This window comes from Apium graveolens, chromosome 1, assembly GCF_009905375.1.
Source record: "Apium graveolens cultivar Ventura chromosome 1, ASM990537v1, whole genome shotgun sequence".
In the NCBI taxonomy this organism is placed as follows: Eukaryota; Viridiplantae; Streptophyta; class Magnoliopsida; order Apiales; family Apiaceae; genus Apium; species Apium graveolens.
The window spans coordinates 134509755-134581843 of NC_133647.1; the positions used below are offsets into that span (position 1 = coordinate 134509755).

Below are 72089 nucleotides of genomic sequence, written 5' to 3' on the forward strand. Positions count from 1 at the left end.
TACTCTTCAATGGTTTGATTTCCAGGTAGTGGATGAGTCACATCGGTCTCGCTTAAAACCCACAGCCTTACAAGTTCTATGAACCCGTTGTTAACAAAATCGCCCCATGTCGGAAATAAAGAAGATTCATATTTCATTTCGTGTTTCATAAACACGAGAATCTCATAATCGTTTGTAAATTTAGAATCTTGAGTCGTTACAGATTTTATCTTGTTTAGGCATGGCTTGGGTGACGTATCCAATACATACATTCATGCATGATTAATCTAATTAAAACATGCATCATTAACTATTCTATACATAAATTCATACATCAATATGTAAAGTGCAATAAAGTAAGTGTGTTTGGTTATGGCCCCATCCTATGTGATCTCTATCAAGCTCATGATAAAGATCAAGGTCAATCTAATATGGTGATGGAAATAAATACAACTACTTATTACATAAGTCTTCTTCTTTTTTTAGACTTCTTATATGTCTCGTCTTCTTCTTTGAATCACCTCCATTGGATAGCCTTCTTGAGTCTTCAATTACATTACATGATTATAAGTAAAACTAATATAATGAACTTATAAGAATAACTCGAGTTACATTCGAGATTTATGATTACAAAGATTGACGACATGCAAGTCGTATTTAAAACCAAAACCATTACACTATGGTCGAAAGGCCATAACCATTCACCATGCTCATACAACACAAAAAAGCATGCTAAAATACATAATCTGATCTTAACATATCATATTATCCATGATCTAATCATAAAAAAATATGACAAAAACCAGAAAAATCATAATCAAATCAGAAAAATAAGAATTATTGTTTATGGGTAGTAAACGACGTAAAACGCCTTACAGATGAGTCGTTGATAGCTTTTGCTATCAGTTTTGTTTAGACGCTCGTTTACCTATCGAATAGGGTATTCGTTTGCGTAAATTGGACACCAGACCCAGATTTCAGCAAATCTGTAGCAGCCAATTCAGAATCCGTATCTAATCTGATTCTCATAATTAAAACAAACATAAATCATGTATATATCAGTATATATACAGATTAAATAATCATCTTATTATTATAAAACTCACATGAATATCATATATTCAAAACCATACATATACAAGCATATTATATCAACATCAAATCATGGTGAATCACGAACATGCTCATATATCGAAAACGGTTAAACACATAAACGAATTAAAATTTTTTTGCAAGTAGCTCTGATACCATTGAAGGGTTTTTAGCACATAAACGCAACGAAAACGTAAATTTAATTCTAAAAAAAAGAAACCCTCCGCAGGATCCTTGCGAAAAATAATATTTAATTCGTAGTTCAGTATTTTACCTTAAGAAGCTTTACGTTAATGGAAAGATGGAGGTCTTGAATGATCACCACGTAGCCCGTCGCTGGAACGATCTACGCCTTGAAGGTATCCACACGAATGATCGTCCGGAAGATGGGTGTGTACTAGCACGTTCTTGAGGCCGCCTTCTTGCTCTCTCTATCTCTCTTCAAGCTGCTAGGGTTTATGTTTTATCAAATAAAACGTGTAACCCTAATTCTATTAGAAAAAGATATTATATAGGCAAGAGCTATTGGGCCTCCAACTCTAAACTTAATTTTAGAGTTATTATTATTATTAAATTTGAAATTCTAATTATTATATTATTAAGTCTCACTTAATCATCCAATAACTTAATTTCGGATTTAATATTAAATTCGAATTTCCTATTTATTTAATTAATTAAGTCACACTTAATTAATAACAAATAATTTTGAATTACTTACATTTAATTTAAATCTGAATTTAAATTAAATAATCCTCCAATCATTCTTTGTGCGACCCTTTAGGTTATTATTACGTTGGCAACAATTTTAAATCTTATTTAAAAACATAAACAATGAGCGGAATCTAGTAATACATCATTGTTACTGTTATGGATTAAAACTACTATATATAATTGTTGTATTTAATACTAAGGAACGTGAGCTCCAAGGCTCGATTTGACTGCTCTTGTGTTTCGTGACTCGATCTGCCTTACAAGATGCCTACGTACCTTGCTGATTGCCAAGGATCAAGTCAAAAAACGTAGTTCTGATTGGTGGGGGTGAGACCCCTTATATAGATGTGGGAGTCCTTGAATTGGACTGGGTATAGGAGATTTGGTGGATAAGCCTCTGAATTAGGATAGACTTAGGAGTCCTAGGAAGTAGGAAGCTGATTCCTTATCTTTTTAGGTCCCCTTGAGGCTAATCTCTAAGGATTTATATCCTCATCGGGACTCTTTTCAACATCTGATTTCTCCCTTATTAATTAATTACGAAATTAATTAATAATCAGGGCTTTTGGGCCTTTTTATTCCATCAGACCTGATCTGGTCCATCAGGCTTAACCTTTCTGGTCTGAGTATCATATATCTTTTTATTGGGCCTGGCAGCCCACAGTTTGTACAATTAATGCAGTATTTAATTATACAAACATAATTTATTTATCCCTATCATTTTCCCCCCAACTTTTGGGAAACATTGATTAGGTTTCGCAGAAGTTAAGTCTATTTGTTCCCTTACAGGGTTTCGTTTTTCCGTAAAGTGTGGAGCGACCTACACATTCACAACGAATTTTTCGTTTTATTCAGGAATTATCTTAATTTCCAGGAATTTTTCCCTTATTTCCGGGATTTTTCCCTTAATTTCTGGATTTTTCCCTTAATTTCTGGGATTTATCCTATTTTTTCTGGATTTTCCCTTAATTTCTGGGATTTATCCTAATTTTTCTGGATTTTTCCCTTAATTTCTGGGATTTATCCTAATTTTCTGGATTTTTACCTTAATTTCTGGGATTTTATCCTTTAATTTCTGGATTTTTCCCCTATTTCTGAAAATACGACACTTTTCAGAAAATATTTAAGGAATTTCCGTATTTTTCTGGATTTTTTTTCCCTAATTTCTGGGATCTATCCTTTAATTTCTGGATTTATTCCTTATTTCTGATAACATTAACATTTTTCAGAAATTATTTAAGGAATTTCCTTATTTTTCTGGATTTTTTCCCTAATTTCTGGGATTTATCCCTAAATTTCTGGCTTAAAATGGATCAGAATGCATGCAAAATCGACCAGGATGCATCCAAATCGATCAGGATGCAACCAAATCGATCAGGATTCCTGATCGATTTAGCTCAGGATCTTACACTCTGGTCGACGAAATTCCTGATCGATTTCGATCAGGATTCCTGATCGAATTAGCTCAGGATCTTATACTCTGGTCGACGAAATTCCTGATCGATTTCGATCAGGATTCCTGATCGAATTAGCTCAGGATCTTATACTCTGGTCGACGAAATCCCTGATCGATTTCGATCAGAACTCTGATCGAATTAAGTTACTTTTGACCAGTCTGATCGAATAGCATATCGATCAGAACTTTCTTCTATGTCGATCAGGACTCTGATCGATCTTTGCGTTTTTCTTCCTTCTTGCTCGACTGAGGAATCGGTCAGGATCTTTTCCGGATCGATCAGGACTCTGATCGAACTTATGGGATTTCTTCCCTTCTGTTCGAATGAGTTATCGATCAGGATCCTTTTTGCATCGATCAGGACTCTGATCGAACTTAGGGGATTTCTTCCCTCTTGCTCGAATAAGATATCGATCAGGACTCTCTTTTGCATCGATCAGGACTCTGATCGAACCATATTAAGGTTCTGGTCGATTTTTGACTTTTTAAATTCCACAGGAGCTTCTAGATTGTTCCTGATAATTCTTGTAGACGGGCCTTTAGGTTGGGCCTGTCTGAATGGGCCTAGAAACGCCTCGTATTCCGAGCTTTTCGCCTATATAAGTGTAGTGTGAAGTGAGAATCCTCACTTCACTTCTCATTTCTCATTTCTCATTTCTCCCCATAAACTTCTCTACAGTTCTCCCTTTGAGTAGGCGATTTCCGGCGAGCTCACAGCCACCGTAGCTTCCACCGTTTTTCAAGCATTTCTGGGTTTCAAGCTTTTAAACGAAGCACATCAATGGCGGACCGCGACTTGGCTCGTTTGCAGAAGATGAATGTCTCTAAGAGAGGTACAAACATTCAAATTCAATCTCCATATACTTCTCTCATTGACATGATTAACTCGAGAGGTGATGAATATCCTTCTCTATCTGAGTTAGATTCGTATAACCATGGTAACACTTTTCATGAGTTAGATGGTAGAATAGAATCTATGAACACCCTGTACAGACTTCCACCCCACCTTAGGATCACTCCAGCCGCCCCTGGGGATAGGACTTGTAATTGGGAGGGGGATACCCTGTTCATTTATCGAGGAGCCCTGACCGCAGGTCTTAGGTTCCCATTCCACGAATTTATTCCTCGTTTATTAGCCGATGTACAAATCAACCCTTGTCAACTCCCTCCCAACGCCTGGAGGAATATTATCTGTTTTATGGTCCTTTGTCTCAGGAATAACTTCCCTCTTTCCGTGGCTGTCTTTAGGAAAGTTTTCCAATTCTATAATAGCTCCATGAGTCAACCGGGATGGGTTTTGATTCGCCAACGACCCAAAGTTCCCCATATCTTTGATAGTAACTCTATAGTCGAGAACAACCCTAAATGGAGGGATGAGTTTGTGAGGCTGACCTGGGCTGGGGGTGATTGGGCCACACTCTTCCGTAGGCCATTTTGCAAGGTATCAGATGGTAGTCCTGGTAGTATCAGATTGACTGATGAGGAGGAGGTGGCCTACCAGGCCTTAATTTCAGATGATGGGAAAACGGATACCTGGACCCTTTTAGAGGAGTTTTCCTTGAAGAAAGTTGGTCTCTCCCAGGCCAGTGATAAGGGTAAATTTATTCCTGCGTAATTATTTTTCCTTCTCTTTAATCGCACTTTTTTTTCTTTTTTTTTTCTGGATTTTAATGTTCCTTCTACTTTTCCTTTCAGCTTGCGAGGCCATCAATAATGTTAACAGGCCTAAGGAGGGGGAGTCAGGCCGTCAGAAAAGGGCCAAGCTAAACAGGGACCCTAGGAGCAAACCTGACGGTCCTACTTTCCTTAAGCCCCACGTCCCGGTGGTCGAGCTGGGGGACGATGTGGATCCTCCACTTAAGGCACATTCCTTCAGGCCTAACTGGGGCTTCAGGAGGAGCGATACGGTGGTTGGATCCACCAAACACGCTAAAGATTGGTCTTATCACTCCGTCACTCCCCATGACTTTACTGACATTGTTACGGGGAGTGATATTGAGACTATTGAGCTTCTGGGTTCTCAAGCCCAAGCTGCGGTAATTTTCTTTCTCTCCTTCTTTGAATCCCAACTTTCTTGTATTCCAACGAACTTGTGCTAACTCATACATATTTCTTTGCAGAGTAATACCTACTTCCAGGCGGCCCTCCATCAGGCTAGATCTTGGAAGGGTAACTCTGATGTTTTTGAGAAGGAGATGAAGAAGTGGGAGGAGAGAGCCAAGGTCCTGGAGAAGAAGCTGGACACGAAGAAAGAGGAGCTGGCTAAGGCTCATTCCGAGCTGGTGAAACTTAGGAGCGATAAGGATAAGCTCATTGATGACTACATGGATTCTGACAAGTTTAGGAATCTCATGGAGATTCATGATGAGGGTCTTTACTCCCTACAGTTCACTCAGGGATGGGATGCGGCCGTGAAGGCTGTTTCTGAGAAGTACCCGGGCTTAGTCGACCCTAAGGACTTTATAAGTCCTGAGCAGGCTGAGTCAGAGGACAGCATAGACGCCCTCTTCGACTCTCCTCAGCCAGATGATCGCATCTTGGATCCTAACACTGCTTCTCCTCCCGTTTCTCCTGCGAAGGACGCTGAAGGCGCTGATAAGGAGAAAGAGAATGAAGGCTCCCGCATGGAGGAGTAGTTTTTCTATTTTGTAATTTTATCCTTAATTTATGTCTGGACTTTTGTTTGTATTAAAACTTATTACCCTGCGGGGCTATGCTACTTTCCTTATTTGCATTCTCTCCTTCATTTTTCCGATACTTTAATATTCAAACTTGGCTTAATGGGCCACACAAGTATTATCACAACTCAAACATCCATAGGTTGAAATAATTTTGAACTCTTCAATTTCAAGTCTGGTTTTCCAAAACCTTACATAATATGGGTTCGACCCTCTGATCTATAATAGCTAAAAAAGAAAAATACTATGCAAACAAAGCTTCAAGGTGCTTTTAAACCTACTTGTCATGATGACAAGTGAGAATCGTACTTCGACCATCTTACACGTAGTAAACCTTCAGGTTTTGTGCGTGCCAGGTTCTCGGGACTTCAAAACCATCCATAGTCTCCAGCTTGTAGGTTCCTCTACCCTGAACGCTCTTGACTCTATACGGCCCTTCCCAATTTGGGGCAAGCTTTCCTTTCTGTCCGACACCAGAAGCCTCTATTTTCCTCAAGACTAGGTCACCTTGTTTGAAAAACCTCTCTTTAACCCTTAGGTTATAGTAGAATGAAGCCTTTTTCTGATATTCTACTATCTTTGCGTGTGCTTTATCTCGCACTTCATCGATTAAATCCAGGGCTAACTTCTGCCCTTCCTCATTTTCTTTTTCATCAAAAGCCTGAATCCTTGGAGAGGAATGTGATATCTCCACGGGAACTACTGCTTCTGCCCCATATGCCAACATGAAAGGAGTTGCATTTGTCGTGACTCTACAGGTAGTTCTATAGGCCCATAATATGGGAAGTATCTCATCCACCCAATTATTTCTTGACTTTTCGATTCTCTTCTTTAGTCCATCCAGGATTATCCGATTTGCTACCTCCGCTTGCCCATTGGCTTGCGGGTGAGCCACAGAGGTGAACCGTAACTCAATTTCATTTTCTCCGCAATACTTCTTGAATTCCTCGTTGTTGAATTGTGTTCCATTGTCAGTGACGAGGATACGGGGAATTCCATATCGGCACATAATGTTTTCCCACAGGAATTGTGCAACCTGTTTAGTTGTGATTTTGGCCAAGGGCTTGGCTTCAATCCACTTAGTGAAATAATCAATGGCTACAATCAGAAACTTCCTTTGTGATGTGGCCATAGGAAAAGGCCCTAGAATATCCATCCCCCACATAGCAAAGGGAATAGGTGAGTTGATGGAGGTCAGCATCTCGGGGGGTTGTCTGGCCACGGGTGCATGTTTCTGACAGCGATCACACTTCTTTACATATTTTTTGGCATCAGCCATCATTTCTGGCCAATAGAAGCCTAAACGGGTTATCTTATGAGCCAAGGCCCTGCCCCCCAAGTGTTGTCCACAAATACCTTCATGTACTTCTTCAAGAGCCAAGCGTGCCTCATCGGGCCTGAGACACCTCAAGTAGGGAACCACGAAAGATCTTTTGTAAAGAATCCCATCTATCAAAGAGTACCTTAGTGCCCGAACAGTTAACTTCCGTGCTTCAGTTGCATCATTTGGCAACCAACCGGTCTGAATGTGAGCCTTGATGGGATCAATCCATGACGTCCCCAAGCCTACGGGAGCCACAAGCTTAACATCTATGCTTCGTGTCTTCAAAACACGGAAGTACACACTCCCTGAACTCTCTTCAATCTCAGATGAAGCAAACTTTGATAGCGCATCTGCTTTAGCATTTTCTTCCCTTGGAATGTATTCAACATGGCATTCATTAAATTGGGTCATCACAGCCCTTACTAGGCGAGCATACTTAACCATCGTATCGTCTCTTGCCTCAAATTCTCCCTTTACCTGGGATATGATCAGCTTCGAGTCTCCACGGACCTTTAAGTTTTTGACTCTAAGTGTCCCAGCTAGACCAAGGCCAGCAATCAGGGCTTCATACTCTGCCTCATTGTTTGTGGTTGGGAAGTCTAGCTTCATGGCATACTCAATTAAGAATCCATCAGGGCTTTGCAAAACCAACCCTGCTCCACTGGAATTTGTTTTTGATGCTCCATCAAAATAGAGAACCCAATATTCTTTCTCCTTGTCCCCATTGTCGACTCCCTTGTCTTGAGGTATGGTATCTTCCTGCCCCCCGACTTCTTGGTTGGGTATGGTACATTCCACCACGAAGTCAGCTAGTGCCTGGGCTTTTATGGCCGTACGTGGCTTATACTTGAGATCGAACTCTCCCAACTCTATTGCCCACTTAATCAGTCTCCCACTTGCCTTGGGACTGTGAATGATATTTCTCAGTGGCTGATTTGTTAGCACTTCAATTTGGTGAGCTTGAAAATAAGGACGCAGCTTTCTTGAAGCCATTACCAAGGCTAAAGCGAATTTCTCAATGGCTGAATAATTCAACTCAGCACCATGCAAAATTTTGCTGACATAGTATACGGGTTTCTGAACTTTCAGTTCCTCCTTAACCAACACCGCGCTCAAGGCGCTTTCTGAAACAGCCAAGTACAAGAATAAAACTTCACTCAGAACTGGCTTGGCCAACAACGGGGCCTGGCCCATATACTTCTTTAACTCTTCAAATGCCTTCTGATTTTCCTCACTCCATACAAAGTCTTTAATGTTCTTTAATGACTTGAAGAATGACAAGCACTTGTCTCCTGACTTGGAGATGAATCGTCCTAGCGCAGCAACCCTTCCTGTGAGTTTTTGAACATCCTTGACAGTTTTTGGGGGTTCCATGTCCAGGATTGCCTTTATTTTATCGGGGTTAGCCTCAATTCCCCTCTTTGAGACCATCAATCCCAAGAATTTTCCAGATCCTACTCCGAAAGCACACTTCGTGGGATTCAACATCATCTTGTGGTACCTCAGGACCTCAAAAGCTTCCCTCAAATGGGTTATATGATCAGTCTTTACTAGACTCTTGACTAGCATGTCATCAACATAGACTTCCATAGTCTTCCCAATAAGATCCTTAAAAATTTTATTCACCAACCTTTGATAGGTGGCTCCTGCATTCTTGAGACTAAACGCCATAACAAGATAACAATAAACACCAAAGTCAGTGATAAATGATACCTTTGGAATGTCATCCTTATGCATTTTGATCTGGTTGTATCCGCTAAACCCATCCATGAAACTCAGCATCTCATGTCCAGCGGTGGCATCAATCAAAGTATCAATTCTAGGCAGCGGAAAACAGTCTTTGGGGCATGCATCATTCAGATCGGTGAAGTCTATACACATCCTCCACTTTCCATTAGCCTTCTTCACCATTACAGGGTTTGCTAACCACTCCGGAAATTGAATCTCCTCAATGAAACCAGCCTCTAAGAGCTTTTCCACTTCCTGCTTTATAGCCTCTTGTCTTTCCGGGGCAAAATTTCTTTTCTTTTGTTTCACTGTCTTCCGACTTGGATCCACGTTTAGCTTGTGAGTAATTAACTCCGGGTCTATGCCTGGCATATCAGCTGCTGACCATGCAAACACATCACTATTTTCTTGCAAAAATTTCACTAACTTCCCTCTAAGGGGCTCCTCTAATGTGGCTCCAATGAAAGTCATCCTCTCAGGATTCTTGGGATCTAAAGGAACCGAAACCAATTCTTCTGCTGGCCTTCCTCTATTCTCATCATTTTCTCGAACATCCATATCTTCAATAGGAAGAACCTGCCCCCCGACTCCGTCTGCCCTCAAAGAGGCCACATAACAGCTTCTAGCCATTTTTTGATCTCCTCTCTCCTCTCCAATCCCGTTTCGGGTGGGAAACTTCATGACTGAATGGTAGGAAGAGGGGACTGCCTTGAAGGCATGTATCCCTGTTCTCCCCATGATAGCATTATAAGTTGAACTAGCCTTTACCACTACGAAATCCAGCATATGCGTTGCTTGCCTTGGCTCCGTACCTATGGTGGTTGGCAACTTGATTATCCCTTCCACAGGACATTCCACTCCAGCAAATCCATATATCGGCATGTCGGTTGGTGTTAACTGGGAGTCGTTATACCCCATCCTTAGAAAGGTGTCGTGGAGCAAGATATCCACAGAAGCACCATTATCCACAAGGACCCTCTTAACCGGGCTATTTCCTATTATTGGTGTTATGACCAGCGGGTCGTCATGGGGAAACTTCACACCCTCTAGGTCGGAATCATCAAAAGCCAATGTTACTTCTGTCCTGGCCCTCTTCGGGGCTTCTCCGACAATATGCATAACCTCTCTAGTATATGCCTTTCTGGAATTTTTGGACAATCCAGCAGCAGTTGGACCTCCAAAGATCGTGTTTATCACAGGCCCTTGAGGTCTCGGCCCTCCATAAATGGTGTTTATAACTGGTCCTCTAGGTTGGGGATTCCGCCCCTGATCATCTTGGTCCCTCCTACGATCTTCAAAGTTCTTCCTTCCATTATTATTTCTGTCCCCTCCATCTCCAGTATACTTATTCAATCTTCCTTTTCGAATCAAAAACTCAATTTCATCTTTCAATTGCCTACACTCATCGGTGTCATGGCCAACATCTTTGTGAAACCTGCAATACTTGCCCCTATCTAGCTTGGCGGGATCAGCCTTCAAGGGCTTAGGCCAGCGAATATCTCTGTCTTTCTCAATCTCCATCAAAATCTGACTTCTGGGAGCGTTCAGCTTAGCGTATTCAGTGAACTTTTGCCCAGGTCCTCCCTTCTTGGGGGTTGAATCAGGGTTTTGTTCGGTTCTAGGATATTTGTCCTTAGCGATATACTCCAAATCAGTTTTTCGTTTCTTGCCTCCAGTGGGCTCATTACTTACTACGGTCTTCCTCATACTTTCTTCAACCTTGATATACTTCCCTGCCCTCTCTTGGAGCTGCAACATGCTCTCAGGGGGTCGTTTGGCCAAAGACATCTTAAAAAACTCGTCCCTAGTTCCTTGTTGCAATGCTATCATGGCTACCTTATCATCAAGATCTGGGACTTTTAAAGCCTCCTTTGTAAAACGATTCAGGTAATCTCTTAAGGATTCCTTAGCTCCTTGCACAAGACTCATAAGAGATGCTGAACTTTTCTCATGGACCCTTCCACTGATGAATTGCTTAATAAAAGCCTGACTTAGTTCTCTGAATGATCCAATGGAATTTGGGGGTAGGCGACTGTACCATCTTTGAGCCATACCCGACAGGGTTTGAGGGAAGGCCCGACATTTTATAGCATCATTCACGGGTTGCAGCAGCAGTGCATTAGAGAATGTCCTAACATGATTAGCGGGGTCTCCCGTGCCATCATAGGCTTTGATGGTGGGCATCTTGAATTTCCTTGAGACATGGGCATTCATGATCTCTTCTGTGAAGGGTGGAGTTGGATCATCAGGATCTCCAAGGGGAAGGAGATTGCTTGGATCAGTTCTTGGGACAGCAGCCCTTCTTCTTACCGGACCATCCAGGTCTATGATAGGAGGAAGATTTCTCCCCCTAGGAGGTATGTGGGATCTGGTGGCTCGGTGAGCCTCCAAATCACGTCTCAGCCTTTGGATTTCAGCCTCATGAGCCCTGATCTTTTCCTGCACTTCTTGGGGATTCGCCCCTGGGGTGCTTTGGGGGCGTTGCCTTCCATCGGCCATTGGCTCTTTTCCAGGACGCCTCCTTCTCGGGGCCACTTCATCATCCGAAGATTCGGAGTCTCTCTCAGTGTATGGACCAGAAAATTCCCGATCCTCAGGGATAGGATCCAAACCTCGTATATAGGGGGGCGACCGCCCTCGTGCTTCGCTTCGCCCAGCATATCCACTTCCTCCAACCTCAGGGTGAAGGGGCATCCCATAAGGGGGGTTAGTAGTAACAATAGTTGAATATTCATACCCGACGGGTCGAGAATTCACAGGTATATGTATTTGTTGAACTTGAGGATTCGTACCTTGAATAATCGGGGGAGTTGTCCCTTGTGGCTGAGGATGAGTTGCCCCTGTCTGGGCTTCCCCCTGAGTAGATGCATAAGTTGAATGGGGAGGAACCTCCACGGTTGATGAAATCACCTGGGTTGTCCCTGATGGTGTTCCCTCCTCCAGAGTGCTGGTTGTTCTCCGTGTTCTCGCCATGGTTGTTGTTGCGTTTTTCCCACAGACGGCGCCAAATGTTATGGATTAAAACTACTATATATAATTGTTGTATTTAATACTAAGGAACGTGAGCTCCAAGGCTCGATTTGACTGCTCTTGTGTTTCGTGACTCGATCTGCCTTACAAGATGCCTACGTACCTTGCTGATTGCCAAGGATCAAGTCAAAAAACGTAGTTCTGATTGGTGGGGGTGAGACCCCTTATATAGATGTGGGAGTCCTTGAATTGGACTGGGTATAGGAGATTTGGTGGATAAGCCTCTGAATTAGGATAGACTTAGGAGTCCTAGGAAGTAGGAAGCTGATTCCTTATCTTTTTAGGTCCCCTTGAGGCTAATCTCTAAGGATTTATATCCTCATCGGGACTCTTTTCAACATCTGATTTCTCCCTTATTAATTAATTACGAAATTAATTAATAATCAGGGCTTTTGGGCCTTTTTATTCCATCAGACCTGATCTGGTCCATCAGGCTTAACCTTTCTGGTCTGAGTATCATATATCTTTTTATTGGGCCTGGCAGCCCACAGTTTGTACAATTAATGCAGTATTTAATTATACAAACATAATTTATTTATCCCTATCAGTTACCCAAGTAATAATAATTAAATCGGTGATCGATTAAACCTTTTGTGTATAATGTACAATATACTATAATCCTTTTAACCATATATTATAGATTAAACTCGAGGCATGTTATGTGTCATCCTCTTCATAATTTAATCCAGGTTTCCTTGATCGATGAGTACACTATAACATCAAATCAACATTTGAGCATGGCCATGCATTTCATAGTCTAACTCAAATAAGAGGCCAATAATATCACTCCTAAAATAGGAGGGTTAAATCCTTTCTAGATCATTCATATTTCTCATATGATTCATAATATACCCAATATACACTTTTATCATCACCCGGTCAAAGGTAACTTTTAATGCAACCAAAGTATATTAATTCTCATATAGAAATATAATGATTTCAAGTCTAAGGACCAATACATCATTATCACTGTGAGAATTACTTATGACACAACAGACATGTAGAATCTCAGATTGGGTCTTCCAGCACCATGTATATAATACATGTGCCTGTGTTTTGACTTTAGTATCACTATACCTATGATTAATGAGATGTGATCATCAGTCAACATTCACACTAGTCTTAATGCATTAATATTGTCCCTTAATAATAATACTCGACTAGGGATCTTTAGGAATATCAATACTATTCTCATAATCTCATTTCAATGTCACGTACTTAGAGATATAAAATTACATATCATATTCCAAGGACATTTATTAATCTAACATCTTATCGCAGAAAATAAAGATATAATAAATTACTAAAGAATAATCCATATAATCAGAATTAATAATCCAAATGTTTCATAATATAAACATAATAGTGTTGTTTCTAGGGCACAAACACCAACACATATGAATAACAGAATAAAAACAGTTTAAACTAAATGATTTTATAGGAAGAGAAATATAAAGCAGTTTGAAAGCAGTAATCTATAAATCATTGCAAATCTCTGTCAAAATTAAACTGGATATCACTAACTAGCATGCCCTTTATAAAATAACGTAGTTGTGTGTTGTGTAAACACCAGAGTACAATTTTAGAATGCTATTCACATTTATAACTAAACTGTATAAATCACTTATTCCGTTACGGGAACCACAAAACCAAATCAGATACATATTGGACATTCAAGTGTGAAGAGAGCTGATCAGGCTATCAACAATAGACTGCTCCATATGCTATCCCACACACCTGTTCCGGAACTCAGAGACTAGCTCGATCTCTAACCTGCTGGACTAATCGGTTAAGTAATGCGCACAACCGAGTTAGTCGTTTACGCAACCAAAATAGACCACTCTGGCCTCTATCTATCCAATATCTGACCGTTTTTATACAGTTTTCAAATCACTTGTACCTATCTCAGTTTAAAACAGTTCATTCAACAACACACATACATTTTGTTCACAAAATCATTTTCAGTTTGAGATAGGTACCTTTTCGAAGTTACTTTTACCCAAAACAGATTTTAAACCAATAATTATAACTACAGGGGATACGTAACTTTAAAAACATTTTTATTCCTGTTTGAAAATAAAATAAAAGTTCATTCATATATACTGAACCATAAAAGTATGGTCAGGGGTAATTGCCTTGCAACGATTTCTCAGAATTCCTAGGGAAGCTTCGCTCGCCTGACTTTAGTCCTCGCAAACCTCGACTGTGATCTACAGTAATAATATACCCTAATTAGTTATTTTGACATGCTTGATATCCTCAAAACCTAATTACCCCAAACTAATAAACCCGACTCGTATAATAATATTTATATGTATATTCACATAAATGATACTTACAATAATAACATATTTAATACGATATAATACACTTCTTGTAATGAAAGTAATACTTTCATAAAAATTGGACAACGACTCCTCTATTTACTGGATTACCTGTTGAAACATAATCGACGCCACAATCCCAACAATTACAATTCTACAACCCGAATCTCAATACGACTTTTAAAAATAATTAATTCTTTTCATTCCGAAAAATAATTTTACGAACTAATTTATTTGTTTTATAAATTTAGGACTCAGAATAATTCATCACGGTCCACCGTCGGCTCGCCGAGGCTCATCATCGATAGCGGCAAAATTTATTGGTGCCCGATAATATTCGAGTTTCCAAATAAATTCTACTGATTAATTATAATTATTCCTTGCACAAAATTATATTTTATTTCAGGAATATTACTCGAATAAATTTCCTGCAGAAAGTAATAATAAAAAAATTCAATTCAGAATTAACTGAACCAAGCAACACAGGACACTCCTGCACGCGCCTCGCGCCACCAAAACACAAGCCACACATTGACACACACACGCAGACGCGCGCACACACACAATACAGTAACACACACACACACACACACCGAATACCACATAACACATCAAATATATAAACAGATATACATATACATATATCAACAGGAACAAAATCGGAATCAATCGAAACAAGCAACCGAAACCACGACCGGAAAGCTCACCGGAAAAGTAGGTGGCGACCGGAATCCGGGGAAAAAAGAAAGAAACGGGAAAGAAGGGGAAGAAGGGGAAAGCAGGGAGAGTACAGGGAGAGAGAAAGAGAGGGAGATTGGGAGAGAGAAAGGATGTAAAAGATTAAAGAAAAGACATGAGAGGATTCGAGAGTGAGAGAGTAGAGAGCCGAGAGAGATTGTGCGAGGAAGAGGAAAAAACTTGATGTTTTAATTCCAAAAACTCTGTTGCACTGCCATGTATCCCAGATTTGGGACACATATTAATAAAATGGAGACATAACCCCCTGCAACCTGGTTTCTGTTCCGCTATTTTGCAATGTAATGAATAAACGCACAATTAAATAAAATCCCAAAAATTACAAAATAAATTTTAAAACCCTCGAAATAATTTAAAATTAATAAAAGAAAATTTTCATAATTTTTAAAGCATTTTTGAATCGCTCAATATCCATGCATTTAACAATTTTAACGAACAAACATGCGGGTGAATTTAATCCGAAAAATTCCTAAAATAATTTTAAAATTTTTAAAATATTAAAAACTTAATAAAATATGAACTTAGTAATTTTTGAAGCATTCAAGAATTTAATACTGAATTTGCTCATAAATACAATCAGAAAATCATTAGGAATAAATAATCGATGAAATATTGATTTCCATATTTTATAAATTCCCATAAATAATTATGGAAATTATAAAGCCACAAAAATAATTTTAGAGATAATACCAATATTTATGTAATAAATCTTCAATAAAACCACCTTTAAAAGTAAAAAACAAAACAATAATGCCCAACAATTAATTATACCAATAACCCTTGCACACCAATAAACCACACATAATTAATAGTAAGACAACACGCATCTGAAAGAACTAATACACATATTTTATTTATTTAATTATTCAATAATTACACTTTTAATAATACAAAAATACGAGACGTTATATCCTTCCCCCCTTAAAAAGATTCTGTCCTCAGAATCTGGCCTAATCAAACAGATGAGGATATTTATCAAGCATGTCTGACTCTAATTCCCAGGTACACTCTTCAACTCGGGGATTTCTCCAAAGTACTTTTACAATCTAGATTGGTTGTTCCACATAGGACAAATCTAGCTGAAGCTCGATTGGTTTATACTCTATAACTTGATTTGAATCAGGAATATATTGCTTCAACATGGATACATGGTACACATTATGAAATGCTGCAACTGCGGTGGCAACGCTATCTCGTAAGCAACTTTTCCTATTTTCTTCAAAACTTCAAATGGTCCTATGTATCTTGGGCTGAGCTTACCTTTCTGACCAAATCAAACCAATCCTTTCAAGGTGACACTTTCAATAATACTAACGATCCTACTTCAAAGTTCATATCCTTTTGATATAAATCAGTGTTCTTTCTCGGTCTATCCTGAGCTGCTTCTAACCTGTTCCAAATCAATATCACTACATCCTTGGTTTGTTGAACTAGCTCAGGACCTAACACTTTCTTTTCTCCCACTTCATCCCAATATAATCGTGATCTACATTTGCGTCCATACAAGGCTTCACAAGGTGGCATTCCAATACTGGCATGATAACTATTATTATACGGGAATTCTATTAAAGGTAAGTGGTCATCCCAGTTTCCCTTGAAATCCAAAGCACAAACTCTTAACATATCTTTTATGGTCTGGATTGTTCTCTCGCTCTGATCGTCCGTCTGGGGATGATAGGCGGTACTCATATTTAGTTTGGTACCTAGACATTCTTGAAACTTGGTCTAAAACCTTGAATTAAATCTCAGTCTGATATAATGGAAATAGGGACTCCATGTTTGGTCACTATTTGATCCAAATACAACTTAACTAACTTATCCAAAGAATACCTTTCATTGATTGAGAGGGAATGTGCCGACTTTGTCAATCTGTCGATAATTACCCAAGTAGCATCATGATTGGCTCTAGTCCTTGGTAATCCCCCTACGAAATCCATTGCAATCTCTTCTCATTTCCATTAGGAAATCTCTAAGGGTTTTAATAATCCACTCAGACTTTGATTTTCTGCTTTTACAGTCTGGCATACGTGACATTTACTAACCCAATTTACAATTTCCTTCTTCATTCCCGGCCACCAGAATTTCTTCTTCAAATCTTGATACATTTTAGTGCTCCCAGGGTGATAGAAAACCGAGAGTTGTGCGATTCACGTAAAACTTCATTCTATAATTTCATCACATTGGGAATCCAAATTCTGGAAGAAAATCTAAGCATATCTTCATCATCTTTCTGGGTACAAAGTTATTCTCTTGTCAGATTATCCAATTCATTGAAACATAATCTCATACAATTGCTCCTGATTTTTATTTGGTACTTGAACTTCAATTTCCATCTTTTCCAAGTCTCGTGCTAACTCTTCTGCAATCTGAACTATATTCATCCTCTCTTTTCTGCTCAAGGCATCAGCCACCATATTGGCCTTACCGGGGTGATAGTTAATGGAACAATCATAGTCTTTGATTAATTCCAACCATCTCCTTTGTCTCATATTCAAGTCTTTCTGAGTGAATATATACTTCAAGCTCTTATGATCCGTGTAATATCACACTTTTCTCCATACAGATAATGTCTCTACAGTTTCAATGCAAAAACTATAGCTGCCAACTCGAGATCATGAACCGAATACTTCTGCTCATGAGGTTTTAGTTGTTTGGATGCATAGGCAATTACTTTATCATGTTGCATTAGTACACATCCTTAAACCTTCAAAGAAGCATCGCTATGTATCACAAAGTTTCTCATCCCATCTAGCAATGCTAATACTGGAGCTGACACTAGCCTCTTTTTCAGTTCCTGAAAACTTTCTTCACACTTTTCCGTCCAAATAAATTTCTCGTTCTTCTTGGTTAGCTTAGTTAATGGAGTTGCAATCTTAGAAAAATCCTTTACAAATCTTCGATAATATCCTGCCAACCTCACAAAACTTTTCAACTCTGTCGGAGTCTTTGGTTGTTCCCATTTGGATATGGCTTTAATCTTTACAGGGTCTACCTTTATACCTTCCTTGGTCACCACATGTCCTAGGAAATGTACTTCTCTTAACCAAAACTCACACTTGGAAAACTTTGCGTATAGTTGTTTTTTTCTCAACCTTTAGAGGGCAATCCTTAGGTGTGTTGCGTCATCATCTTGAGGCTTTGAATAGATGAGGATGTCATCAATAAATGCAATAACAAACTTATCTAAGTACTCCTTATACACCTGGTTCATTAAATCCATAAAAGCGGCTGGTGTATTTGTCAACCCAAATGACATCACTAAGAACTCATAATGACCATACCTTGTTCGAAATACAGTTTTGGGTAAATCTTCCGACTTGATATTTAGTTGGTGGTAGCCAGATCTCAGGTCGATATGTGAATGACAATATGTTCCTTTAAGCTGGTCAAATAAATCATCTTCTGGGTAAGGGATACTTATTCTTGATTGTCAATTTTTTCAGTTCCCTATATTCAATACATAGCCTCATACTCCCATCTTTCTTCTTCACAAATAATATTGGAGCACCCCGTGAAGAAACACTTAGTCGGATGACTTCTTTGTCTAGCAGCTCTTGAAGTTGTTTGACTAATTCCTTCATTTCCACTGGAGCCATTCGATATGGAACTTTGGAAACTGGTTCTGGACCTGGTATCAAATCAATGGAGAACTCTATTTCTCGATCAGGTGGTAATCCTGGAAATTCTTCCAGAAAGACGTCGGGATATTCCCTTACTATTGGAATCTCATCCAGAGTAGGTGCCTCTTTCTTGGTATACATCACATGATCCAAATACGCTTCACATCCTTGTCTTAATAATTTCTTTGCCTGCAATACTGAGAGAAATTTCTTGTCCTGCTTCTGTCCTTGATAACTTATTCTTGCATTATATGTTGTATACATGACCATTCTCTTATTTTTGCAGTCAATACTTGCCTTATATGGAGACAACCTGTACATGCCTAGAATGATATCGAATTCTCCTAACTCGAAAGGTATTAGGTCGGCTGGAAAAGGGTGACCTTAAATCTCTATTGAACACTTAGGACAAAATTGACTTATAGATACCTTATCTTGATTGGCCACTTCTATGGTCAAAGGTTCGTCTAAGTCTTCCAACATTAATTATATTTTATTCACACAGTTCAGGGATATGAAAGATTTAGATGCTCCCGAATTAAATAAAACATTAACAGGAACGGAATTAAGAGAAAGCGTACCTGCAACTACGTTAAAATCCTGATCCGTGGATTTCTTGGTCATTTTGAAAGTTCTGGCTCTAGCTATACTTGTTGCTGGCCCTTGAGATGCACTTCCTCCTACACTGCCTGGGGTAGCTGATTGTAATTCTTAGCAATGTGTCCTACTTTACCGTAGCTGAAATAGGTGACTCCTTGGTTCTCAGACTTGCACTCCATGGAATAATGACCCTTTTTGGCCGCATTTGAAATAATTAATGTTCTCCTTGCACTAGCCACTGTGCCTTTTCCATATGTCTTACAATCTATTATTGGTTTTCTTGATTTCACCGGAGTGGCACTGACTGACGTGGTACTGGGCCTAGCGTGTGGGAAATTATGCCTTCTGAATTTCCTGTCTCTATTCCTTCCGAACCATCTCTGAAACTTCTGACTTGCTTCTTCTTGTTCTGACTTATCAGGCCCACTTTCAAACTTTCTCTTCTTTTCACCTCTTTCTTTAGCAGCCAAATTCTGATCACTTTCTATCACTAAGGTAGCCTGAACTACCGAAGTATATATTTTGAGTTGCAAAGCTACAACTCCACTCCTAATTTCCGGCTTCAATCCCTGCTGAAACCGCTTCGCTCTCTAGGCTTCTGAACTTGCATACTCTGCTACTATTCGAGCCAATTCTGTGAAATTGGCTTCATACTCTGTAACACTCCTATCTCCTTATTTTAATTCTAAAAATTCCATCTCCATCTGATTCTGGAGACAGTCTGGAAAATATTTTTCCAAAAACAACTCTGTGAATCGGGTCCAGGGAATAAGACCTTCTCCTTTCAAAGCTCGAGTAGACTCCCACTAATAATTCGAATCATTCTTTAAGAAGTAACTAGCATAGTCCGTCTTTAAGTCATCACTCACCTTGGTGAGAGAAAAAGCCTTTTCCATTTCTTTCAACCACATCCTGGCAGCAACAGGATCTACTTCACCCTTGAACTCTGGGGGTTTCAACTGTGACGGCCTCAACCCCGGGGTCAGGAGTTGACGTCACTAATTATATCAAACCACAATCATAAACTACTAGATTATTATTATTACCCTATCACAATCCCAATACCAAGATCTTTTCCAGGTTCAAGTATGATTTAAGCTATTTACTATTAGAATAACCATTTATTTAAAAGTCTGACATACTAATTTATTACAGCAACTCACAGACCTAAAATAGGCCTCACAAAACTACCTCAATTAATCCTGCTACCGGTGGTACTGAAGTCCTGCCCTGAATATGATGAACTGGTCTTCTAGGCATCTATGACACACACACACACACACACACACACACATATATATATATATATATAACAAGGTGCAAGGGTAAGCATATAATCGCTCAGCACTACCAACATATGAATAACAGAATAGAAACAGTTTAAACTAAACAGTTATAGGAACAAAATTATAAAGCAGTATGAAAGCAGAAATCTGTAAATCATTGCAAATCTCTATCAAAATTAAATTAGATATCACTAACTAGCATGCTCTTTATAAAACAACGTAGGTCTGTGTTGTGTAAACACCAGAGTCCAATTTTAGCTTGTTATACATATTTATAACTCGACTGTATAAATCACTTGTTCCATTACGGGAACCACAAAACCAAATCAGATACGTATTAGACATTCAAGTGTGAAGACGGCTGATCAAGCTATTAACACTAGACGGCTATATCTACCATCCCATAAACCTGTTCCGGAACTCAAAGACTAGCTAGGTCTCTGACCTGCTGGACTAATCGGTTACTTATGACATCGGTGCTTAGACATCGGCACTTAATGCACCCGATGTTAAAAGAGTTTTTAACATCGGTTTCTCTGAAAGCGATGTTAACCAATAATGTTTACATCGGTTTTATATAGCAACTGTTGTCTATGTTCAATTTTAAAAATACCAAATAAACATTTTTTACTTTGACATCGGTTATTTATACTGGCCGTTGTCTATAATCAATTTTAAAAAAATATAAAATAACAAGTCATTTTCCCCCTTCAGTACACACACATTTCCCCCCATTTCATTTCAATGAAAAATTTATTTCCCCCTTTCCAATAATATCTTCTGTTTCCCCCTTTCTCACACCTCGACTCTGTGTCACCTGCCTACCTCTCTCGAACTTTTCCGTCATCTCTCACCTCACTCTCTATCCCGAACTCACTTTCTCACTCTTCTTTCTCTTTCTTAAGTTACAATCTATCGATTATAGTTACATAAACCCGATTATATGAATCGTTAATTATTCGATTATATGAAGGTCAAACCCTAGATCTGTCTTATTCAATTTGTTTGTTTTTTGCTTAATTTTAGTGTTCAATTAGTTAATTTATGTGTACATGTTACTATAAATTTTATGAGAAAGTGGCTACAATGGAAGGAGAGGGATCTGGTTATCGTTTTAAGAAGTCTGATGATTTTTGTGGATCTGATTATGATGAGGTGAAGTCTCTCTCTCTCTCCATCTCTCCCTCTCTCTCTCCCTTTCTCTCACAGCCCCATCTCTGTCTCTCTCACCCCCTCTCTATATCCATCTCTCTCTTTCTCTATGTTTATCCATATTTTTTTCTATTGAAATTTGTTAAACTCCGAGAGTAAGTAACATATGCATAACTTTTAAGAATGGATCATACTTAACTTATATTATGTTCATCAGTGATGTATTTTCAAATTTCATGGTGATTAGAGGGTGTCATCTAGTAAGGAAAATTCAGAGGAAAAGAGAGGTCCTCCAATTCTGCTGTTACATGGACTTTTCATGGTGATTAGATCTTCCTTTTAATAAATTTACATTTCCTAGTATAAAAATAAAACAAAAAAGCATATGTTATAGAAGTGTTTTGAAGAATTAAGAAAACATATCATCTGTATGATAATTCGATGTTATATGTATCGACTGCAGATTTTTACTATTATAAGCGTGATTAGTTTGGAACATTGCTTGAACTGAAATGGCTAATGTTAATTTGTCTAATTCTTGAAACATAATTTTAAAATAAAAACAGGGCTATGAAGCTTGGTTCTTGAACGGTATTGAGAACTCATTAAAAAAAATGGATTCTAATAAAACTTTTATTTGATCAGCCTTTCAAGTTGACTTCATCATCGAGAAGATAATGATAATTAACAATTTAGAAAAGTGGTTGACTTGGGCTAATCCAGCGTGATGAAGACAGGTTCGAATGCAAGGTAAGTGAATCAATAATTTTGTTTATTTAGTTTATCATCTTCTTCATAGTATAATTTTCAGGATTTGATATTTTAGATTATAACATAAGTTGGGATGTTTCAAATTTTGATACTGTGTAAAATTATAGATGCACACTGTTAGCCCCAAGAGTGATAACTGAGTTTTATCAACAGGGTCAAAACATGTGTGTTTAAATTTAAATTAAGAAAAATAAAAGCTGCTCGTTAACTTGTATACACCACATCATTATAAATACAGCTATTGATAAGGATTAGGAATCAGGCTTAGCTTGGACCATGGTTTGATTTTCCATACCCAGCCATGCAGGTGTGTAGCTACATATAAGTTTAAATTTTAAATAGGACATGTAATAAATTGTAAAACAATAAGATTCCGTGTAGTTGAAATTATCTATGAGTAGTTGGCTTTACTCAGTCTCAACTATCTTTCTAGCTTCTCATCAATTCACAAGCAGATTAATGGCGCCGCGTTTCCTGCAATGTTTTGTGCTAGTTTTAGTTGTTTTTTTGACAAGTTTAGTGTCAGCTAGCATGCAAGCCAAGATCGGGCTTTAACTTTAGATTATTATAAATCAAGTTATCTAACAGCTCTTGAGATAGTGAGTAAATAAATAGAATGTATTGTGCTTTCTGATCCCCGCAATGCAGCTTTGATTTCACGTTTACATTTCCACGATTGTTTTGTTCAGGTTAATCTTCTTTAGTTGTAGCGTTCATCCACTCTGTTAATTATAATGTACATTAAGCAATGCCCTTTCTTAGCTATAAAATTTTTCTTGCTTCTTCTTAGTAATAGGAAAATAACCTATAGCTAGTACTGATTACTGATGTGAATACTTGGAGAGATGTTATAGTTCAGTTTTGTTGGACGATACGTACACGCTTAAAGGAGAAAAGAAAGCTTCCATTAATCATCATGCATTAAAAGGCTTCGATATCATTGATCAGATCAAGAATAAACTGGAATCAGAGTGCCCTGGAATAGTCTCTTATGCTGAAATCCTCACTGTAGCTACACGAGATGCAACTATTTTGGTAATCAAGAACAATTTAGAACTTTCAGTATGTGAGAATGAAGCCGCTATTGGCAGGATTTGAGCTAATGTCATGTTTTCACTTATTGAACTTTGCAGGTTGGTGGACCTTATTGGCATGTACCTCTAGGAAGAAATGACTCAAAAACTGCAGGCTATGAACTTGCAACGTCAAATTTACCCAGAGCAAATGAAGGCCTCCTGTCTATGATTTCTAAGTTCATGTATCAAGATCTATCAGTCACTGATTTAGTAGCTCTTTCAGGTAAACTTGGACTTTAGCTCCATCTTCATATTTCTAATTTAGATTGCTTGTCACACCATCCACCACATGTGCACATCACACCCTACTTTCTCAATTAGGTTAGTCTTGATTCAAGACAATATTAGACTTGTATACTTTTTTGCAAATATGTACAAACAATGAACTACCATGTGTATATATATAACGCTAGTGATTGTATACTTTTTTGCAAATATGTACAAACAATGAACTACCATGTGTATATATATAACGCTAGTGATTTCTCTAAACCACATTTTTAGGCCTGAGAAAAAAGATGTACAACGCAGGATTATTTTTGGTTGATCTATCCTATTTGTACTCAAGAAAAAAACTGTGAAGTTTATTATTGAATACGTGTAAAGTCTATTTTTTGTTCAGATAATGGAGTATGTTTTTTACATGTGGTGATGTTTTCTATCTAAAGAAGAAATATGTATATGTAACACCAAATGTAAGTATTATACATAATAGCAAATAAGGAGCCAAAAAAGTGACTTGCACAGTTCTCCGATTAACTGTTGATCTGGTTCCCTATGATACTGCCTCAACTGGTGTGGCACACCCAAGTGGCTGCATAGGTGGACCTAGGAATATATAGTTAAAATTTAAAACTCTTGTTGCAAATTATTCTTAGTTCAAACAAAATTTTAAAGTGTCAATTACTGCATTGTATAATTTTTTTTAATATATTTTATATTGTGATTTAGATTTCATCCTAAATGTATTGACATGACTATTGAGGATGCTCAGAAGACTGAACACTTCTTCTGTCAAAATTGTTTATCTGAAGCGCAGAACAAGTTGCAAAATTCACATGCTAGTTCCAGGCCCTCTGATACAAAGGTAAAAGTGGCTATTACTAGTAAATTAATATTTTCTAATTCAATTTTGAGTTGAATTAGAAGAAATTAATTAATAGATATACTGATTATGTATTTACTTATATATTACTCCTATCAGTCTGATAACTTGGCTAAAAATTTGAAGTTGCTTGCTCTAGTCTATAACAATTTCTGGAATTACTAATTAGTTGGTGACTAGTTGATGATTTAACAACCATGCTAATGATACTTCTCACATACTAATACTGATCGTTTATATTTTAATTTTTTTGAGTTACTTATTTGTACTGTTATTTAAAAATCTCTGGAATAATATATATGTTCAACTTGGATTGTCCTAGTTATCATGTCTGAGGTATTTTTCCCTATGATGTTCTATAGTTGAGTTCCATCGATCATTATGAAAGATTTTATAGAAATCTGACTCATCTCCAAGTTAGGTAAATAGTTAAGGATGTCTGTGGTTAAATCTAATTTATAGTTCAATCTTGTTAAAAACAAGTATTAATAATGCAAGCAAGCTCTGACCTAGCATTGTCCTAGGAATGAGTTCGCACTAAACTGAGCCTCAGGATGGTACAAATTAGTCTTCGCACTTAATAGAAGATTTTCAAGGAAAGGTTCCATGGATAAAATGATAAAACTAAAATAGACTTGAGATTATGGATAATAATTTGCTTCTTTGAGTTATCCTGCATATTGGGTCCAATATTTACATTGTCATTTTCATTTCACGTTACTGTTAAAACCTTTTATAAAGTGTACACATTAATTATTGTTTGGATGTTTTAGGTGGAATCCAAACGCCGAAGGAGATGACATTCTGGAGGTGTCCCTTTTCACATTCTGATTGAAAACTTGGATGCTTGAACTGTTGGCATCACAAACAAGGTGCTGGAAAAAGAAGCTTTATGTTCAAAGTATTGTCAATGTCTTTCAGTGTCGGGTTCATCTGATGGGCAGTTCATCAATGATGTGTTTACTGGTTTGTGGTTACCTATATAATATATAGTTTTTTTTGTTTTATGGCTTGTTTATGTATCAGAGTACTCCAGAGTCTTTATCTTTGATTTCTACTAGAGCAATATGCTTTTAAAGAGCAATATGCAAAGGCACCAAAAATGCCGGTGCAATGGTGGCATGTGGTAAGTCTTCGGTTGACAATGAATCTATTTTAAAATATCTATTTTATATTAGGTAGCTAGGAATTATTTGGTTTTTTACTTTTATTAGGTAGCTAGCAATTATGTGTTGTTTGTGTGCTATGATATTAATTTATGATCCGTTATCACTGTTTCAGGTATCATCGACCTGCAGGGTTGATTTGTTACTCTTTGGTTTGATCATGCAGAAGTCAGACTCTTCTATAGTTTGTAGGAATTGGGTTGATTGACTAAATTGGATGGAGTTGTCGGAATTTAAGAATAGGGTACTTAAAAATTAGTATAGTATGAGTTGGCTAATGGAATGCTTGTATTTTATTTGAAATGTATGTATAGTATGGTATGAGTAATATTTTGGTATTAGACTTGTAATTTGGATGAGTACCTTTATTTTTCTGTTTGTATGTTTTTTGTTGGGATGTTGCATTATTTTGGTTCCCTGTGCCTGTAAATAGTACCAGGATGGCATACAATTTACAGAACATTAACATCACAATGGTACATGTAAACCAATGTAAAAAATATATAAAAGACATCATGTAAAATAATATTAAATGAAAAAGAACTAAAAAAACCAATGTGAAATAGTTATTTGACATCGGTTCTGAAAAGAAACTCAATGTATTTTAAGTCAAATAACATCGAATTTGAAATGAAGCTGATGTCTTAAATTTTACAATATTACAGAGTAAACATCGGTTAGAGAAACTGGATGATGTTAAACAAAAAGATTTAACATCGGTTTTGTGAACACCCATGTATTATCCATCATTACACATCGTGTTGGATTTTAATCGCAGCGGAGGCATGGTAAAACACTTTTACACATACAAAATCCAAATAAAAGCATATAAATCGTGGTAAAAACATAGGGATCGATTACTAACCTTTAATATGCGATCCAAGAGCAACGATCGGAGATCCTTAGCAGCTGCTCCTCAAACGTGAAGCACTCCACCGGTATCCACCAAGAAAACGACGTTAAGGAGGAGGAGGAGGTGGAGAGAATTAGGTTTTATAAAATTTTGGGGTTAGAATAAAAATAGGGTTTATAATAGTATATTTATAGGCAAAATTTTCAGCTGAAAATTTCCCATAAATATTATTATTATTATCCCATTTATTATTCTTATTAATAATTAAAACACCTTTTAATTATTAATCTTTTTTCTAAACACTTTAGAAATAATTATCTCTCTTGATTTAATTTCCAAAAATTAAATTCTTTAATTAATAATATTAAGAACTTTTCTTAATTAATTTATAATTAATTAAATCTCATTTAATCAATTATTAAATTTACCAATTAATTATTTTTTTCATAAATAAATAATTATTAGCCATTATTAATTAATTCCTCCACCATTAAATCATTCTCTTTTTATGGTGTGACCCTGTGTTAGGGCGAAAACACGCGCTAATATTCACGCAAGTATACACGTTCGCAAGTAATATAGAATACTTTCTAGTTCGTTCCCACAGAGACTCAGACTAAATTATTGTCTAATTAAACTCACTCACCAATGTATGATTACTTCTCAATGTTAAGACACTAACACTTAAAATTGTTGATTAAATATTAACTATAATTAACTACTTAATTAATCACTTACTTAACACTTCAAATTATCAATAATAAAACACTCATGAGATCACAACTTCATTATTACTTCCTTCAATAGTCATTGTTATTACCTTTAGCATGTGACAGTGATTATATTAATCGAATAACACGAAACTGATAAAAGCCAACTTTTATTGTACTAATACCATTCTACCAAGCATCCACAATTAAGATAGAAGTTGAATAGTCATCAATTATGTTGAGTTCCTATATGCCTACAGAAATTGATAACACAACGATTTAAGCACAAGTTATTCCTTTTGACTACATAGGGCAAATAAAACTGTTAGAGTTACCCACTAATCATGCACAACGTACATGAACCTATGCTAGCATGGCAAGTTCTAAATCTCAAGATCCACTGTCGCTTCACAAGAGATTAACACCCTATCTTATATGTTCGCGATGCACATAAGACGAATACGCACAACCAATACTAGATATCATGCAATCATCACACACTAAAGTATTAAACAATTAACTAAAGAATTCCATAGTAAATCTGTTGCAACCCCATGATCACGATTAGCCCATAATAGCACTTATCGTCATCATGGGTTCATATGAAATCATGATAAACAAACACAAGAAAATAATAACTAAACTAATTATATTAAAACAGAGTACGTCACAAGAGTAAATAAGTTTAAAGTAAGAAAACTAGCATCCAACATTACAACGAAACAAGAATCAACAGAAGATATGCTTCCTCTTCGTTGCGGTGTGCTAAATCGGTCTTCTTCCTTATCTCCTTCGCTCCTTGCGTAAAAACACGATCTTCTTCAATCCACACTTGTGAAAACGTCTCAAATCTACTTATATAATAGTCCCATAAAACTCAGATTACATAGAAGTGGAAACCAAACAGAAGTAGAAGTCCTGAAATAATATATTTTTTTCTCCGACCCTGTGCGGCCGCTCAGCATAGCTGAGCGGGCGCTCAGCTTGATGCGCGGTCGCTCAGCAATGCTGAGCGGGCGCTCAGACCTCTACTGGAAAAAAATCTGATTTTGCTCCGTTTCTTCGCCGTAATCTGCCCGTTTCTTTCCTCTCGCAATGGTGAACACATGCCAAGGCCTATTCTTGATGATTCCTCCCCCGAAATGCAACTATTACCCTGAAATGCATAAACACTAGAAAAATGCATCAAATACACAAAATACTTGATTTCAAGACACCAATTTAAGCCATTTTAAGACGTTCTAAGTGGTATAAAATGCCACTTATCACACCCCCAAACTTAAATCGATGCTTGTCCTCAAGCGTCACAGACTCAAAAACAAATATAAAATATGCATGAATGCAATCTATATGAAAATGCAGCGATCCCCCTTACTACGATTAACCAACCAAATTGCAACATCTCAACGAATGCAGTTAGACAACTAAAGATCAATAAACTCATGCAAACGGACATACAGCCAGAAACGTGGTGTGTGCAAATGCGTAACAGATATGCTTCGGAACTAGACCAATTATTATGACTCGACTATCCTCAAGGCAATCATATGATTATACAAAGAATAAAAATTCTAGGCACAAAGTGATATACAACACTACAAGAATTCTGGAGCTTATTACAGAATCGTGCTTTTTATTCACAACACAAATGCTTATTTGACCGTGCAATGAGTGAGGTCCACAAAAGACTTATACAATGGTATCCATGTAACGAGCGTTAGGTTAGCGGATCCCAGACTCTAAAAGCCTTAGGTCACTAGGCACAAAGTCCCCTAAGAACTTAATAACTCGAATACCAAAGAGCCCACTCTTGATCAATTATGCATAAACTAAAATTTTTTTAATTTTTTTTTTTATAACTTCTGAGCAAGTGCGTTTCGCTCCATCTTGCTCAACCCTAGACTACTCGCACCATATGCGAGCCGGCTACTAGCCATTTGACGCCTAGCCACAACTAGCAACAAATTCCATTTTTTTTTTCCAATTTTTTTTCTTTTTCATGCCTTTATCACTAAGAACCTATTATCGAATTCTAAGCATAATAAATAGATTGACCTCGAAAACAACCAAATCATAACAACAATCTAGCCCTTACGCATTCTCTAAGACTTAGTGGAAATACAAGTGTTTCTAGCATGCATATCAACCTACACGACTTAATATCACTTTAATGCTATCACTACACTCACATCAATATCACAATTCAGTCGATAAATCATTGCAAAAGGGATCATGGTAAATGCATGAGCTACATGACATACATAACAAAAAAAACTATATGGCATAAATTATGCAACTATATGAACTAAACTATCATGAATATGCAGCTATATGACACACACAATATTCCTCAACTACCACCCCCAAACTTAAAATCTTCACTGTCCTCAGTAAAGGTAGTAGAAAGGAACACAGGGTATACCTACTCGGAGTCATCATCATCATCACCCTCAGTGGGTGGAGTATCAGGTGGCGGGTATGCAGAGTCCTCACCAAAAATTGGCCACTGGATATCAGCTCCAAGGCCCCGAAAAGCAGTCCCTAACGCAAGGGTGAGCTCCTGAGCAAACCTGCTCTGCGTCTCATACATGGCATCCATCCGCCGTGAAAGCCTCCTATACTGAGCATCAGCCAACCCAGCACCCTCCTGAGCTCTCGAAGAACCAGCCTCATCACGCCTTGGCCTAGCCATAGTAGCACCTCGTGCTGGACGCCCTCTTGGAAGACGATAACCCAGCCCATGCTCCTCAGGCTTACCATCGGTCCACTCCTGCATCCCATTCAGCGTCCCAGAATCAATCGGAGCTGCCGGCAACTGCAACTGCTCATGAGCCGGCCAGTTCACTCCCACTGCTCGGCATAGCTTCGTAACCGTGGATGCATAAGGGATGTTCATATGCTTCGCTCCCCTCAAAAACTTCAGAATTCCTTGGTAGATAAACTCACCAAGGTCCACATAGTACTCCTCATTCAGAATTCCCCACAACAACTGTGCTCTCTCAACTGTGACCTCGTGTGCATGTGAAGAAGGCAAAATATTAGCACAAATAAATACATTCCATGCACGGGCATACCTGTTCATGGCGATCGCCGGAAAGTGATGACACTCATTAGTGCCGGTCCTGAAGGTCCAAACTGTGCCCGGTCGACAGAGAGTCGCACAAATCAAATCCAAGTCAAAATCCTCAGCAGTCTTTTCATTCCAGTTCTCCTCGGGCTTCCTCTCTCGCTGTCCAATCACACGGCAAATCACCGCAGGGTGATAATCAACTGTCAGCCCTCGGACCACAGAAAACCCATTCTTTTCGGCCTTCGCGTTCGCGTAGAACTCGCGAACAACGCTCATCGGTACCGCTTCGGGTGACTCAAAAAAGCTATCCACCCCTTCTCTGGAATCATGGGCAGCAACTCACCATCCCTCTCCGATGGTAAAAACCCTCTCTCTTTCAGAATCGGCTTCCCCAAAAGCCTAGTGTACTCCTCCTCCGTAGCTCTTTCAGTTAACCGAGGCCTTGCAGCAGTACCCCTCGATGAATCAGCAGTAGGAACTGTGCTGCTGCTGTCAATAGTGCGTGCTCTCTTGGGTGCCATTGATTCGTGAATAAAAGTGTGTAAGAATTGAGTTTTGGTGCTTGGGAGAGAGTTTAAGTGTAGGAAGTTTGTGGAAGATATGTAGGATAGGTGTATGTATATATAGGGTGTGGATTAGATTAGGGTTTGGGAATTAAGGGTTAAAATGATGGGGTAGTGGGAACAAATCGTGGGTTTATGGGCTACAACTGTTTTTTTTTTCCGAACTGTAAAAAAAAATTCTGGTACTCGACCCCTGAGCGGGCGCTCATCTTGCTGCGCGGTCGCTCAGCAAAGCTGAGCAGGCGCTCAGCTTGCTGAGCGGTCGCTCAGCAATGCTGAGCGGGCGCTCAGGGGATCACTGGAATTTTTTTTTTAGCCCCTGTTTTCTGATTTTTTTGTGTTTTTGGATAGGTTATTAACTTCTAAGGGTTCCTGTAACAACAATTCATGGGTTGCCTCCCATGCAGTGCTTCTTTTTCGTCATTAGCTTGACGTTTCGTACCCTTCTCAAGTAGTCAACAAAATGGTACTAACCACTTCTCGGTTTGCCATGTCCCCATAGTAGTGCTTCAAACGCTGACCGTTATCCTTAAATGCTTGGTCCGGATCATTCTCAAAAATTTCCACCGCTCCATATGGAAACACAGTTTTGACAATAAAAGGCCCAGACCACCTCGATTTCAACTTCCCTGGAAAAAGTCGGAGCCGAGAGTTGAATAAGAGAACTTGTTGCCCCGGCACAAATAACTTAGGATGTAGCTTCCTATCGTGCCACCTCTTCACCTTTTCCTTATACATTTTGTTATTCCCGTACGCTTGAAGTCGAAATTCATCAAGTTCATTAAGCTGAAGCATTCTTTTCTTACCAGCTGCATCTAAATCCAGGTTCAACTTTTTCAATGCCCAGTAGGCCTTATGCTCAAGCTCCGCAGGTAGATGACATCCCTTACCGTACACCAACTGAAACGGGGACATACCAAGTGGAGTTTTGTATGCTGTTCTGTAAGCCCAAACAGCTTCATCGAGCTTTAAAGACCAATCCTTCCTTGACGGACAAACAACCTTCTCTAGAATGCGCTTTATCTCTCTGTTAGATACTTCCGCTTGACCATTTGTTTGCGGATGATAGGCAGTAGCTACTCGATGATTCACATTATAACGCTGCATCATAGAAGTGAACTTACGGTTGCAGAAATGCGATCCTTCATCACTTATGATTACCCGAGGTGTTCCAAACCTTGTGAAAATTTGCTTATGTAGAAAATTTAGCACTGCCTTTGCATCATTTGTCGGTAAAGCTTTAACTTCTACCCATTTTGAGACATAATCGACTGCCAGCAAGATGTACTGATTATTGCAAGACGAGATAAAAGGCCCCATGAAATCGATTCCCCAAACATTAAAGACCTCGACTTCAAGCATCACATTTAATGGCATCTCATCTTTCCTTGTCAAATTTCCCACTCTTTGGAAACGATAACACCTTAAAACAAACTGATGAGCATCTTTGAACAAAGTAGGCCAAAAAAAACCTGCTTGTAGAATACGAGCTGCCGTCTTCTCACCACCATAGTGTCCACCATAAACCGTGGAATGGCAGTCTCGTAATATCCCCTCCGTCTCACAGAACGGGATACATCTTCTGATGATCTGGTCAGCTCCCTGTCTAAACAAATATGGTTCATCCCAAATATACCATTTCACCTCATGCAGAAACTTCTTCTTTTGAGCGGATGTCAAATTAGGAGGCATTACATTGCTGACGAGATAGTTTACAATATCTGCAAACCATGGTTGTAACACCCCCAGATCCGGGGTCGGGGATCCGGGTCGTCACGGTCTTTCTTTCCACAATATCACTTTACTTAATTAATAATAATAACCTTATGCTGTGACCCCACACTAACACACACCACAACCCGTTATAGTCTCAGAGATGAAATTTAAATAAGTACAAGTCTTTGAATCCACAATTTAAAAGTTATTACAACCCAAAATGATTACTTGATAAATTTACAGTTAATTGCCATTATCTACCACCAGTTATAATTATACATAATTGATTCTCAAAAGTAGATGGTCTGATCTACAATGGATCTACCTCTGCGGCTATAGCAGCTACAACATCATCGGGAAGACGCGGGACGCTTCCCACGCGCTTGCGCTGGGTCTGCTAGAGTCTGGCCATCTCTCCTAACTGTTGTTGTGTGATGAAGAAATAAAGCAAGGGTGAGCAGCAAGCCCACCAAAATAATATGTATAATGATTTACAATATATGAGCCTACTCATAATACTAATGAAAGTCTTGGTCAAAAGAAATGAACCAAGTTTGATATCTTAATGCGATGAAGTCGCAAAATATTCAGTATATATACATATATACTTTTCAAAATATTGGAAGTCCTCTTCCATGCATAATATACATAAAGTCCCAGTGTATAACTGTATAAAAAAAATATCATTGCAAGGTGATCTCATATATCTAACCTTGTCTCAACGTTTTTCTGAAAATCTTTGTCATTCATAAGACAATTATTAATTAGATATAAGTTTAAAAGATGAAGTTACAAGATACCCCAATATACTTATATCTTTCCCAAATACTACTTGAACTACCACCGTTCAAGTTATAATCAGTTTCAAAAGTTCATCACATAGATGAGACTACAAGACAAGATTTGAATAGATTCAATCTTTAAAATATTATTAAAGGAAATGAAGTTATGGCATACTTCATTAAGTTCTGATATATATATATATATATCCACATATACTTCTTCCTTTATACATTTCCTGAAAACATCTGTCATGTTAAGTATGAACAAAGTTTGAAACATCCAATGAATTTTGGAAAGGAAAAGAATTTTGGCATAAACCAGATATCTTGCTGATCAGGCAAAGATACCCATAAGTAACCTTTTCTACTAGTAGATGGACGAATTCCCCACTGGTCATCACCCTGGTCTCAATAGGACCTTATGCTGGACTGCCACTCAGCCACTTACGCATTTGATGGACTCCCACTGAGCCACTTACACTATCATGGACGCCCACTGAGCCCATGTTGCTTATGCCGACTCAATAGATGGACTTACTTCCCGAACGTTGGGTAAGTAATCAATTCATTTACCAAAACTGCAACCTTGTTGCGAATATAAAATACACCACAGAGCCGGATCCCTCAGTTTTGAGCGAGTATTTAAATCCCCTTAAAAGGAAGATCTTAAATATAAAAATGAGTTTTGGGATCCGCTCTAACTTTTAAAAATTATTTTGAAGACTCGAAAACACTTTAAAGAGTGTTTGGAGTAATGTTGATTTAATGAAGTAAATCAGTCCCCAGTATGAAAGAAATATCTGAATATTATTATTTAAATAATATTCCCATAAGGATAATGGAGGTAGAAGTTGGAAAACTTATACTCGAATGAATAGCAAATAATCAAAGATATACTTATACGAAAGTAATATCTTTATTTGAATAATAAAAAAATAAGTTTGATTATCGACACCTTATTCTTTAATACAATAAAGAATATTATTAAGTAATAAGCGGAGTCATAATACCTCGAATGAATAATATAAATAATATTCATTAAATGAAATAAAGGAGTCAATACATCCTCAAATGACTGTCCAATTAATAATCATTAATTAATATAAACTGAGTCATAAGCCCTCGAATGAATATTCGAAATCATATTCAATAATAAAATAAAGGAGTCATACCTCCCCAAATGAATATTCGAAATAATATTCAATAATAAAATAAAGGAGTCATAAGTCCTCAAAAGAATATTCAAGTAATATTCAAATGATAAAACAAACTGAGTCATAAGCCCTCGAATGAATATTCGAAATCATATTCAATAATAAAATAAAGGAGTCATACCTCCCCAGATGAATATTCGAAATAATATTCAATAATAAAATAAAGGAGTCATAATTACTCAAAAGAATATTCAAGTAATATTCAAATGATAAAATAAACTGAGTCATAAGCCCTCGAATGAATATTCGAAATAGGATTCAATTAATAAATTAAAAGTTATCGAATAAACCTTATTCGATTAATAGTTTGGAAAACTATAACCATATATATATAAGTATATATATATATATATATTTATATACATATATACAAAATCTACTCGGGATCCTCGACTCCCGGTTTAGAAATATGTTCACCTTTTATCCCTTATACTAAGGGTATACGCAACTACTTGCTTATTTCTAGCATAGGTATTATGCAACTATAAGCATTGAAATCCACAGATAGATAACCAGATTACGAAACAGACATGCATATATACCATATCAGCATGCTCCAATATATCGCAAAATTTGCTAATAACAATCATGCACTATCACAAGATAATGCATATACATATATTTACATCACAACAACAGTATAACGGGTAGAAAACTTGCCTGAGCGACTTGGGGTGATAAAAGGCTCGGGACGAGTCTGGTAACCTATAAACAACAAGTAAGTTGGAATTAAACCAAAATCACTTGTAAATCTATACTTTAACTAACTTAGACTCTAACGCTTGTTTTGCGCTCACTGATTCGCTTAAGCCACTCGGGTACCCTCGGCTCCACCATTTTTAATAATTTAACCTTTATGAGTTTTAAAGCGATTCCTTCGCAAGTGTCTTACCAACTGCCTAACACACTTACCATAAATGTTTCATACATTAATTAACCATTTTGGCCTTTAACCTATGTTTCAAAGTAAGGCGAGGGAAAAAGTTTCGTTCGCGAAACGCCGTTACTTGAAACGGTCGTTTCTCCTAAACCGTGCATCGGAATCGAACGAACTACATATCAAAACGAAGCTCGTAACATGAGCTATCTAAAAATGGCAGTGGTCATAATCTAGCAGGGGGTTCTCGGGTCCTAATGCTATGCACAAAAACAGTCCAAAGAAAATCGGACGTTACGACGGTTATGTTTACGCGATTTCCAATATTTTAAACCATTCAAAACCATTCCAAATCAACCTCAAATCCAACATACAACCAACATCCATCCTTATCTCATCATAACAACCCCAACCAATTCAATTTAATCATTCATACTTATGCCTAAACTTAACTTTAATCATACTTAAGTTCTTTTAAATCAAAACCACAACATTTACCATTCCATTTCACTACCATTTCAAATCCCAAACTCTAATCACAACAACAAGCTACAATATCATCCTACTAATCAAAATCATCTTATAATATATAGGAACCTAGGGTTTGGAGATGGTATACCTTCCTTGAAGTGGTGGGAGGAGCTAGGAAGCCTTAAGAAGCTTTGAGAAGTCTTAAGAATGCTTGGATCTTCAAGAAAAACAAGAAAAATTTCAAGTTAAAAACTTGAAAACACTATTCATTGTCTTCTTCTTTGATTAAATGAAGAAGATTGAGAAGGAATTAATGGCTTAAACTCATGATATAGTCCTAACTAAGCATGAAGATGATTAGGGAATTATCTTACCAATTTAGGAGGCTTGGATCTTGAGTTTTGAAATTCTTTGCCTTTAAAATGCTAAAAAGCCGAGAGCTCTTCAAGAACAAGCCTTGGTTGCTTTTTGATTTTTGATGAAAATGATTTTACTTGGCTTGGTTGCTTTGCTTTTGTGTTTGATTTAGTCAATTACCTTCTTGCCCTTGAATTTGTGTGGTTACAAAGCCACCACACCTCCTTCCTTCCCATGTCATGCTCGTGTCATCCTCATGATGTCATCCTCCCTTCCTTGTCCTCTTTCTATTGGTTGGATGACATCCTTCCCACTAATCCCTTTGATTAACTTCCTAATCGTTTGCCTAATGACCGCTGATCTGTTATACGGTTCGCTTAACTTTCGTTCTCGTTTATCGTTTGAGGGATCATACCCGGGATCTTATTACTTAGGTTCCCTTAACCTTTCTCAATATATTATATTCCTTTTATGATCCTCTCCTATAATCCTTTAATTTAAATCCTTTTCATCCTGTTACCTTATACTCAATTCTCTCCGTATCTTGTGGATTTCCGGGAAAAATAAAAGTGTTCGGAATTGGATTCTGACGATCTTTACATACACTTATATACCACATAGAGTACTAATAATATCCCATAAGATCAATAACAGAACCCCTACATAGCGTGGCATGAAAAGTTTTCTCGTTCAGCAAAAACACTATTCATAAGGGTTTCAAAATTTCTCAAAAATTGGGGTTATTACAGTCTCCCCTCCTTAAAAGGATTCCGTCCCGGAATCAGATAGAAAACAAATGGGGATACTTTCTTAGCATTACACTTTCTAACTCTTGAGTCAATTTTCCACATTGTGGTTCTACCACCAAACTCTGCCTAGTTTGATAATCCTTCTCCTAAGCACTTGTTCCTTTTCACTCTATAACCCTTCCTGGTTGCTCCATATAGGTTACGTCGGGTTGCATATCTATGCGCTCATATGCCTCTATTTATCTGGCATCTGAATTACACTTCCTTAACATTGATACGTGAAACGCGTTATGACTCGCTACATGTTCTGGGTTAGGGCTAGCTCATATGCTAACTTCCCAAACGTCTTAATATATCCAAGGGTCCAACAATTTGTAGACTTAGCTTTCCTTTCTTTCCGAACCTCATCAATCCTTTCCAAGGGTTTCCAAGGGGATACCTATAACATTACTAGGCCCCCTATTTCATACTCTTTGTCCTTTTTGAGTCAAATCAGCATACCTCTTATGTCCATCTTGGGTTACTACCAGCCGTCCTCTGATTAGATCTATTATATCCCTGGTCCTTTGGACTACTGCGGGTCCGAGCATCTTGCGCTCTACAACTTCATCTTAACATAAGGGAGATCGACATTGTCTTCCCTCAAGGATCTCATAAGGCGACATCTCAATACTGACATATGATCTATTATCGTAAGAAAACTCAATCCGTGTTAAGTGATCATTCCAATTTCTTTCAAGTCTATTGCACAGACTCTCATTATAGCTTTTAGCATTAGAGCTTCTGCTTCTCAATACCCATTCTTTTCCAGTTCGTAATCGCTACTACCTTCCGTTCCTAATATTATACGGGTTATACTTTTGCTCGTTAGCGTTCTATAACCTTTTAATAACCACGTCAACCTTAGTATCACGAATGTGTTCCCATTCCGCATACTACCACCACTTTATTACTCCTTTTTCAGTTGTTTCTATTTTCCAAAATTTGATCAATCAAATAGAAGTAAAGAAATTTGTTGAGAGATCACTATGATCATGAACACTTGTTATATCGCATAGTTAGTACAGAAGGTGGCCAGCCTTTAGTTCTTGACAAGCAATTAAACAACATGTGGTATCCTACTAGGCTTCTATCACAAAGATAGATAGTCATTCGACAATACCTCCCCTTCTGGAAGGGTTGTTCTTCTCAGCTTACATGAAATGAAAAGAAGAGAAAAGAACGAACTGAAGAGAATTGTATATATGAAAAAAATATACTGCCACAAAATATCTGGCTTGGAACCTACCTCTGAACTATAGAGGTTTGTCATAGGAGAACAAAACATATACGTATTTATATCAGCATCAAGCATTATAGCTTTGTATTTCCCATGCCTAAATATTTTCACTATCCCGTCCATCATTCTATGGACCCACACTCTTCCTCGAGCTTATACACAATTACCTTTGAAACTCCCTCGACATCGAAAATCGAATCTGGGATCTCATTCTAGACATCATCGTTACTTGAATTCTATGCTTGCACCGCAACCTTCCTCGTATAATAATATGACTCTCTATTGATAAGAAAGAATAATAATTCACTAGGTAGATACTCTACTTAATTAGTCTATCAATGATAACTTATACACTACCACGACCCGATTAGTGGTACTCAATCTCAACACCCATTCCAATACAACTCTCACGGTTGTAATCAGCTCATTACTCGCAGAATCATTGCTGCCTTACTATGGTCCACCACTGACCTACTGTAGTCATTCATTTTCCATGAAGTCTTAATAGCTAACCATACGGAGTCCATACATGTCGTATCAAATCCTTCTAAGGAGGTAACATAATCACCATTCATGATTCATGGAGTACACTCCTGATCCTGACATACATACATGACATGAAGCATATAAAATTGCTGAAGAGTTTCAATCAAAGCACCGATAGCAGGTTAATACCATTCTTAATCATACGCCCTAAATAGAGGACTTAAGTCAAAGGTTCGTCTAGTCCTTTTTGAAACATGGTCCTGGCTTATCTCAAGATAGTACCTTCTGAGATAGATAGCCTGCTCATGGCGATTACACAAATTAAACCTTTACCAACTACTATTACGGTTGGGTATTGAACAGTCATCAGAAGGAATGTCAATCTTCCAAACCATAATACAACCTTCATAGCTTTAACCATTATCACTGTATTCCTTTGGCACAAGCGCCTATAATTATCCTCTTACCTTTAAAGTGTCGGCCACCTCTTTGGCCTTTCCTGATAGTAAAATTTCCTTACAGTCAATGTCATTTTAACCACCTCCAAATAAATGTTCTACCTTATTTCAATCACAGCTTATGTGAAAATACTTTTCTTTAATATCTGATGAGTAAAAAAAAATTCCATTTTTCCATAAGTTATCCCCTCAGTCTTTAGAGGTTAATCACTGTCATGACTGACTCTCAATCATAATTAGAACATCTTTTATCTTAAGTCCTAATTGCCCTGAACAATTTCGACCATTACTGGTTCGATCCATACTTTCTCGTGGTTTAACACGTGCCCCACTTGGCAACATTATAATTACGTCATATTTCCTTTATCAACATTTCTATTCTTGAGAATTTTGAATATTACCTTTCTCCTTGTAAAACCTCTAAGGTTATCCTTCAATCGTTCCTCCTGTATTCCCTAGATACATGGCATATCACAATACCATTTACTAATACTAGAACCATTGTTTATATTCTTCTGAAAAATTTCTCCACTGATTCTTAAAGGTTGTTATTACCTTAATCATTTCCAATTCATACTGTCAAAACTCACACTATCCCTATTAAGGGTGAAATGCCAACCTTTATGCATTCCCCTAGGATTCATTTTAAGTTACCGATGTTCTATTCTTAATTCCACCTTTAAAAAGGTACATGCATCCTTCCATGGATAAATCAAGTCATATATCCCTGATAGATTATCTTGTTCATCATTCCCACCTCGATAGTCTATACCTAACTTCATAATAGCATCCTTATTCAAATTGAGGTCAATTCATATGGCCTCCAAAAGATAACAATGGTCATCCGCTTTTCTTTCCTGATTTGGTAATGATAATATGGATGTTCTGGAAGATATTGGTCATGTTCAACGTGAACCTCTTCTTAATAATTCCTTATTTACTTTTGTTGTTTATCTCAACAGTCATCTCAATGTTGGGATATCTCTCATACCTGGCGTCTCCCTTTCTGGGTATCGAGCCACCGGTCTTACATTTCACATTATTGAAGGTCACTTCCTTCATCCAATTTTTTTTCCTGATTTCTTACTTTCTTGTCTCCTCAGTCTATCCGTGTCTCAATATTTATCCTTCGAACTATCTCAAGGTTTCCTCGAATTCTCCCAACTTAAAGGGGGTACAATATATGTATCTCTTATGCCTTCAACCATCAATTTTAACTCATGGTGGATCATCATCATCTTGACGATTACATACTTTTCTATTTCTATTGCTATGAGTCTTTAGGGTTTCCTCATACCCAACTCCCTTATCATTCCTCAAACTCTATTGCCTTTATATTCCTTTCCACTTCAGTTTCTTTTTATTTTCCTTTCTCTTATCATTATTTCATGAACTAACACAACATAAGCATTGATTTCAACATCCCGTCATTCTGGATTCGTGCCCTTAGAACGAATCTTGACCACTTTTACAACTTAAATTCACAATTCATCATACTCGTCTGCCTTTGTTCTGGCTCTAAAGCTTTTACACTATTCCATAACCTTGGGAATTACTTTCCCGAAAATAATTGGCTGAACTTTAATCAGTTTATTATAATCTCTTGCTCTGTGCCTTCCTTGGCCTTTCACCGGTGGGTGGCCTCTCTCTTAGGAGGGTAAGTGACAAAAACAGTCCTTCGTGGTTCGTCAATCATTTAGAATCGCAAATGATTCCTCTATTTCCTTTAGCCAGGCTCTTGCCTCGACTGGGTCAGCTTGTTTCTTAGAACTCAGAGAGCTTAGCGACTTAAAGGTCCTGAAAGAATTTCTCACCGCATTGTTTCCTCAGGGTGGTGGTTGGGAATAATAGTCTAAGTTCTTTCTAGAAAGGGCCATAAATTATCATATAGGAGTACCGTCTCGGGTCTCCTTTCCTTACTCGACTTCTGTTTCTTAAGTCTGAACATTTCCTCCTCCTCCCCATAATCGGGGTCATCCCTCATATTTTAAATCCTCATTTTCGCTTCATTATGTTATGGGTTCCTTCTATCTTGATGGCGACCTCCCTGACTATCACGTTCAGGGTTTGCTCTAAATCTTATTCCTCAAACTAGCTGTCATCTAAGATCTCATCTTTAAGCTCTTGAACAATTGGAACCCAAATTCTGTAGAAATACCTCATTATTCCCTTATCATCTTTCTCGGTATTAATCTCATATTTATTTGTTGGCTCTCTGCCTTCATTCATCACCTTTACTGGCACAATATGTTCTTTTCCAATAATTCGGGCTGTATTGCTATCTCAAACAGCTTTTCGGTACCGGTTCCGGTTACCTTCACTACTATTTCCATTTTCTCAAAATCTCTTATAAACTCTCCAAAAGACATTATCATCTTGAGTCTCTCCTTTTTACTAAGGGCATCAGCCACCATATAGGCTTTCCCCGAATGATAAAGAATCTCCCAATCATAATTCTTGATTAGCTCTAACCGCCTCATCTGGCGTATGTTGAGCTCTTTCTACGCAAAATGTACTAGAGCTCCTATGGTTTGTGTAAATCTCGCACTTCTATCCATACAAGTAGTGCCTCCAATATTTAGGGCAAACCTATTGCCACGAGCCCAAGCTCATGGGTGGGGATATCGAATTTTATATTCCCTTAATTGTCTTGACGCAGACGTGATTATCTTGCTGTGCTATATAAGAAGCACCCTAATTCTTTATGCGAAGCGTCACTTACAAATCACAAAATCTCCTTTTCCATCCGGCAACGCCAGCATAGGGGCCATCACCAACCTCTGCTTCAGTTCTTGAAAGCTGTTCTCGCATTTCTCTGTCCATTCGAACTTCTCAGTCTTACGAGTAAGCCGCGTTAAAGGGGCTACTATCTTCACAAACTTGAACGAACCTCCGGTAGTGACCGGCCAATCCTACCTCTGGTAGTCGACCTAACCATGGTCATCAATTCCTCAGTGGTCCTTTATTCATTCTTGTCAGGATCCTCCACGGGATCCTCCTCAGCAACAATCCCTTCTAGGACAACATCCTCAACCGCTACACCCTTAATACCAACATCATCCGGTCCTGCATTAGGACACTCTATCGGATCCACAATCCGATCTCCAATTAGTAATAAAATATCATCGCGATGTTGCTCCTCAACCTCAGGGTTCGGAGGCCCGCTACTATATACGATAACGAACTACGCTTCTATCGCTACATTTATAAGGGTTCCCATAAGGGTTTTAACTGTTAGTACTACGTTAGGTAGTCCGACTATGAACTTGGCAAGAGTTCTTATTATCTTAGTGAACTTATTATCTTAACGTCCCATCATCTCTGAGGTTTATAACGCTTGGCTCTGATACCATTTCTGTAACACCCCCAGATCCGGGGTCGGGGATCCGGGTCGTCACGGTCTTTCTTTCCACAATATCACTTTACTTAATTAATAATAATAACCTTATGCTGTGACCCCACACTAACACACACCACAACCCGTTATAGTCTCAGAGATGAAATTTAAATAAGTACAAGTCTTTGAATCCACAATTTAAAAGTTATTACAACCCAAAATGATTACTTGATAAATTTACAGTTAATTGTCATTATCTACCACCAGTTATAATTATACATAATTGATTCTCAAAAGTAGATGGTCTGATCTACAATGGATCTACCTCTGCGGCTATAGCAGCTACAACATCATCGGGAAGACGCGGGACGCTTCCCACGCGCTTGCGCTGGGTCTGCTGGAGTCTGGCCATCTCTCCTAACTGTTGTTGTGTGATGAAGAAATAAAGCAAGGGTGAGCAGCAAGCCCACCAAAATAATATGTATAATGATTTACAATATATGAGCCTACTCATAATACTCATGAAAGTCTTGGTCAAAAGAAATGAACCAAGTTTGATATCTTAATGCGATGAAGTCGCAAAATATTCAGTATATATACATATATACTTTTCAAAATATTGGAAGTCCTCTTCCATGCATAATATACACAAAGTCCCAGTGTATAACTGTATAAAAAAAATATCATTGCAAGGTGATCTCATATATCTAACCTTGTCTCAACGTTTTTCTGAAAATCTTTGTCATTCATAAGACAATTATTAATTAGATATAAGTTTAAAAGATGAAGTTACAAGATACCCCAATATACTTATATCTTTCCCAAATACTACTTGAACTACCACCGTTCAAGTTATAATCAGTTTCAAAAGTTCATCACATAGATGAGACTACAAGACAAGATTTGAATAGATTCAATCTTTAAAATATTATTAAAGGAAATGAAGTTATGACATACTTCATTAAGTTCTGATATATATATATATCCACATATACTTCTTCCTTTATACATTTCCTGAAAACATCTGTCATGTTAAGTATGAACAGAGTTTGAAACATCCAATGAATTTTGGAAAGGAAAAGAATTTTGGCATAAACCAGATATCTTGCTGATCAGGCAAAGATACCCATAAGTAACCTTTTCTACTAGTAGATGGACGAATTCCCCACTGGTCATCACCCTGGTCTCAATAGGACCTTATGCTGGACTGCCACTCAGCCACTTACGCATTTGATGGACTCCCACTGAGCCACTTACACTATCATGGACGCCCACTGAGCCCATGTTGCTTATGCTGACTCAATAGATGGACTTACTTCCCGAACGTTGGGTAAGTAATCAATTCATTTACCAAAACTGCAACCTTGTTGCGAATATAAAATACACCACAGAGTCGGATCCCTCAGTTTTGAGCGAGTATTTAAATCCCCTTAAAAGGAAGATCTTAAATATAAAAATGAGTTTTGGGATCCGCTCTAACTTTTAAAAATTATTTTGAAGACTCGAAAACACTTTAAAGAGTGTTTGGAGTAATGCTGATTTAATGAAGTAAATCAGTCCCCAGTATGAAAGAAATATCTGAATATTATTATTTAAATAATATTCCCATAAGGATAATGGAGGTAGAAGTTGGAAAACTTATACTCGAATGAATAGCAAATAATCAAAGATATACTTATACGAAAGTAATATCTTTATTTGAATAATAAAAAAATAAGTTTGATTATCGACACCTTATTCTTTAATACAATAAAGAATATTATTAAGTAATAAGCGGAGTCATAATACCTCGAATGAATAATATAAATAATATTCATTAAATGAAATAAAGGAGTCAATACATCCTCAAATGACTGTCCAATTAATAATCATTAATTAATATAAACTGAGTCATAAGCCCTCGAATGAATATTCGAAATCATATTCAATAATAAAATAAAGGAGTCATACCTCCCCAGATGAATATTCGAAATAATATTCAATAATAAAATAAAGGAGTCATAAGTCCTCAAAAGAATATTCAAGTAATATTCAAATGATAAAACAAACTGAGTCATAAGCCCTCGAATGAATATTCGAAATCATATTCAATAATAAAATAAAGGAGTCATACCTCCCCAGATGAATATTCGGAATAATATTCAATAATAAAATAAAGGAGTCATAAGTCCTCAAAAGAATATTCAAGTAATATTCAAATGATAAAACAAACTGAGTCATAAGCCCTCGAATGAATATTCGAAATAGGATTCAATTAATAAATTAAAAGTTATCGAATAAACCTTATTCGATTAATAGTTTGGAAAACTATAACCATATATATATATAAGTATATATATATATATATTTATATACATATATACAAAATCTACTCGGGATCCTCGACTCCCGGTTTAGAAATATGTTCACCTTTTATCCCTTATACTAAGGGTATACGCAACTACTTGCTTATTTCTAGCATAGGTATTATGCAACTATAAGCATTGAAATCCACAGATAGATAACCAGATTACGAAACAGACATGCATATATACCATATCAGCATGCTCCAATATATCGCAAAATTTGCTAATAACAATCATGCACTATCACAAGATAATGCATATACATATATTTACATCACAACAACAGTATAACGGGTAGAAAACTTGCATGAGCGACTTGGGGTGATAAAAGGCTCGGGACGAGTCTGGTAACCTATAAACAACAAGTAAGTTGGAATTAAACCAAAATCACTTGTAAATCTATACTTTAAATAACTTAGACTCTAACGCTTGTTTTGCGCTCACTGATTCGCTTAAGCCACTCGGGTACCCTCGGCTCCACCATTTTTAATAATTTAACCTTTACGAGTTTTAAAGCGATTCCTTCGCGAGTGTCTTACCAACTGCCTAACACACTTACCGTAAATGTTTCATACATTAATTAACCCTTTTTGGTCTTTAACCTATGTTTCAAAGTAAGGCGAGGGAAAAAGTTTCGTTCGCGAAACGCCGTTACTTGAAACGGTCGTTTCTCCTAAACCGTGCATCGGAATCGAACGAACTACATATCAAAACGAAGCTCGTAACATGAGCTATCTAAAAATTGCAGTGGTCATAATCTAGCAGGGGGTTCTCGGGTCCTAATGCTATGCACAAAAACAGTCCAAAGAAAATCGGACGTTACGACGGCTATGTTTACGCGATTTCCAATATTTTAAACCATTCAAAACCATTCCAAATCAACCTCAAATCCAACATACAACCAACATCCATCCTTATCTCATCATAACAACCCCAACCAATTCAATTTAATCATTCATACTTATGCCTAAACTTAACTTTAATCATACTTAAGTTCTTTTAAATCAAAACCACAACATTTACCATTCCATTTCACTACCATTTCAAATCCCAAACTCTAATCACAACAACAAGCTACAATATCATCCTACTAATCAAAATCATCTTATAATATATAGGAACCTAGGGTTTGGAGATGGTATACCTTCCTTGAAGTGGTGGGAGGAGCTAGGAAGCCTTAAGAAGCTTTGAGAAGTCTTAAGAATGCTTGGATCTTCAAGAAAAACAAGAAAAATTTCAAGTTAAAAACTTGAAAACACTATTCATTGTCTTCTTCTTTGATTAAATGAAGAAGATTGAGAAGGAATTAATGGCTTAAACTCATGATATAGTCCTAACTAAGCATGAAGATGATTAGGGAATTATCTTACCAATTTAGGAGGCTTGGATCTTGAGTTTTGAAATTCTTTGCCTTTAAAATGCTAAAAAGCCGAGAGCTCTTCAAGAACAAGCCTTGGTTGCTTTTTGATTTTTGATGAAAATGATTTTACTTGGCTTGGTTGCTTTGCTTTTGTGTTTGATTTAGTCAATTACCTTCTTGCCCTTGAATTTGTGTGGTTACAAAGCCACCACACCTCCTTCCTTCCCATGTCATGCTTGTGTCATCCTCATGATGTCATCCTCCCTTCCTTGTCCTCTTTCTATTGGTTGGATGACATCCTTCCCACTAATCCCTTTGATTAACTTCCTAATCGTTTGCCTAATGACCGCTGATCTGTTATACGGTTCGCTTAACTTTCGTTCTCGTTTATCGTTTGAGGGATCATACCCGGGATCTTATTACTTAGGTTCCCTTAACCTTTCTCAATATATTATATTCCTTTTATGATCCTCTCCTATAATCCTTTAATTTAAATCCTTTTCATCCTGTTACCTTATACTTAATTATCTCCGTATCTTGTGGATTTCCGGGAAAAATCAAAGTGTTCGGAATTGGATTCTGACGATCTTTACATACACTTATATACCACATAGAGTACTAATAATATCCCATAAGATCAATAACAGAACCCCTACATAGCGTGGCATGAAAAGTTTTCTCGTTCAGCAAAAACACTATTCATAAGGGTTTCAAAATTTCTCAAAAATTGGGGTTATTACAATGGTTCTTCCTCCTGAACTGCGAACAACTGCTCATCCGAAAAAGATTCATTGATTAACGTCCTATCTTGTGAAGTAGAATCGGGATTCTCCAACCTAGAGAGATGGTCAGCTACTTGATTCTCAGTACCTTTTCTATCCTTGATCTCTAACTCAAATTCCTGAAGTAAAAGCACCCAACGAATGAGTCTCGGCTTCGAATCCTTCTTGGAAACCAGATAGCGAATAGCCGCATGATCAGTGAATACTGTTACTTTCGTACCAAGTAGATAAGATCGAAATTTCTCGAAACCAAAGACTATAGCCAAAAGCTCCTTCTCAGTAGTGGTGTAGTTCAATTGGGCCCCATTTAAAGTCTTACTCGCATAGTAGACCACATGGAAGAGATTTTTCTTGCGCTGTCCCAGAACTGCACCTACCGCATAATCACTCGCATCACACATCATCTCAAACGGTTCCGTCCAATCTGGTGTTGTAATAACTGGTGCAGTGATCAAACTCTTCTTGAGAGTCTCGAATGCTGCCAAACATTCATCATCAAATTTGAAAAGCACATCTTTCTCAAGCAAATTGCACAACGGCTTAGATATCTTTGAAAAGTCCTTGATGAATCGCCGATAAAAACCCGCATGGCCAAGAAAACTACGGATTCCTTTCACAGAATTAGGTGGGGGAAGATTTTCAATGACTCCCACCTTGGCCTTGTCCACCTCCAGACCCTTGTTAGAGACCTTATGCCCAAGAATAATGCCTTCACGCACCATAAAATGACATTTCTCCCAATTGAGCACCAAATTAGTTTCCACGCATCTTTTGAGTACGGCGCGCTGATTATTCAAACATTCATCATATGAATGTCCAAAGACGGAGAAGTCGTCCATGAACACTTCGACATTATTTCCAATCATGTCAGAGAATATAGCCATCATACATCTCTGAAAAGTGGCCGGGGCGCCACATAACCCAAACGAAACTCTACGAAAAGCAAATGTGCCAAATGGACAAGTGAAGGTAGTCTTTTCCTGATCCTCTGGTGCAATACAAATCTGATTATACCCTGAATAACCATCCAGAAGACAAAAATACTCATGACCCGCCAACCTGTCAAGCATCTGATCAATAAATGGAAGAGGGAAGTGATCCTTCCTTGTGGCTTTGTTCAATTTTCTATAATCCATGCATACTCTTCATCCTGTAACTGTTCGAGTGGGGATGAGCTCATTCTTTTCATTTGCGACCACAGTGATACCTCCTTTCTTAGGTACACATTGTACGGGGCTCACCCACGAGCTGTCAGAAATAGGATAAATGATGCCTGCATCCAGCCATTTCAGAATTTCTTTCTTCACCACCTCCTTCATGATGGGATTCAATCTTCACTGCTGTTTCACAGTTGGCTTACTACCTTCCTCTAGCAGAATTTTATGTATACAATATGAAGGACTTATCCCCTTGATGTCTGCTATGGTCCATCCAATAGCCGATTTGAATTCTCTCAAAATCCTTAAGAGCTTGTCTTCCTCACTACCTGAAAGGTCAGATGAAATAATAACAGGTAACGTAGATGAATCACCTAAAAAAACATACCTCAAGTGTTCAGGTAATGGCTTGAGCTCCAAGGTAGGTGCTTCCTCTATTGATGGTTTGAGCTTTCCTTCAGCATTCTTAAGGTCAGAAGTACCAAGAGATTCAAATGGTATGTCCAGCTTTCGCTTCCAGGGAGAAGCGTTCAGATATTGTAATTGCTCATTGCCATCTTCATCATCGCTGTCAAAATCCCCCACTAAGGCCTTTTCCAATGCATCAGATATTAGCATGCGATCGAGTTCCGAAGTAACCGCAGAATCAATCACATCCACTTTTAAGCACTCCTCATCTTCTGTAGGGAATTTCATTGCCTTGAATATGTTGAAGGTCACATCCTGATCTTGTACCCGCATAGTAAGTTCACCTTTTTGCACATCTATCAAGGTATGGCCAGTAGCCAAGAAAGGCCTTCCCAAGATTATGGGAATCTTCTTATCTTCCTCAAAATCCAGAATAACAAAATCTGCAGGAAAGAAGAGCTTATCCACCTTGACGAGCACATCCTCCACTATGCCCCTTGGGTAAGTAATGGAACGATCAGCCAATTGTAGCGACATGTATGTGGGTTTTGGATCAGGCAGATCCAGCTTTTTAAAGATCGACAACGACATCAGATTAATGCTTGCTCCCAAATCACAAAGGCACTTGTCAAAAGTCAGATTGCAAATGGTGCAAGGAATGGTGAAGCTTCCTGGATCTTTCAGTTTTGGTGGTAACTTTTGCTGCAGAACAGCGCTGCATTCTTCCGTGAGAGCAACGGTTTCAAGGTCATCCAGTTTCACCTTCCTTGAAAGAATAGTCTTCATAAACTTCGCATAACTAGGCATTTGCTCCAGAGCCTCAGCGAAAGGTATATTGATGTGAAGTTTCTTGAACAACTCCAGAAACTTTCCGAACTGTCTATCCAGCTTTTGTTGCTGCAATCTCTTAGGAAAAGGTGGTGGAGGGTAGAGCTGTTTCTCCCCTGTATTAGCCTCAGGCAGAGTGTGTTCAACAGTAGTCTTCCTTGGCTCCGCCGCTTTCTCCTTTTGCTTAGATTCTTCATCTCTAATTTCAGCTTCTCCTTCTTTTGCCTTTTCAGCATCAGCAACTTTTCCAGACCTTAAGGTAATAGCCTTGACTTGCTCTTTAGCTTCCTTCCTGCCTGGTACTTCCGTGTCACTGGGAAGAGTGCCAGGTTGACGATTGAGCACTGCATTGGCTAACTGACCGATTTGATTTTCCAAGGTCTTGATAGAAACCGCCTGACTCTTGCACAACAGCTTAAGTTCCTCAAAGTCAGGACTAGTAGGTGCAGCTGTACTTCCCTGTTGAGGATATGATTGCCTTGTAGCATACTGATGTGGTTGCCGGAATCCAGGTGGGTTAAACTGTTTACTCACTCCTTGCTGATATGGTGGCTGAATAGCATTCTGATTATTTCCCCAGCTAAAATTTGGATGATTTCTGTTGTTAGGATGATAGGTCGCTGGCACAGGCTGCTGTTCTCGCTAATAATTATTCACATACTGAACAGATTCATTGACAAGAGAACACTGATCCGTAGCATGAGAACCTGCACAAAGCTCACAAACCATAGCTATTTGATTAACTCCATATGTAGCCAGAGAATCAACCTTCATTGATAGCGCTTGGAGCTGGGCTGCAATAACGGTGGCTACATCAACTTCCAGAATACCTGCTACCTTGCCTGACGTCATCCTCTGAGTTGGGTTTTGATGCTCATTTGCAGCCATCGTCTCTATAAGATTATACGCCTCTGTATAGCTTTTAGCCCATAAGGCGCCTCCCGCTGCTGCATCGAGCATGGGCCGAGAATGGGCCCCCAAACCATTATAGAAACCAGTGATCACCATCCAATCCGGCATTCCATGATGTGGATATTTTCTCAACATTTCCTTGTAGCGTTCCCAAGCCTCGTACATAGATTCTGTAGGTTGCTGCGCAAACTGAGTAAGAGCACTCCTCATAGCAGCAGTCTTTTCCATCGGATAAAACTTCACCAGAAACTTTTGCGCAAGATCTTGCCACGTAGTGATGGACCCAGCTGGTTCAGAATGTAACCAGTCTTTAGCCTTGTCCCTCAGTGAGAATGGGAAAAGCCTCAACTTGATAGCCTCATCAGTCACGCCATTATACTTAAAAGTGCTGCAGATCTCGACAAAATTCCTTATGTGCATGTTGGGGTCTTCAGTTGCCGCTCCTCCAAAAGAAACAGAATTCTGCACCATCTGAATAGTGCCCGGCTTGATTTCAAAGGTGTTAGCTTGAATAGCCGGATGAAGGATGGTTGACTGAATGTCATCAATTTTAGGCCGAGAAAAATCCATAAGAGCTGGATCAGCTTGAACAATACGATCTCAAATGTTTACTGGTTCTTTCCGCTCAGTTCCTGAATCCGAATCCTCAAAATCTAACTTCTCCGGAATATCAAGAACTTCGTTTGTCTCCTCAGCTGTATCTAAAGTCCTCTTGCGAGCACGAGAACGAGTTTGCATAAACGCTTGCTAAAGTACTTGAAACACAACCGGAAACAATAATTAACTACTACGTCCTAATCACTGAGTCCTAATGACCAATGATGGTAAGTACATAAACTAAACAAATACGCCGAGTCCCCGGCAGCGGCGCCAAAAACTTGTTAGGGCGAAAACACGGGCTAATATTCACGCAAGTATACGCGTTCGCAAGTAATATAGAATACTTTCTAGTTCGTTCCCACAGAGACTCAGACTAAATTATTGTCTAATTAAACTCACTCACCAATGTATGATTACTTCTCAATGTTAAGACACTAACACTTAAAATTGTTGATTAAATATTAACTACAATTAACTACTTAATTAATCACTTACTTAACACTTCAAATTATCAATAATAAAACACTCATGAGATCACAACTTCATTATTACTTCCTTCAATAGTCATTGTTATTACCTTTAGCATGTGACAGTGATGATATTAATCGAATAACACGAAACTGATAAAAGCCAACTTTCATTGTACTAATACCATTCTACCAAGCATCCACAATTAAGATAGAAGTTGAATAGTCATCAATTATGTTGAGTTCCTATATGCCTACAGAAATTGATAACACAACGATTTAAGCACAAGTTATTCCTTTTGACTACATAGGGCAAATAAAACTGTTAGAGTTACCCACTAATCATGCACAACGTACATGAACCTATGCTAGCATGGCAAGTTCTAAATCTCAAGATCCACCGTCGCTTCACAAGAGATTAACACCCTATCTTATATGTTCGCGACGCACATAAGACGAATACGCACAAACAATACTAGATATCATACAATCATCACACACTAAAGTATTAAACAATTAACTAAAGAATTCCATAGTAAATCCGTTGCAACCCCATGATCACGATTAGCCCATAATAGCACTTATCGTCATCATTGGTTCATATGAAATCATGATAAACAAACACAAGAAAATAATAACTAAACTAATTATATTAAAACAGAGTATGTCACAAGAGTAAATAAGTTCAAAGTAAGAAAACTAGCATCCAACGTTACAACAAAACAAGAATCACAAGAAGATATGCTTCCTCTTCGTTGCGGTGTGCTAAATCGGTCTTTCTTCCTTATCTCCTTCGCTCCTTGCGTAAAAACACGATCTTCTTCAATCCACACTTGTGAAAACGTCTCAAATCTACTTATATAATAGTCCCATAAAACTCAGATTACATAGAAGTGGAAACCAAACAGAAGTAGAAGTCCTGAAATAATATATTTTTTTCTCCGACCCTGCACGGCCGCTCAGCATAGCTGAGCGGGCGCTCAGACCTCCACTGGAAAAAAATCTGATTTTGCTCCGTTTCTTCGCCGTAATCTGCCCATTTCTTTCCTCTCGCAATGGTGAACACATGCCAAGGCCTATTCTTGATGATTTCTCCCCCAAAATGCAACTATTACCCTGAAATGCATAAACACTAGAAAAACGCATCAAATACACAAAATACTTGATTTCAAGACACCAATTTAAGCCATTTTAAGACGTTTTAAGTGGTATAAAATGCCACTTATCACCCTGTAGGTTCAATATTAAGCCGGTAGTAGAAATAAATAATAATAAAACTATTTTATCATTATTTATATAAATTCTCTAATTTATTAAATATGATTAATTAATTAATCACATTTATTCTACATCGTGAGGGATACTTCTCAGCATATCGCGACTATCCGGATAATACGAATTCACTGCTGAGAATACCAAGAACCAATTCAGTGAATAGTTACCGTACAATAAACTCCTTCTACCCTACAATGTCCCGATTAAATACAAGGCATGGATCTCGTGTCAAGCCTATCTAATCTAATCACTTGCTTACCATTTACTATGCTTAGTTCTATGTAAATTAGAAACTCCTTTCTAATTTCATTCACTCTGGCCAGAGATACCTGAACTAGCATAAGTGGATCAGCCTTGAACATTCGCTTCCTTCACTGGAAGGGGTAGATCCTTTATTGATCATACACTATCTTCGTGTACAAATTCCTATACCCAGTAGAGCCCTAATAATTGTCCCTGGAGATTAAGAACTAAACCAAAGCATAGTTCAGTGTACACAAGATGACTATGATGACCTCAAGTCTAAGGATACTTGTACAACTATCACTATGTGAACAACTGCTGACACGTGAGTGAACTCCATCAGTTGTTCAGCTGTGCGAGTCATGTTCAGTGAACTTATTCTATAATAAGCACCTACATACTAGCTATAGTGTCACCACACAAATGTCTATGAGAACAGACATCCTTCATAATGAAGAAAGCATAGTATGTACCGATCTCTGCGGATTATTAATTACCAGTTAGTAATCCTACGACCAGGAACTATTTAAGTTTAGAGGTATCATCTTTTAGGTCTCACTATTATGATCTCATCATAATCCATAAAAAGCTTTACTCTAAACTATGGTATATCTTATTTAAACACTTAAATAGATAAAGCCCGTAATAAAAACAAAACAAGTCTTTTATTAATATCAATGAAATCAAAACAGATTACACAGGAAGTTATTCCTAAATCCTAATACATGATTGGACTTAGGACATATTCCTTTCACATCGGGGGGCTAATTTAACCGATGTCTAATCAAACATTTCACATCGGGAAACTAATCTAACCGATGTCTGGTCTAGCATTTCACATCGGTTTGTTCGAAAAAAATTTAATAAATGGATTTTAGAGCTTTTAGGTTTCATGTTTTAATGGATAAATACCTCATAATATACTCATATTCACCTAGAAATACTGTAATATAAGCTGAAATTTATTGCAAAAACATCACATTTAATCTTAAAACCAATGTATAGCACTGTAATAGACATCCGCTGTTAACCGATGTCAAAGGCTGATGATATTTAACATCACACGCGAAGACATCGGTTCAGATTTTTTTTAACATCAGTTCTGAACCGATGTCTGATGCCATATTTCTAGTAGTGTAAGTAATGCGTGCAACCGAGTTAGACGCTTATGCAGCCACAATAGACCACTCTGGCCTCTATCTATCCAACATCTGATCATTTTTATCCAGTTTTCAATCACTTGTACCTATCTCAGTTTAAAATAGTTCATTCAACAACACACATACATTTTGTTCAAAAAATCATTTTCAGTTGGAGATAGGTACCTTTTTGAAGTTACTTTTTCCTAAAACAGATTTTAAACCAATAATTATAACTATGTGGGATACGTAACTTAAAACATGTTTGTTCCCTTTTGAAAATAAAATAATAGTTCATTCATATATACTGAACCATAAAAGTATGGTCAGGGGTACTTGCCTTGCAACGATTTTTCAGAATTCCTAGGGTAGCTTCGCTCGTCTGACTTTAGTCCTCGCAAACCTCGACTGGGATCTACAATAACGGAATACCCTAATTAGTTATTCTGACATGCTTGATATCCTCGAAACCTAACTACCCCAAACCAATAAACCCGACTCGTAAAATAATATTTATATGTATATTCACATAAAAAATACTTACGATAATAATAGAATATTTAATACGATATAGTACACTTCTTGTAATTAAAATAATTGTTTCCGAAAAATTGGATAGTGACTCCTCTATTCACTGGACTACACGTTGAAACATAATCAACGCCACAATCACAACAATTACAATTCCACAACCTGAATCTCAATACGACTTTTAAAAATAATTTAATTATTTTTGTTTCAAAAAATAATTTACGAACTAAGTTATTTGTTTTATAAATTTAGGACTCAGAATAATTCATCACGGTCCACCGTCGACTCGCCAAGGCTCATCATCGACGGCGATAAAATATATTGGTGCCCGATAATATTCGGGTTTCCAAATAAATTCTACCGATTAATTATAATTATTCCTTACACGAAAATATATTTTATTTCACGAATATTACTCGAATAAATTTTCTGCAGAAAATCATAATAAAAAAATTCAATTCAGAATTAACTAAACCAAGCAACAAACAACAGCCAACACAGGACACTCCTGCACGCGCCTCACGCGCCACCAAAACACAACCCACACACTGACACACACACACACAGACGTGCACACACACACCAAATACACATACAAAATAACACATATATAAACAGATATACATATACATATATCAACAAGGACAAAATCTGAATCAATCGAAGCAGGCAACCGAAACCACGACCGGAAAGCTCACCGGAAAATAAGGCGGCGACCGGAATCGGGGAAAAAAGAAAAAAACGGGAAAGAAGGGGAAAAAGGGGAAAGTGGGGAGACTACAGAGAGAGAGGGGGACATTGGGAGAGAGAAAGGAGTGTGAGAGATTAGAGGGAAGACAGGAGAGGATTCGAGAGAGAGAGAGTAGAGAGCCGAGAGAGATTGTGCGAGGAAGAGGAAAAAAATTGATGTTTTAATTCGAAAAACTCTACTGTATTTCTACGTATCCCAGAATTGGGACACGTATTAATAAAATGGATATGCAACCCTCATGCAGCCCAGATTCTGTTCCGCTATTTTGCATTGTAACGAATAAACCCACAGTTAAATGAAATCCCAAAAAATACCAAATAAATGTTAAATCCCTCGGAATAATTAAAAATTAATAAAATATAATTTTCACAATTTTTAAAGCATTTTTGAATCTCTCAACATACCCATATTTAACGATTTTAACGAACAAACGTGCGGGTGAATTTAATCCGAAAAATTCCCGAAATAATTTTAAAATTTTTAAAATATTAAAAACTTGATAAAACATCAATTTCGTAATTTGTGACGCATTCAGGAATTTAATACTAAATTTACTCATAAATACAATTAGAAAATCATGTAGGGATAAATAATCGATGAAATCACCTTTAAAAGTGAAAATAAAATAATACTGCTCAACAATTAATTACACCAATAACCCCCGCACGCCAATAAATCACACATAATTAATTATAAGACAACACACATCTAACAGAACCCATACACTAAATTTATTTTTTCTAAATTTTTTGTCATATCACTAAAATATATAGATCTTCACATCCGTACGGTTGATTCTTCATAAATACTTTTTGTCATATCACTAAAATATATAGATCTTCACATCCGTACGGTTTGATCCTTCATAAATACTTTAAAAAAATGTGACATCAATATGGATGTTTAGTCCCATTTTGATATGATAAACCATAAGGATATCAAGATCTTTATATTTTAGTAATATGATAAAAAAATTAGAAAAAAATAAATGTATTTGGTTTGCTTTTTTAACAGTCAACTATTAGTTTGACCTGCACTTCTTACTATTATTTTGTCCCATACTGATATTTCAATTTTTAAAAAAATATTTATGAATGATCCAACCTTATAGATATCAATATCTATATATTTTAGTGATATGATAAAAAGTTGAGAAAAAAATAAATGTATTTGTTTGGCTCTATTAACAGTCAACTAGTAGCTTGACCTGTAATTCTTACTAGTGTTTTGTTCCATACTGATATTTGGATTTTTTTTAAATGTTTATGAATGATCCAACCCGACAGATGACAAGATCTTTATATTTTAGTAATATGATACAAATTTTAGAAGAAAAAAAATATATATTTGGTTTGCTATTTTAACAGTCAACTACTAGTTTGACATGTACTTCTTACTAGTATTTTGTTCCATACTGATATTTCGATTTTTTAAAAAATGTTTCAAAATTATCCAACCTTACAGATGTCAAGATCTATATATTTTAGTGATATGATAAAAAGTTGAGAAAAAAATAAATATATTTGTTGGGCTATTTTAACGGTCAACTAGTAGTTTGACCTCTAATTCTTACTATTGTTTACTCCAAACAGATTTTTGATTTTTTAAAAAATGTTTATGAATGATCCAACCCTACAGATGTCAAGATCTTTATAATTTATTAATACGATAAAAAATTTAGAAAAAATAAATGTATTTGGTTTGCTATTTTAACAGTCAACTAGTAGTTTGACATATACTTCTTACCAGTATTTTGTCCCATACTGATATTTCAATTTTTTAAAAAATATTTATCGATGATCCAACCTTACAGATGTCAAGATCTATATATTTTAATGATATGATAAAAAGTTCAGAAAAAAATAAATGTATTTGTTTGGCTATTTTAACAGTCATCTAGTAGTTTGACTTATATTTCTTACTAGTGTTTTGTCCCCGACTGATATTTTGATTCTTTAAAATCTAACCCTACAGATGTCAAGATCTATATATTTTAGTGATAATATAAAAAAATTTAGAATATATATATACATATATATATATATATATATTATCGGTTATTTTAATTGTCATATTGTAGTTTGACTTATACTTCTTACTAGTGTTTTGTCCCATGCTCATATTTCGATTTTTTTAAAAAGTTTATGAATGATCCAACCCTACGCAAGTCAAGATCTATATATTTTAGTGATATGATAGAAAGTTGAGAAAAAAAATAAATGTATTTGATTTGCTATTTTAATAGTTAACTAGTAGTTTGACATGTAATTCTCACTAGTATTTTGTCTCATACTGATATTTTGATTTTTTAAAAAATATATATGAATGATCCAACCTTATAGATGTCAAGATCTATATATTTTAGTAATATGATAAAAAAGTTGAGAAAAAATAAATGTATTTGTTTGCCTATTTTAATAGTCAACTAGTAGTTTGACCTGTAATTCTTACTAGTGTTTTGTCCCTTACTGATATTTCGAATTTTTAAAAAATGTTTATGAACGATCAAAACTTACAGATGTCAAGATCTATATATTTTAGTGATAATATAGAAAATTTAAATATATATATATATATATATATTTGATTGGTTATTTTAACTGTCAACTAGAAGTTTAACTTGTATTTCTTACTAGTATTTTATCCCATACTAATATTTCGATTTTAAAAAAAATGTTTATGAATGATCCAACCTTGCAGAAATCAAGATCTATATATTTTAGTGATATGATAGAAAGTTGATAAAAAAATAAATATATTAGGTTTGCTATTTTAATAGTTAATTAGTAGTTTGACCTATACTTTTTACTAGTGTATTGTCCATACCAAATCTCAAATATTGAATAAATATCTAACGATCAAATTATACAAATGTAAAAACAGTTAAAAGAAAATGTTATATGCAAAATTTCCATAAATTTTAATTGTTATTCCTTGATTATTTTAACAAAAAAAATTAATTTAACATCATAGAAAAATTCACCGCATGTTTATTTGTGGTATTTATGATGAAATCGATCAAAATCATGAATTCAAAATTTAATCATGAATTCAAAATTTTCTTAAAATAGTGAGTTCTCAAAAATAAATTTTAAATTTTAGAGTATTTTAATATTTATAAGGAAAATATTAATTAATATTATATGTCATATAAAAGGTAAAAATTATATAATAATATTAATAATATTTAAATTCACACTCTTAAATTCGACTAAATACAACTATATTTAGTGTCATGTCAGCGATCCACGTGAATTATATCTAACGGACCAAATTCAACTAATATTACAACAATACAACGGTCGGAGTTATATTTTATAAAAAATATTTATACACAAAAATAAAACAAAATCATTTAAAGTAAAAACTTAACCCTGAACCCCCCACCCTCCTTAACCTACGCGTCCCCTATCCCTCATATCGCACTTGTTTTTTTCCGGCTCCCCCTATGGGAAATACGATTTGATATAAAATAATTACTCTGTAAACAGGAATGCCAAGAACAGTTGTTTATTATTCTTTGGGAAATACCAGATATATAAGACATACAAGAAATAACTATGCTAGAAAATAGGACCGCACACCAACTACTTCCCTATAATAACTCTGCTACTCTTATTTGTAAATGTTGCCTACTTGACAGCACAACCAATTCAGAGTTAAACTAAACAAACATCAAATAAATAAAAATAAATTAAAACACTAAATTTTGAGATTATCCAACAATTCCCCCTTAATCTCAAACTTATTGTCTAGCTGTTGCACTCCCAGAAGATCACGCATCCTCTCAAAATTTATTGTTGGCATTGCCTTAGTCAGACTATCAGCCCGTTGCATCCAACTGCTAACATATTTGAAAATCACTTCACCGCGTTCTACACATTCACTGATGAAATGGTAACGAATATCAATGTGTTTGGACCTGCCATTGAACATAGGGTTCTTAGCCAAGTCAATGGATGATATATTTCCGATATATAGAGTAACTAGACCTATATATTCTGATGTGATCTGACCCAGTACATTCCGCAACCAAATCCCTTGACAAGCTACTGCAGTGGCCGCCATTAGTTCAGCTTCGCACGAGGATAATGCCACACACCTTTGCTTTTACGACACCCAGGATATGAGACTTTTATTCAAGTAATATGTCATTCCTCCCGTGCTCTTCCTATCATCCACCGTGCCTCCCATATCACTGTCTGAGTACCCAGAAATTATATTATTTCCTCCTTTCTTTGAATACACTATTAGATATATTTGATAATGTCATGTCTAATATGATTTGTGTTTAGTTTTCAGATCTTACTTGAACAGAACAAATCAGTACTTAACTGAAATCAGCACTTATACTGAAGTCAGAACTTAAGTTATCAGTACTTAAGGTTCAGGAGATATTTATCAGGAGATAATATCAGGACTTAAAGGAAACTTTCAGATAAGGAAGGCGGCTGATTGAAAGGAAAGAAGATCAAGACAAACGCAAGAAGAGATATGCATGAAGAAGGAATTCTGTGAAGAATGGAATACTTGGAAGAAAAGATAACTGATTGATATATTTTAGGAAGCAGAATTATATTCCATATCAATTAGCGATTATCTTGTAACTGTGTAGTATATAAACACAGACATAGGGTTTATACTAAATGTGTTATCATTATCGAGAATATTATTCATTATAACCCTAGCAGCTCTCGTGATATTTGTTCATCACTGATAGATGACAGTTCTACATTATAACAGAGTTTAATAAAGATTGTTTTCTGTTACTTGTTTTCTTTGAATTCGATTTGAATGTGCTATACACTGTATTCAACCCCCTTCTACAGTGTGTGTGACCTAACAAGTGGTATCAGAGCCTATCTGTTAACACACAAACAGTTTAAGATCCAAAAACAATCATGTTTGAAGCAGAAACTCCAACCAAGCCCACCAAAACTGAAGAACCTCCAAAGACTCAAATCCATAGTCGATATGAGGCTATTAGAGTTCCCATACTGAAACCATCTGAATATCCCATATAGAAGGTGAGGATGACTATGTTTCTGGAAGCTACATATCCAGAATATCTTCACAAAATCAATAAAGGACCTCACAAGCCAACAAAACTCGCTGTTATAGTTGCAGGTGAAGCAACAAAGTCTGTACCAAAGGAGAAGAATGATTACACTGCTGAAGATATCGCATCAATTGCTAAGGATGCTAAGGTACGACACTTGCTGCATAATGCCATTGATAATGTAATGTCAAACGGGGTAATTAACTGCAAGACTGCAAAGGAGATATGGGATGCCTTGGAGACAAGGTGCCAGGGAACTGATTCGATTAAGAAGAACAGGAAGACAATACTCACTCAAGAGTATGAACACTTTGACTCAAAGCCTAATGAGTCATTGACTTATTTATATGACAGATTTGTCAAACTCTTGAATGATTTGTCACTAGTTGATAAGGAGTATAATCTTGAAGATTCAAACCTTGAATTCCTGTTAGCTCTTCCTGAAAGTTGGGATTTGAAGGCAACAACTATAAGAGAAAAGACAACTGTAATCTTGATGAAACAACTCTTGATGAAATTTATGGGATGCTCAAGACTCATGAACTTGAGATGGAACAAAGAAGCAAGAGGAAATGAGGAAATTCAAGGACAGTTGCTCTTAAGGCTGACGAAGAAACCCCCAAGGCAACTACCTCAAGGAAAGGCAAGGGAAAAGCGCTCATCACAAAGTCTGATACTGAGTCATCAAGTTCTGATAGTGATGATGACTCAGAAACTGAAAGCTTGCCTGAGATGGATGCTGATGAAGAGATGATGAAGCTGTGTTCTCTTATGGTGAAAGGAATCACAAAGATTGCATACATGAAATTCAGAAAGGGAAAAAGGTTTTCCAGGAAAGGTGCAAGTTCTGATAAGAAGAGTTTCAGAAAATCTGAAGGCAAAGGAGATTACACAAATGTCAAATGCTACAACTGTGGTGAGAAAGGCCACATATCTCCTGATTGCAAGAAAGTGAAGAGTGACAAAGGCAAGGCTCTTGTCACAAAGAAGAAAAGCTGGACAGACACTTCAGATTTTAAATGTGAGGAGAACTATGCCTTGATGGCAAATACTGATAGCAGTCCTGAAGCTGCTGAGTTAAAGGTACCTCAAACTACTTATGCATTTCATACTGATGACATTAATGAGTTGAGAAGATATCTTAAAACCACGTTCATTAGTTATAGAGATCAAACTTTAACATGTGAAAGATTAACTTCTGAAAATCTTGTTTGTAAAAAGAGGAATGATTATTTAGAAAAAGAGTTAGTCATGTTCCATCAAACTCAGAAAGATAGAGATGATGCTTTCTATGTTAGGGATGAAGTACTTAAAATGAATGAATCTCTAAAGACTGAGTTAGAAAAAGAAAGAGAGATTATCAGGACTTGGACTAACTCTAGCAGAACAACTCAGAATTTGTTAAGTAGTGGAAACTGGAAAGAGGGCTTAGGTTATGGAGATGATAAGAATGATAAAGGAACTATAGAAATTAAGCCTATAGTTGTTAAACAAAAGCCAAAGTTAAAACCTGTTAAGTTTGTAGCTGTAAAGTCTGATACTGAGAAATCAGAAGTTAAAGAGGAATTAACTTCTGACAAACTAAAACAGGAAAAGATAACTGAAGTAAACGTAGGCTTAATGACAAAGAAGCAGCTTAAACATAAGCTGAAAGATGTTAAGAATGTAAACAAGGTTAAGTCACCTAGGAAAAATAGGAATGGAAAGAAAGGTGTGAATAAAAGCAATGATTATAAGCCTGTTCCCAATGCTCCTAGAAAAACATGTGATAACTGTGGAAGTTCTAACCATCTGGCTTCTTTTTGCAGGAAGAATAAGAACATAAACTCCTTACCTTCAAAGTCAGGAATTAAAAGTCAGTCTGTTAGATATAGGCCACAAAATGCTTGTTTTCATTGTGGTAGTTTATGGCATTCCATTTATACTTGTAAGGAATATCATAGTTTGTACTATGATTATTATCAAATAAAACCTTCTTTAAAGAAAGTTAGCATTGTTCCTTCTAGTGTAAGTTCTGATACAAAGTCTGATAGTGTAAATGCAGATAAGAAAAATGTTAACATAAACTCTGATGCTAAATCTGCTGTAAATGTTAACAAACTTAATAAGGCCAAAGGATGCAAGCATCTCTGGGTCCTTAAAATTAATCATTAGTGGTCTTTGTGATTGCAGGGCAACAGGAAAAACATCCTAGTTCTGGACAGTGGATGCTCAGGACATATGACTGGACATAAAGCCCTGCTATCAGATTTTGTGGAGAAAGCTGGCCCAAGTGTGTCTTATGGAGATGGTAATATTGGAAAAACACTGGGATATGACAACATCAATCTTGGGAATGTCATCATTAAAGAAGTAGCTCTGGTCTCAGGACTTAAACACAATCTGCTGAGTGTCAGTCAAATCTGTGACAGAGGTTATCATGTGGATTTCTTTGAAGAACACTGTGAAGTTGTAAGCAAGTCTACAGGCAAAGTTGTTCTGAAAGGATACAGGCATGGTAACATTTATGAAGTCAAGCTTTCAACAAGTACTGATGGTTCTGCAATCTGTCTAATGAGTAGAGCATCAATTGAAGAAAGCTGGAATTGGCACAAGAAACTCTCTCATTTAAATTTCAACAATATAAATGAACTAGTCAAGAAAGATCTTGTGAGAGGACTGCCAAAATCAGTATTTGCTCCTGATGGCCTTTGTGATTCATGTCAAAATGCTAAACAAAGAAAATCTTCATTCAAGAGCAAGACTGAATCATCAATTCTTGATCCTTATCACCTACTACATGTAGATTTATTTGGTCCAGTGAATGTCATGTCTATTGCAAAGAAGAAATATGCTATGGTCATAGTAGATGAGTTCACCAGATACACATGGATGTATTTCTTGCACACAAAAAGTGAAACTACATCTATCTTGATTGATCATGTCAAGCAACTGGATAAATTGGTCAAAGATTCTGTGAAGATCATAAGAAGTGATAATGGCACTGAGTTCAAGAATTTGATCATGGAAGAGTTCTGCAAAGACCATGGAATCAAGCAGGAATTTTCTGCTCCTGGAACTCCACAGCAAAATGGAGTTGTTGAAAGAAAGAATAGAACTCTTATTGAAGCTGCATGAACTATGCTTGATGAAGCAAAGCTACCAACCTATTTTTGGGCTGAAGCTGTGCAGACTACTTGTTTTACTCAGAATGCAACACTCATTAACAAGCATGGAAAGACACCATATGAGATTGTGAAGAAAAAGAAGCCAAATCTGACGTATTTTCATGTATTTAGATGCAATTGTTTTGTTCTTAAGACTCACCCTGAACAGCTATCTAAATTTGATTTAAAAGCTGATAAAGGAATTTTTGTTGGGTACCTACTTTCCACAAAAGCCTTCAGAGTCTACAATTTAAGAACAAAGGTAGTCATTGAATCTATCAATGTCTCCTTTGATGATAAGAAGATTACTGGACTTGAAGATTTTAATGATCATGATCAGCTGAGATTTGAAAATGAAGACTTAAATTCTGATACTGAAAATCCTGACAGTCTAAATCCTGATACTGCAAACTCTGATGGATTAAACTCTGATATTATTGAAATTGTGGTGACTACGCCAAAGGAAGATGCACCTGTGCAGGGGGAACATACTGAAGATACAACCACATCTCAAGAAGCATCAGAACATACAACTGGCTCTTCAAGTTCTGATTCATCAATTTCTAATAAGCCAAGTTCTGATCATTCTGAAAACTCAATTTCTGAAGGATCCAACTCAGAGAGCATAGTTTCAGGGGGAGCATCAGAAAATGTTAATGAAGATAGCATGGATCATGGGGGAGCATCCAGTTCTAGAGAAAACCTTCCATCTGCAAGAAAGTGGACTAAATCACATACACCTGACTTCATTATTGGAAATCCTGATGCAGGTGTCAGAATTAGAACAGCTACTTCAAGTGAATGTCTCTATAATTCTTTTCTTTCTCAGACTGAACCAAAGAAAGTGGAAGAAGCTCTTCAAGATGCTGACTGGGTGCAAGCAATAAAGGAAGAGTTAAATGAATTTGAAAGAAACAAAGTCTGGACCCTAGTGCCAAGACCAAAGAACATATCTGTTATTGGTACAAAGTGGGTATTTAGAAACAAAACTGATATTGATGGCATAATTACAAGGAATAAAGCAAGGCCGGTTGCAAAAGGATATTCTCAACAGGAGGGAATTGATTATGATGAAACATTTGCACCCGTTGCTAGATTGGAAGCCATAAGGATATTTTTGGCTTATGCTGCTCACAAAAAGTTTACTGTCTTTCAAATGGATGTAAAAAGTGCTTTTCTCAATGGAGAATTGGAAGAGGAAGTATATGTTGAACAACCTCCAGGCTTTGTAGATTTAAAATTTCCACATCATATCTACAGGCTTGATAAAGCACTTTATGGCCTTAAGCAAGCTCCAAGAGCATGGTATGAGACTTTAGCTCAGTTTCTTCTGGAAAGTGGATTTAACAGAGGAACTATTGACAAAACTCTGTTCTACCTCAACCATGGAAAGGACTTACTTTTTGGTTCAGATATATGTTGATGATATCATCTTTGGTTTTACAAATGACAGACTTTGCAAGAAGTTTGCCAAACTGATGCAGTCAAGATATCAAATGAGTATGATGGGGGAACTTAGCTATTTTCTGGGCCTTCAAGTCAAGCAGAATGAAGAAGGCACTTTTATTTGTCAAACCAAGTACACCAGAAATTTTCTGAAGAAATTTGGAATGCAAGATTGTTCAAGTGCATCCACTCCCATGGCCACTGCAACAAAATTGGATAAGGATACTGGTAAATCAGTAGATATTACTGATTACAGAGGTATGATCGGCTCTCTACTCCATATAACTGCTAGTAGACCTGATATCATGTATGCTACCTGGCTTTGTGCAAGATTTCAAGCAGATCCAAGAGAACTTCACTTAACAGCTGTGAAAAGAATTTTCAAGTATCTTAAGGGAACAACTGATCTGGGATTGTGGTATCCTAGAGAATCAGACTTTAAGCTAATAGGTTACTCAGATGCAGATTTTGCAGGTTGCAAAATTGACAGGAAAAGCACAAGTGGAAACTGCCAATTTCTTGGAGGCAGATTGGTTTCTTGGTTTAGCTAGAAACAAAAGTCAATTTCCACATCAACTGCAGAAGCAGAGTACATTGCTGCAGGAAGCTATTGTGCACAGATTCTTTGGATGAAGAATCAGTTACTGGATTATGGGTTAACATATTTTGAAATCCCTATTTACTGTGATAATCAAAGTGCTATTGTTATGAAAGGTAATCCAGTTCAACACTCAATGACAAAGCACATCAGCATAAGGTACCACTTCATAAGGGAATATGTGGATGAAGGTACAGTGGAGTTGCACTTTGTTACAACAGATCAACAACTAGCAGATATCTTCACAAAACCACTGTGTGAAGCTACTTTTTCTGATATTGAGCTTAGTTAAGTTACTTTGTCTATCTTATTACTAAGTCAAAAACTAGAATAATACTTCTTATCTGTTAAGTTCTGACGTCAGTAAATCTAGTGAATGTACTAAGTGCTGATAAGCCTCACTTATCAAAAGAAATGGAAAAAGAAATTAAAATCAGGTACTCCTTTGAGATCTAGAGTAAAAATGTGGAAGGGAAGACCCAAGTGCATTGCTGGTATTAAGTAATATACATCAGAAAAGCAAACTAAATATTTTCTTGGTGACTTTTCAGACTCTATGATTACTGGAGAAATACTCTGATAATAGCATGAACTCATTTAAAATGGGCACAAAACAGTTGAGGTGGACTCATGCATGAACTCATTCTAAAGTAGACTTCAGAATCATGACAGATTTTGAGCAAAGTTCTTAGTTATGCCATATTTCTAAGATGTACTAAAGTGAATCAGACTTTAATCTTTATCTGATATTTAGCTTACTGCACACACATACACTCCATATTAATGATGAAAATTATTGTGGTGATAAATGTTCTTTTAAAAGATTTCCACATAAACAATTACTTCAAACATGGGATCTTTATTATATTAAAGACTACTAGGTCAGCATCTAGCATAGTTATCCTCATTGGATTGAATAGTCACAGAAACATTCATATCACTATCAGAGTTTAGAAATTCACATCAGACAACAATCAACACTTAAGCAATTTTCAATTGAAGCACATAATACACAAAGATAGTAATATCTGTAAATACTGATCATTAAATCTGATGCATCAGAACAAAAACTAAGCAGATTTAGAGAAAGAACCTGAAACTATTCCAAGTTCATTTAATATCGTTACCGACCGACACGTCACTAGAACGCATTACTTTACTCAAGCATTTCATTTCAAATAATAACATATAATTCACACTTTAAATACTTTAATCCCCTTTTTAGGACGGGTTCCGTTCTTCTTGCACGGCCCGACAACACAGCTTAACTCCTAAGCTGACTCTTTAAATTGGAATGCTTCTAATTACGCTCCTAGATACTAATATACAATAAGGGCAATTAATCAACACTTAATCACATAATTCATATTTACAGCACATAAATCACACTTTATTCACTTAATTACGTCGCAAAATTCTCAGTCGTCACAATCTACCCTCCTTAAAAGGATTCTGTCCCCAGAATCTAGTCTAAGCAAATAGATGGGGATATTTTTCTTGTATTTCACTCTCTAATTCCCAAGTTGATTCTTCCACTACTAGATTTCTCCACAACACTCTAACTAGAGGTAAAATTTTATTTCTAAGTGTCCTCTCTTTTTGGTCTAAGATTCGAACTGGTTATTCCATATAAGACAAATCTGGTTGAATTTCCATTGGTTCTAATTCGATCACATGGCTCGCATCAGCATTATACTTCTTCAGAAGAGATACATGAAATACATTGTGTAGATATTGCATTTGCGGAGGTAGCACTAATTCATATGCGACCTTCCCAACTCGTCGCGGTACCTCGAATAGTCCGATATACCTAGGACTCAACTTCCCTTTCTTCCTGAATTGGGTTAAACCTTTCCAAGGAGATATCTATAACAAGACTTTGTCTCCAGATTCGAATTGCACATCTTTTCGTTCTCGATTTGCATACTTCGTTTGTCCATCTTGAGCTGCAACTAATCTTTTCCGAATCATTTCTAACTTTTCCTTCGTTTGTTGAACTAGCTCTGGGCCAATTAATTTGCGCTCGCCAACCTCATCCAAATACGTAGGGGACCTACATTTTCTTCCATACAACACTTCATAAGGCGGCATGCAAATACTCGCGTGATAACTATTGTTATAGGAAAACTCAATTAACGGCAAATGATCATCCCAATTTCCTTTGAAATCTATTGCACAAGTTCGCAACATATCCTCAATTGTCTGAATTGTCCTGTCACTTTGTCCATCCATTTGCGGATGATATGTCGTACTCATTTTTAGCTTAGTTCCCAAATGATCATGGAATTGTTTCCAAAATCTCGAGTTAAACCTTGGATCTCTATCAGACACGATAGATACCGGAACTCCGTGACGCATCACAATCTCATCCAAATACAATTTAACCAACTTTTCCAACAAAAACCTTTCATTTATCGGCAAGAAATGTGCTGACTTCGTCAACCGATCGATTACTATCTAAATCGCATCTTGATTAGACTTGGTTTTAGGTAACCCTACCACGAAATCCATCGCAATATGCTCCCATTTCCATTCTGGTATGTCTAGTGGTTGAAGCAATCCACTTGGCCTTTGATGTTCTGCTTTGACTCTTTGACACGTATAACACTTACTTATCCGTTCCGCAATTTCCTTTTTCATGTTAGGCCACCAATAACTTTCTTTTAAATCCTGGTACATTTTCGTGCTTCCAGGGTGAATTGAAAATCTCGAGTTATGCGCTTCTTGCAAAATCTCGTGTTTTAGTTCCACAACATTAGGTATCCAAATATGTGAATTAGCACGATATATCCCTTTCTCATCCTTTTGAGCTATAATTTCTTCTCCTGATAACTTATCCTTTTCGCGATTCATCACTTGCTCTTGACAACATCGAATCTCTTCCAAAATTTTGGGTTGAAATGACATCGCATATATAGCTTTACCTCCAAATTCTGGAGTCTGCACTTCTATTTCCATCTTTTCAAAATCCTTGATCAAATCTTCCAATGACGTTAACATATTCAACCTTTCCTTGCGACTTAGAGCGTCTGCTACCACATTTGCCTTTTCAGGATGATAGTTTATCGTAAATCATAATCTTTGATCAATTCTAACCATCTTCTTTGTCTCATATTCAACTCCTTTTGAGTGAAAATATATTTTAAACTCTTATGATCGGTATAAATCTCGCACTTTTCCCCGTATAAATAATGCCTCCAAATCTTAAGAGCAAACACAATTGCTGCCAATTCCAAATCATGCGTGGGATACTTTTGCTCGTGCGGCTTGAGTTGCCTCAAAGCATATGCTATTACCTTTCCGTGTTGCATTAGCACACATCCAAGTCCTTTATACGAAGCATCACTAAATATTACAAATTCTCCTTTTTCATCCGGTAACACTAACACTGGGGCGGTTACCAACCTCTTCTTTAACTCTTAAAAGCTTTATTCACATTTTTCCGTCCATACGAACTTCTTGTTCTTCCTTGTCAACTTCGTTAATGGAACATCAATCTTAGAGATATCTTGCACAAACCTTCTACAGTATCCGGCCAATCCTAGAAAACTTCTGAAATCCGTAGGAGTCTTGGGTCTTTCCCAATTCATTACAGCTTCTATCTTGGCTGGGTCCACTTTGATTCCTTCTTTATTAACTACGTGACCAAGAAATTGCACTTCCTTTAGCCAAAATGAAAACTTAGCGTACAACCTCTCTTTCCTCAGAATTTCCAAAGAAATTCTAAAATGCTCCTTATGATCATCTTCCGTCTTGGAATAAATCAGTATATCGTCAATAAACACAATATCGAACTTATCCAAATATTGCTTGAACACTCTGTTCATAAGATCCATAAATGCGGCTGGCGCATTCGTCAAACCAAATGCCATTACCAAAAAATCGTTGTGTTCATATCTCGTTCGAAATGCTGTCTTGGGTATATCTTCCACTTTAATCTTTAATTAATGATACCCAGATCTTAAATCAATCTTGCAGAAACATGAAGATCCTTTTAGTTGATCAAATAAGTCATCGATTCGCGGTAGAGGGTACTTATTCTTAATCGTCAACTTATTCAATTCGCGATAGTCAATGCACAACCTCAAACTTCCATCCTTTTTCTTTACAAACAACACCGATGTGCCCCACGGGGATACACTCGGCCGAATTACTCCTTTATCCAAAAATTCTTGCAACTGTGCTGCCAATTCCTTCATCTCTACTGGCGCCATACGATAGGGAGCTTTCGATACTGGTTCCGTTCCAGGAGCAAAATCAATCGTAAACTCGATCTCTCTATCTGGAGGTAGTCCAGGCAATTCATCAGGAAATACATCAGGAAAATATCTCACTATTGGAATATCTTCAATCCTTACGGATTCTTTTTCCATGTCTTTAAAATGAGCCAAATAAACTTCGCATTCTTGATGTATTAATATTTTCGCCTCGACAGCCGTTAGAAATTTCTTATCTTGCCTTTTCCCTTTGAATATCACTTCCGCACCATCCTTGGCTCTTAATTTCACCTTCTTACTTTTACATTCTATTCGCGCCTCATGGGTTGACAACCAATCCATTCCTAGTATAACCTAAAATTCTCCTAACTTAAAAGGAATTAAGTCAGCAGAAAAGTGCCGACCTTCTATAATCACATCGCAATTGGGACAAACTATGTTAACAATAACTTTCTCTTGATTTGCTACCTCTATAATCAAATTAGGTTCCAGAGGATACGCAACACAATTTAACTTATCAAGAATACTTTAAGAGACAAAAGATCTAGTTGCTCCAGAATCCATCAATACTTTTACTTCTACTGAGTTAATAACAAGCATACCTGCTACCACGTCCACATCTTGCACCGCATCTTTCATTGTCATATTAAAGGTCCTAGCTCTGGGTTGAGCTGATGGTGCTGGGAGAGACGGCGGTCCAGCAATCCTAAGAATATTGGCCTTCTGAACAGGCTCTTTGCAATTTCTGGCCATATGGCCCACCTTTCCATATTTGAAACAAGCCAAGTCAGGCTTCTTTGCTCCATTTGGAAATTCTGAAGAGTAATGCCCTTTCTGGTTGCACTTGAAACAGGTCACGTCTAACTTATTACACCTTCCCGGGTGTCTCTTTCCACAATTCTTGCATTCTTGAATCCGAGGTCTATCATTCTTCCCCGGTTGTCCTGCTTTCTGGAAACGGTTCTTCTGAGCTCCGTTATCGGGTTTAAACTTATGAAACTTTTGGTGCTGATCTCCATCATTCCTTCCAAACTTTCATCTAAACTTTGAACTCCCTTGCTCTCACTCCGAGCTTTCAAACTTTCTTTTCCTTCCTTCATTTTCTCTCTTTGCAGCATCACGCTCTCCTTCTACTATCATTGCCTTCTGTACCAAGGCATCATAATTCTTGATCTCCAATAATGCCACTTGACTCCTAATCCATGGCTTAAGTCCCTGTTAGAACCTCTTAGCCTTCTTTGCCTCCGTATTTAAATACCAGGGTACGAATCTAGACAGCTCCGAAAAATTCACTTCATACTCCGCTACTGACATATCTTCTTGTCTAAGGTCCAGAAATTTCATTTCCAACTGATCTTGCATATAACTCGGCAAATATTTCTCTAGAAACATTTCAGTAAACTTCTCCCATGTTAAATCCTTTCCTTCCAACAATGCCTTTGAAGATTCCCACCAGAAACTCGCTTCATCTTTAAGGTAATAACTCGCATACTGGGCTTTCTTGTCATCCTTAACTTCTGCCAATTCAAAGGCTTTTTCCATTTCTCTTAACCATGACTGTGCTTTTACCGGATCGGGTAATCCTAAGAATTTCGGGGGATGAACAGATTGAATATGTTTGAAGTTTTCAACTTTAGGGGCCACAGGTTGTTGCAAAAGCTGAGCAAGTCTGCTCATCATGGTGGTTTCTGGGTTTACTTCTGGGTCTTGGGTTGGAATTTCTTCTTCTTGGTGATCTGGTGAGTTGGCCATTTCTTACAAACCTGATTGAGCAATTATTTAGCAATACGATAGCATGGCATATATAACAACATTTTACTATAAAATCTCTTTTACGGGTTTTAAGCTTTACCCAATTTTGCACATGCAATCCTATTACTACATAATTCTCATATCAGTGTTGTTTTCTCATAGCACAGGATAGGGTATTACAAATTTTAAACATGGTTATACGAAAACATGGTATTTAGAACAGTTTATGCAAATCTTTAGAGATAATGGATTTATCAACACAAGGTTCATAAATAAAAGTCTGGTTACCAAAGTTCA

At 37.1% G+C, this 72089-nt stretch overlaps 1 protein-coding gene and 1 non-coding gene across 13 annotated transcripts; both read left to right on the plus strand.

Moving 5' to 3' along the window:
* Nucleotides 1–21319: 21319 nt before the first annotated feature.
* Nucleotides 21320–26261, plus strand: LOC141667093 (peroxidase 11-like). Of its 12 annotated transcripts, XM_074473491.1 has the most exons (9): nucleotides 21323–21739; nucleotides 21954–22058; nucleotides 22382–22486; nucleotides 23362–23542; nucleotides 23641–23806; nucleotides 24535–24670; nucleotides 25462–25560; nucleotides 25715–25814; nucleotides 25970–26261. In XM_074473491.1, exons 3-6 carry the CDS (start codon nucleotides 22464–22466, stop codon nucleotides 24558–24560), a joined length of 396 nt encoding a protein of 131 aa, XP_074329592.1. In that variant the 5' UTR covers nucleotides 21323–21739; nucleotides 21954–22058; nucleotides 22382–22463; the 3' UTR covers nucleotides 24561–24670; nucleotides 25462–25560; nucleotides 25715–25814; nucleotides 25970–26261. The 12 variants fall into 12 exon arrangements, 10 of the variants coding, with proteins under 10 accessions (XP_074329616.1, XP_074329625.1, XP_074329606.1 ...); XM_074473515.1 differs by having other exon boundaries at nucleotides 21320–21739; nucleotides 24623–24670; nucleotides 25715–26261; XM_074473524.1 differs by lacking the exon at nucleotides 25715–25814 and having other exon boundaries at nucleotides 21320–21739; nucleotides 24623–24670.
* A 24413-nt stretch (nucleotides 26262–50674) lies between these two features.
* Nucleotides 50675–50781, plus strand: LOC141680327 (small nucleolar RNA R71). Its single transcript, XR_012558310.1, has one exon. It is a non-coding gene; the product is annotated as a small nucleolar RNA R71 (small nucleolar RNA).
* Nucleotides 50782–72089: the final 21308 nt, after the last annotated feature.

What these genes read in the sequence shown, in the direction of transcription:
- LOC141667093 (XM_074473505.1), top strand. Translation starts at nt 22,464, where the DNA reads ATGAAGACAGGTTCGAATGCAAG. An exon ending in CACGAGATGCAACTATTTTG is followed by an intron (nt 23,543 to 23,640) that starts GTAATCAAGAAC and finishes TGAACTTTGCAG; the next exon opens with GTTGGTGGACCTTATTGGCA. An exon ending in TGATTTAGTAGCTCTTTCAG is followed by an intron (nt 23,807 to 24,622) that starts GTAAACTTGGAC and finishes TCTGAAGCGCAG; the next exon opens with AACAAGTTGCAAAATTCACA.